The sequence below is a fragment of the Myodes glareolus genome, chromosome 5 (genome assembly GCF_982192425.1).
Source record: "Myodes glareolus chromosome 5, mMyoGla1.1, whole genome shotgun sequence".
Classification (NCBI taxonomy): Eukaryota; Metazoa; Chordata; class Mammalia; order Rodentia; family Cricetidae; genus Myodes; species Myodes glareolus.
The window spans coordinates 93,227,721-93,299,024 of record NC_142030.1 but is presented as its reverse complement, the minus strand read 5'-3'; the positions used below and the strand labels follow the sequence as shown (position 1 = coordinate 93,299,024).

Sequence of the window (71,304 nt, the reverse complement as noted above, 5' to 3'; positions counted from 1 at the left end):
ACATGATACCATTGGAAAACTCCTTGGGAGCCTCTCACAGGCTCCCAAGCCAAAAGTGGTCCAGTCATTCCCAGTCACTGTGAAAGACAGGTCTCAACAGGAAAATTAAAAAATCTAGAGCCTTCTGAAAAAAAAACCATACTATTCTAGATGATATAATAAACAAGGAGAATAAATCAAAATTCCAATAGGTAATAGGAAATGTATATTCTAGCAGACTTCTATAAATGATCAAAGACCAAAACTAAGAGTGTGTAAAAATGACATTGTAATTGTGGGCTTGATTGACATGGGTGCAGACATGAGTGTCATTACTCCAGAATCTTAGCATTGAAATTGTCCTCTTCAAAAGGCAGATGTTTAATTGCTAGAAATTGAAACCCTATCTCAAGTGAAACAAATCATGAGATGGGTTGACTGTATAGGGCCAGAAGGACAGGGAGGAAAGCTGAGGCCATATGTGGCTAATATTGCAATGAATTTATGGGGTTATGACCTGCTGCAGCAATGGAATACCCAAATTAATATTCCTGCAGTCCTAGAAACTCATGTTTCTTGGAAGGATATTATAAAATATTGTTTTTAAAAAAAGGCCACTAGCCATTCAGGCTGTACGAGAACACAAAGCAACTAGCAAAACTTTACCAACACCCCTACCTTCAAAATGATTAACTGAGAAACCAATATGAGTTAAACAGTGACTGTTAACAGAAGACAAACTGCAGGTTTTAGAACAGCTAGTACAGGAGCAACCAGATGCTCACCATATTGAAGAATCAACCAGCCCTTGGAATTCTCCTGTATTTGTTGTTAAAAAGAAATCTGCTAAATGAAGAATGGTGACAGGTCTAAGAGCCATCCATAAGGTAATTTAACCAATGGGCCCTCTACAATTTGGATTTCCTCTGCCTTCTCTATTATCAAAAGAATGGCCTTTTATAGTTATTGATTTAAAAGATTGTTTCTTCACTATACCTATACAAGAAAAGGGCAGATAAAAATTTGCCTTCACAGTGCCTACTTATAATAATTCCCAACCCACTAGGAGATACCATTCTTCCACAGGGAATGCTCAATAGCCCACCTTATGGCAATATTTTGTAAGTCAGCCATTGGAAATAACATAAAAATAATTTCTAAATCTATAATTTACCATTACATGGATGACGTTTTGCTATCTGATTTGAACATAGATACTTTAGAAAGAATGTTTGAAGAAGTAAAGAAAGTTTTGCTTAAATGGGGATTACAAATTGCTCCTGAAGAAATACAGAGAGGATATTCTGACAATTACCTAAGTTATAGAATAGGTTTACAGAAAATTAGAATGAAAAAGGCATGAATTAGGAGAGACTGGATGCAGACTCTTAATGGCTTTCAAAGATTGTTAGGAGACATTTCCAGTCTACAACCAGCTGTTGGGATAACACCTGATCTAATAATTTATTTAAATAAAACCTTAGATGGTGATAAAGACTTGAATATTCCCAGAGAATTAACAGCTGAAGCAGAAAAGGAATTAACAATTGTTGAGGGGAAATTACAGGAGGCACATGTGGACAGAATGAATTCAAATCTTAATTGTATTCTAGTTATATTGCCCTCCAGCATTTCTCCTATAGGAATTTTAATGCAGAGGGACAATATTATCTTAAAATGGATCTTTCAATCACATAAACCAAGTAAAAAATTAAAAACTTATGTGGAAAAAGTCTATGAATTTATTATAAAAGGAAAATTGAGACTTTGTCAACTAGCAGGTTTAAACCCAGCAGAGATTATAGTGCCTTTTATTAAGATGAAATAAAAAAAAGTTATGGGAAGACAATGAACCATGGCAAAGAGCTTGTGCTAATTTTTTTGGGAGATAATAGTAATTATCCCAAAAGCAATAGACTTAACCTTATAGAAAGAACTTTTTGTATTCTTCCCTGAATTGTACATTATGCTTTAATATCTGGAACCTGTACATTTTTTTGTTTTTTTGTTTTTTTGTTTTTTTTTTTTGTTTTGATACGGGGTTTTTCTGTAGCTTTGGAGCCTGTCCTGGAAAGCCCATACATTTTATAATGATGCAAATAAATCAGGGAAGGTAGGTTACAAATCAGAAGATTTAAGTAAGGTGGAAAAAAGCTCTTATAATTTTGTCCAAAAGGCAGAATTATATGCTATTCTCATGGTGCTAAGGGATTTTAAAGAAACTCTTAATATAGTTACTGATTCACAATATGCAGAAAGAGTAGTTTTGCATATTGAAAACACTGAATTTATACCAGATGATACAGAATTGACCTCATTATTCATACAGGTTCAAGATATAAGCACGAATAGGATTTGTCCCATATACATATCACACATCTGATCCCATATAGGTCGGCCAGGTGCTGGAACAAATCGATCGATTACTGATTGGAAGTGTGTTGAAGTCCTCAGAATTCCATAAGAAACATCATGTAAATAGCAAAATAATAATAATCCCATCTGCACCTGTGTCTAATAATCCTTCAGTTATAATGTTATTTATTCATACTCTCAGTTTTGGTCTTTGATCATTTATAGAAGTCTGCCAAGATAAGCATTTTCTATTTTCTATTCAAATTTTTGATTCAACCTCCATGGTTATTCTACCATTCAGAGTATTACAGTTTTTTACACCAGGCACTGGATCTTCTAATCTTCCTGGGGAGGTGTGTCCTCCACAGTAACCTGGAGGCCCGTGAGAGGTCCCCCAAGGAGTTTCCCAATAACATTGGGTTACCTTGCTTGTCTCTTTTTGATCTACAGTCATTGTTCCTATGTCAGCCTTTGCCACATCTTCTGCATAATCCAAAAGTTTGGGGCCATCTATTTGGGTCATTCCCAGAAGAAGCATTATTTCTAGGAACACCCTGTCTACAATCCCTTCTCAGATGGCCTATTCTACCACAATTAAAATATTTAGTATTTTGATATCTCACCATACTTTGTAAATTACTCCTCCTACACAAGCCCCAATAATATAGTCAAAGGACTCAACATTGACTGTGCAGGATCCATTCAACCATTGGTGCTGATCTGATGCTAAAAGGCCCATGTATCTTTTTGCATTCTAAATTAGCATTTTCTAAAGTCAGAGATTCAATGAGTACTCCTCTAGCTTCTGTATCTGCTACCCCTATTTGAACAGCTTTCATTAATCTTTGCAAAAAGTCACTAAATGTTCTTCTTGGGTCTAGTATAACCTTAGTATATGAGCCAATTATATTTCCTAGTTCTTGAATCTTGTCCCAAGTGTTCAAGTCTGCTGTATGACAAAGGGACAAGGTACGTTCATTGTATATAGCTTGACTATCCATATCAGCATAATGGCCCTCACCAAGAATTTGATTTCGGGAGGCCTCAACACCTAACTCTACCTTGATGTCCAAGGGCCTTAGCTTCATCTCTTCAATAACTCCAATAACCCAGATAGATCATATACCTCTTCTAGAATTCTTTCCATGGTAGAAACAAAAAAAGTTTTTAAATTCCTGAATTGTGATATTATCTACCATTATCAGATAACTTACTTCCATTAAAATCTTGGTTCAGATGAGAATTTTAACATTTAATAGTGACGTGGACCAGCAGGTATCACAGTTATACTGCTACAGCAGTCCAGAGATGCTGGAGATATGATTTTACTTGTTCCATTGTAGATAACCTCTAATTGCCTAAGCAGAACTCAAAACAAAACTGAATAGATTTTTGTTAAAAAAAAAAAAACACCCAACAGAACAACCATGCAGTGGTTGGACATGGGCCATGAGAGGCATGGGAGCCACATGTGGGGTTGGATGCAAGCTGCAGGGACAGTGGGAGCCACATGAAGCTGCAGGGGGAGGCACGGGAAGCTGTGTGGGTGCTACATGGGGTGGCAGTAATCCACGGGTGCTTTGGGAGGCCACAGGCAAACAAGCAGGACAGGAGAGGAAGGTAAACCAGGTTGATGGGAGTTGGGAGCACTAGTTTTTCTCCCAAACCCAGGTGGCTATGTTTGGGTCCAGCTCTGACCTATTATGTCAGTGGCTAAAAAGCCTCAGACAAACAGGTTTTTTTTTTCATGAATTTACACCTCAAATCTTGGGTGCCAAATGTAGCATTACTAATAAAAATTCAAAGATAGATATTGGGGTTCAACCTGATGGTCAGAAAAGCCAACAACCAGCCACTGTCTCTTACCTCTACCTCAGTCCAAACTGGCAATCCTGCCTCCAGGAATCCTCAGAACGAGATTGTGCCTAAGAGCCGTCTCCTCTCATCTTATGTTCCTCTCTAGTGCTGGGATTAAAGGTGTGCACCACTGCTGCCTGGTTTCTATGGCAAAATAGTGTGACTACTGGGATTAAAGGTGAATGTCACCACTGCATGGTCTGTAAGGCTGACCAGGGCAACAGTTTTACTCTCTGATCTTCAGGCAAGATTTATTTATATATAAAAGTACAAAGAAATATTATTACAATTTCCTGAGTGTACTCCCAGACAGCTGGGATAGATCTTCAGATGGCTACAAACTGTGTCTGAGTGGTCATCTCTGGTGGACTCCCCATAGCAAACCAGCTAGATCAGGAGAATTCTCAGGGATCCAATGAGTCTGCCGGTCAGGAATTTTCTACCAAAGTAAAATCTAAAAAAATGTTATCGTATACCTTCTACTACAAAGAAGAAAGCAACAAGCCTGCTGCATATTGTTGGCTCAGGAAATAGCATCTTCCACACTGGAGAGTGCTATTCAGGGGTGCACACAACAAGTGACATGAAATGAGGCCCATTGAATGTGGACCAGGGCAGGAGAACTATATGGAACAGGTCCAGCCTTGCAGCTTACCAATCAAAGTATACAGGTGGTAGCCAAGAATGTTATCTGGCATGGCAAATCCAGTTGGAGACCTGTGAACTAGTCACACATTCCTCTGTAGTTCTTTTGAAAAGAAGCTCTCCTGCACTGGAGAATCTCATACATTTTGAAGTTGGATCCTATTGTGATACTGACCCTTGGTAAAGATATAATGTCTGGACACAGAACACCAGATGAATTTGAATCTGAGCAAGCCACTCATTAGTTGAGAGCTGTTACACCTGCTAAAACACAAGGTCAAGCATGTCCAGCAGCTACTCATCGTAAGTTTTAAGTGGCACATTTTGGGACTGAACATGAAAGCCTGGAAGGACAAATAATTTGAGTTGATAGCACCCCCCCCCACAAGAGATACCATAGCCATTCCTTATGCCACAAACCCATATAAACATACATTTTCTATTTTTCTATCTTTTTTCTCTGTCTTCCTTTTTTCTTTTCTTTTACATTATTTCTATTTTATTAATGTTTGATCGTTTTATAATATATAATGTATTTTGATCATTTTGTCACACACACAAAGACACACAATTGCAGGGTATTTTAGCACACTGTGAAACCCTGAGCCTGTGTTAATAAAATCAAGTTTGACTTGAGGGGAGTGAAGCCAGCAACTAGGTGATAATAATTAGCTGTAAAGATTACAAAGGACCTAGGAATACAAATAGAGAAATACACAGGAAGGAGTATGAAGGGACTTAGAATTTGTCTTTTTTGGTTTGTGTTGAGTGGATATTCTCTTTCTGGGTCTCTGACCAAAAAGGAAGGTTAGGTGGTTGCTTCTTGACTTCTTTGATCTAGCAGGCTTTCATCATAACATCTGACTCCTGAGTCTTTATAGAACAACATAGATAATAATATTTGGTGCTTCGGTGCATGACACCACCACATGGATACAGAGGTCACACCATCCAACTCCACAAATTCTGCTGATGCCACTGCTCAGCCCAGCATATTCCCATAGCTGAGGAGGGAAAACACAGTATAAGGCTCATCTCTCATGGACCTGAGTAGAGCAAAGACAGCCAACAATGCCATGTGTGTTAGGCAGAGCCACAGAAGGAACCTGTAGACACACAGAAGGACTCTACATCATTTTTGCAACATTTTTTCCAGTGTGCAGATGCCATTATTTTCCTGGTGGACTTGTATACTTACTGCATGCCACTGTCCCTTCCTGTCAGGTTGGTCTTGGCAGGTAGTTTGGGCCTTTAAGACTTGACTCATGCAGTCAGAGAACCTCACAAAACGACAGGTCCAGACCAAGAAAATCTCGGAAGAAGTACAGTATGATTCACAATGTGTTTAGGTATTGAAAAAAAATAAAATGGGTATAGAGAGTCATATTAAAAAAATAAGTAATTTTTTAAAGAAAGAGCAAAACAATATAAGAATAAGCCACATAAGGCCGGGAAATATTATAACAGCACATTTGGAACCTATAGTGCTTTATTAACTTTAAATCTTTAAATGCTAGTAAACAAAAGAAAACAGCTGTTGAGAGACATTGGATTGTGGAAAAACTGTTAAATTAAGCCATCCTATGTATTTTATGATGTTTTAACTTCAGAATGGAAGTCAGGAAATGTGTTGTGTTGGGAGAAAGGTTGTGCATTTGCTTTGACAGGAAATGAAAAGCTTTGGATTTCTTCAAAATTAATAAAGAGCAGATTTGATTAGAGGAGATCTCTTGACTACAGACATGAAAAAAGAAACCAAGAAAAACTATAAGGCACTGATTCCTCTACTATGAGAAGAGCTCTGAGACTAGATAAGACATGATAAATCTTGTTTGTTATAGAGTTCTCATGACTTACTATTACATGCTATCACTTTATATGGCATGGATGGAGATTTACATTGCGGTTTGATTATATAGTTCCAAAATACTTATAAAGTTGAAAAATGCCTTTTACCTCAAACATAGAGCAAAAAAAAATCTTTACTGGATTTTTGTGCACCATACATTCCATACTTATGTTAAGGCAGATCTATATGTTACCTTTTAAAACATTTTTTTTTCAGAAATAAAGGACAAAGCACCAATGAAGACAAGTAGCCCAGGTAACCCAGCCTCTCAGAAGGCCTCTTTTGCTGTTTTCTTAAACGTCTTCATTCATGATAACTTCAAACCTGCTAGCTGAGATGATCCAGCTTCACAGACCACTCTAGTTAAAACTTCAGTTCAGTCCCTCACTTTCCTATCACACAGAGACTGAACAATAAATGATACAGCTAGCTCTCCCAGGACTTGACCATTATGCCAATTTTCTGAGAAGCCTTTAAAGATATCATTGCCCCCAGACAACAGTAAGTAATTTAAAGAACATGATGCCCATATTCCCAAGAGATGGGGTGGGAGTATTTTTGTCATTCAGTAGATTGTGGATATTTGTCATTGTTTAGTGGTTAGTTGCAAGTTGTGATTGATCATGGTCAGGAAAAAGCTAAACAAAGAAAGTTAGATTAAGGGATTTTTCTTTTCTATGTATTCTTCTTTCTCTTCTATCTAGTATTTTAAAATGGGGCAGGATGTAAAGAAAGAAAAGGGGAGATATAGTAATGTTAGGATAAAAGGGTACATTATTGAATCTACCAAAAAGCAATTATTAGTCTCAAATGTTTTACATTTGTGTGAATTTTTGTATATTGATACAAATTTAAGGTTATTTTTGCTAAAAAAAATAGTATATATGTTTTTACTCTTATGGAGCTCATTTAAAATATAATGTAAAGCTCTAGTCTTTGAAAGCTATTATTATGAACTGTTTAAGATTATTAAGAAATGCAGGTTAGTAATCAGTCATCTATAACAAACTTGTAGTCATGTTAGGTATGTTACCATGGCTAAAAAGATATTTTAGATAGATAGGTTATCTTCAAACACTTCAGATATCTACAGAATGTGACATTTAAATGTTTTAATAACCTAAGACTTTTCATGACAGTGAGGTATGCTTACTCCTGGCAGCACCAAGAAGATGACAGGCATCAAAGAATCTCAATATGGAGTTTGCTTTCAATGTGGCAAAGTTAGCCACTGGGCAAGAAACTGCCTTTGCCTGGAATGCTGAGAGTATGCTGTACAAATTAAATGAGCAGGACACAAAGGAAGTCCATTGATGAACTTTGCCAAGACAAGGGAGAATAGTCCTTTGTGAAGGGCCGCATCCACATGCTCCATTACAAGATGGCGCTGGCATCCGGTTTCACCGCCAGGTGAACGCACATGTGCTAGGTAACTTTCCACTGCTGTCCCCGCCTACTCCCGAGGCTTCACCTGGGCTAATTGGGCAGCGGACCAATCCAAGGGTGACACGTCCGAAGCAAGGACTGCTTCCTATATAAAGGAGGGGTTCCTTGTTGGCTTGGAACATGGTTCCGGCCATGTTGGCTTATGCTCTAGCTCCCAAGGGGCATTAAAGCTTTTCTGCAGAAGAATCCTAGTGTCCGGCCTGGTTCTTGCTGGCGAGATGATAGCGTGGGACATTTGGTGCTGATACCTGGGAAATCCTGACCATCACTCACACCAACAGGGATCTCTTGAATTCACCTTGGATTCAGGAAGGATTCAGAACTGCAGGTCTGCATGTTCAGAGAGGTATGATTATTCCTGGACTCAGGATGGCATATCAGAAACTGAGCAGCAGTGGGAGGTTGTGCGCGCGCACCCAGATAAACCAAAAATGACCCTCTGGTAATTCTAAGAAGGATGGGGGAGAAAACTGACCTACAAAGTCGAAAGCTTCATGTTATGTTGTTTGTGTTGTTTTTTATGTACTGGACAGGAGAAAGATATTTGAATTTAGGAACTGCTAAAAAAGGTATTTTAAATTTAAAACATGGGCTTAAGAATATGATGTTTTGGAGGAGAGGTTCTGTTTTCGCCTCCATGGAGGATGGGAGCCTAAGTATATGCTTGAGATCCATGTGGTTTGAATCACCGAGACCTCCTGAAATGTTGTAGCATATACCTCATAAGTTCAGCAAAATGCCATGGTTGTTCAAATTAAGAATTAAATACTGAGGTTAATCTTGACAGATTGGATAAGGTTTTTTGACCTTTGCTGGTCACAGACTAGGATTTTTACTGTTTTTCATGGTCCCTGAAATACAAAATTTACTAATTGGCTGTCATTTATTCTAGTTAGCTTTCCAGGGACCTTACACCAGTGCTATTGAGACCTTACTTAAAGGGGCTCTATTCTGAGCAGAGTTTTCAAATTGTGCCAAAGCACAATTTCCTTTGGGAATGCTTGTATATGCTGGAACATGACCTTCATGATCTCATGAAGCCAAAGTCAGGACTACTCAGGTCAAGTCCTTTTGGCATTCACCTCAAAATATCTTTCAGCATAAATCTGTATGACTAGTAACCAAAGACGGGATGACGGTATATACAGATGGCTCCAAAAATGGTGTGGGAGCCTATGTTATGGGTTCTAAAATATATACAAAAAACTTTTCTGCCACCTCACCCCAGGTGATGGAATGTATGATGGTTTTAGAGGTTCTTCAAAGATTTCATTGAGGCTTCCCTGAAGGAGCAATATTTAACAGGGTTTATGCCTGCCAAATGCGGCCTAGGGGAAAAAAGCCCATAGTTTCCAACACGCCTCTGATAGACTTTTTGATACAGCTGGAGAATTGCGCCCCTGCGTTCCCAGATACAGTGACTGATTTTTACCTAAACCGTGCTCAGTAAATCAGCTAGTTAATGGGCAATTGATTCTGAGACACATAGAACCATCCACCTCTCTGTAAAATATCTATTTAAACAAAAAGGGGGAATAAGGAGTTGCCCCTGATGCCAAGAATGGCTATTGCCATAGCTCTGTTCACTATAAATTTTTTAAATCTGGATGATAATGGTCAAAATGCTGCAATACGACATTGTTCGGATCCGCAGCGGCCCAAAGATTTGGTTAAATGGAAAGATGTGCTTTCTAATGAATGGAAAGGCCCAGATCCCATTCTATTGAGATCCAGGGGAGCTATTTGTGTTTTCCCACAGGATCAAGAAAGCACATTCTGGGTGCCGGAGAGACTAACCCGAACGGTGAAGAGTGACCCACAACACACTGACTCGCCTGAGGATTTGGCTGCTGTTCCTCCTGCCACTTTGCGGATGGATGACAGTGGTTGTAATGAAGCACCGATGGGGGATACTCTCAGCCTTCCCGAAGCCGACACCAGTCAGCCATAGAGTGGCGATGTTTCCTCGGTTTTTTACAACCAATAAGACTCTGGGGCTCCCCTACCTTCCTAGACATGATTTATAAGCTTAGCCGAAGGATCCCAGTCCTGGGTTATATCCTTCATCTCCTACTTTAAGAATGGGTGGGGGTGGGAATGTTTGGAGCAGCCCTATGCTGTGGAATAGTGTTTCCCCTCTGGATGGTCTGCTGACTCAAATCCCAAAGTCGTAGGGACAAAGTGGTTATTGCACAGCACTGGCTGCCCTGGAACAGGGAGCCTCTGCTTATGTGTGGTTATCTATGTTGAAGCAGTAAGGTTTATGCCAACCAGCTCCTGCACCCCTAGGACAGTGGTCCATGGCACAGGGTGGAGTGTTTGGCTTAGCTAGCCCTGAAGGTTGTCGAGCTAAAGAGCATCGCACAGAGAATGGCCCTCTCTGAGAGATATGTCGCCCTGCATAAGGGTTTCCTGCCGCATATTCCCTTTCCCATAAAAATGGCAGAGGGCAGGCCGGATAAGTTCCAGGTGTCATGAACCTAGGGGCAGATTCCGTGTAAGCCCATTTTAATGTTTCCACTTTGGGAAGTGCGACCTCTATCTTTACCTTCTGAGGGAGTTGCCTTTCTGCAAAGAAGTAAAAAAAGAGGGAGATGTGAAGGGCCGCATCCACATGCTCCATTACAAGATGGTGCTGGCATCCGGTTTCACCGCCAGGTGAACGCACATGTGCTAGGTAACTTTCCACTGCTGTCCCCGCCTACTCCTGAGGCTTCACCTGGGCTAATTGGGCAGCGAACCAATCCAAGGGTGACACGTCCGAAGCAAGGACTGCTTCCTATATAAAGGAGGAGTTCCCTCATTTAGGGGTCCCCGGCCATGTTGGCTTATGCTCTAGCTCCCAAGGGGCATTAAAGCTTTTCTGCAGAAGAATCCTAGTGTCCGGCCTGGTTCTTGCTGGCGAGACGATAGCGTGGGACAGTCCTTCAAATTTTCTGCTTCACAAAAAAATCTGTCAGCTATTCTATGCCTATAGGCCAAATTTGTATTTCAAATTCAAGCCAGAGGGACCTTGGCTGACTGTTCAGGGAGATAGCTATCTCTGTCGTTTCTATAACTTTGGACATTGCTTGTTCTGCACTGCCTACTTACTCATGTAATATTTTTTTCTTCTTAAGTCTCTAACGGAAGACTAGATAGTTATAGTCTTACAGTTTTTCTTGTTACCAAATTAAAAGAAAAAAGGCAAAAATGAGGTATAAAGTTTATAAAGGTTGAGAGACAAAAAAGCTTAAGTTGTTTATCTAAAAAAATTTAAAGTCTAAGGATATTTTAGACTGGTAGTAAATGTTATGATAGAAAGTGTTTCAGATATAAAACTTTGGACTCACTAAGATCGAATAGATAGCAGAGTACTTTCTCCAAACTTGCCAAATACAAATGAACTGGACATTGTGAATGTAATTCTTACCTTACATAAGAATGTAGTTCTTATTTTATATAGTGTTACTGTGTTAAAGTTAAAAACTTTCCTTTTTATTTAGACAAAAAGGGGAAATATGGGATAATTTTTCTTTTTTTTAACACTGCAAAGATGTGTCTCTGCCAAGGCATCTTCTGTTTGGTTTAATAAAGAGCCAAACAGCCAATAACTAGGAAGGAGAAGACAGGCGGAACTTCCAGGCAGAGACAGGAACTCTGGGAAGAACAAAAAGTGCATAGGATTTGGCAGCAAGATGTGGTGCAAGTTAGATGAACAGTGTGAAGGAAAGACAATGAGCCATGCGGACGAACATAGATTAATATGTATGGATTAATTTAAGTTTTAAAAGCTAGTTAGAAACAAGCCTAAGCTAAGGCCATGCTTTCATGATTAATAAGAAGTCTCCATGTCCTTATTTTGGAGCTGGTGGCCCAAAGAAAGTCCAACAACACACATACACCCTTTTATCCCCTTCCCACTTCTACTGCACCCCTTTTTTCTTTCCAACAACTTTTTCTCAATACCATATCCAGAAGACAATGCTCCACAGCACTCTTCCCCATTTTGTCCTCTCTTCTCCAATGTTCCCCAAGCCTTGAGGGAGTGATACCGATGTCCTGTTTAAGGAGAACTCTCAACAGTCACTCATTCTCAGCACTTTGATCAATTACAAGTCTACATAATAACCACTGCAAAATGCAGAAAAGGTTCTCTGACTAAGGTTGAGAGTAGCACTAATCTTTAGGTATAACTGTAAATATTTAGAAAGCAGACTGGCAAAATATCCATTTAGCAAAATAACATTAGTAGTTACCTTCTCTAGGGCCTAGGATCCACCCACCCACCCCCAAAACCATGGTCTCTTGGCCAGATTTACAGTACCAGACATGAATTACTATGGAATCAGCCTCAAATTCAAGCTGAAAGTAAGTGGTAACTCCCCTAACACTTGCATCACTAATGCACCAGTAGGCACATCTTGCCTGACAGGTCAGTATTGTAGCATACAGGGCCCACTGCTAGGCATGGCCATTAATGAATTTTCTCCTCCAACAGCCTGTATAGCATCTTCTGGCATCATCAAAGCTAGCTATCAGGGAGGAAAATCCAGTTCATTTACTACTTGTTTGATTTATAAGCTATGACCAAAGCATGTAGTGTGTTCCGCAACAGTCATGTCATCTATTTCTGTTACACAACCAAGAGCAATGGCAAATAACATGAATGGGGGTGGGGGTGAAGAGACTACCCTGGAGTATCCCTGACCAAAAGTGCACAGGGAAATATCTCACCTGGCACTGATATTTTCATATATATAGCCTGATATATTATCTTCATATCATAATAACCTGTGACTTCTTGGAGTCACATTGTTCACCTACTCAGAGTACCTCCATTCAAACTCCTCCTTATCATCATGTAGTTTAATTATCTTACAGACAAGTAGATGTCCATATGACTCTTTCATCCATCCCTAGTCTTGACTAATCATCTCCACTCCTCTACATCCTTTTCTTCTCCATCTTCTGTAGATAGATTTTTCCTTGGGCTACCAGCTCACAAAATATGACATGGGAACTTATTATTAATTATGAAAGCTTAACATTATCTTAGGCTTGTCCTATTTGCTTTTATAACCTAAATTAACCTATATCTTTTAATTTGTGCTCTTTAAAATGACTTGGTTACCTTTTCTCTGTATCACCCATTCAGCTTCCTCCACATCTGGCTAGCAACTCTTCCTTTCTTCTTCCCAGAGCTCTCTCTGTCTCCAGAAGTACCACCTAACATCTTCCTGCCTAGCTAGTGACCATTCAGCTCTTTATTTAACCAATCACAGTAACACATCTTCATACTGTGTAAAGGAATATTCCACAACAATCTTCCATCTGTCATTCCCCACTTCAACTTTTCCACCCTCAGTGTTCCTCCTCTCTATTTCTCTAACACATCTGAAGCACACATTTTTAACAAAGATGATAGAAGAGACAGAGGTCCTAAACTTGGTGCAGAGATGAGCTAGTGTGTTATCTAGGGTGAAGTTGAAAAGGAACAGTAGACATATACAAGTAGGCTTTGAGAATAATGGCAGAGAAAGTCCTTCCAATGGATCAAGCTCTAGATAGAGTGGTCAGTTATCCATTTATCATGAAACAAAAGATAGCCTGCTAAGAGCTAGAGAGATGGCTCTGCAGTTAAGAATACTCAACTGATTTGAAGAGGACTGGGTTAAGTTCTAGACTATTCCACCAGGTGGCTCACAACTGACGGTAACTCCCATTCCGGAGGATCCGGTGTCCTTCTCTGACCACTGCTTCATATTAAGAAATGTACGGGAGCCTATATGCATAGAGTGGGAAACGAGGCAGAGGCATGCAGGTGTATAGGGAGTAGGCTAAATGTGTGCAGGCCAGTGCCAACAGCATAGAACCCATAGAGAAAGACGCAATGAGTCCCCCAAGGGACTTGGCTATATGACATCAGCCATCTTAAGATACTAACAACTTGGCGTTGGCACGGAGGATAGCGCCCTCTGTTGGTGTCTGTGTATGGTCCTAGCAAACGGCTCAGCTAAGGTAAACTGAGTGAGTTACTGTTTTGTTGCTGTTTGTCCGTCAGTTTGTGAGTACTGAGAATGGAACAGGGCCTTGTGCGTGTTAGGCGATTGCTTGAACACCTATTGACAGTCCAGTCCTATAGTGCTTACTTTGCTATCAAATGTCTGCCCTCAACAGCACTGAACATCGAGTCGACAATACTGCTCCGTTCCTCCATGAAGCCATCAGCTTCTTCAATAGCAGATCAACGACTTAGAGCCCCTTCCATCTTGCCAGGACGATGGTTCATTACCACAGGGCAAAATCGGCACTCTTTACCAAATTCTCCCAACCAATATGCACATCGCTCTCACTTCCCAGATTCAAGTCCCTCTTGAAAGAGGGCAGTAGGCGCTGAGGACTGTTTCTCACAGGAATCCACACCTAAAAATTCTGGTGTGAACCACAGAGGAAGGTCTCAAGCAACTTGCTTCCACTCCTGAATGGCCCTCCTAGGATCCTTTGCTCCACCTCTGTCTCCTAACTGCCTTTAGGCGTGTGCATTTCAGGGTTGGACACTGCTGGATCACAGGCTCTACTATCAGCCTGTGATAAATGATGGTTGTGGTTGTAAAAATCTGCCAAATGCCATTATAAAATGATTACTTGCATTATCCAAACAGCTTTCTTCGTTGTTATTTGGAGCAGTGACAAGTCTCATAGTTCAACCTCTCTTACGAATTTGAGTGAGTGATCAGGGCATGTAGTGATGGGGTTGGTTTTTTCCAGTCATTGATACGCTGGCAAGAAGGGAAAGGGTATCTTTCCAGCAGATAACAAGGGAGGGGAAAGCACTTCAAAGAACCAAGTATCAGAGGTAGAAAAACTGCAGTGGCGTAGCAGGAATAGAAGTCTTGACTGGTAAGGAAAAGTGCTGCCCAAAGCGCCTCCACTCATTGCTCTCCACTATGGGTTTCAGAGTTGAGGTCACTGTTTGCTGTTTTTAGTTTTGTGGACGTGTTCAGCAAACACAACCATTTACCGAACCTAGGACTGGGAGCTTTCGGGGATGCAGGCGCAGGTAGAAAGAGGCCACAAGATTATCTAGCCTTATTCTGAACTCAGGGGACCATAGTATATGACATGGCTAAAGCCAATGTGAAAGAGCCAGCCCAGACTTTGTTCTGGGCAAGGAAATCCAGTTACACCCTCATTCAGGTAGGAGCCAGTACAGTAGGAGCCAGTACAAAGTTTTCTCTCCATAAAATGTCGGAGCCAGAACATCTTGGCTCTGGGGGTGTGCTTTGAGAAGTAGCCCAGGGTTATGCAACTATATGTGTCTGCAGAGGCCTCAAAGTCTTCAAACCGTTGCTAAGTTAATTACATTCTGAAGGCACACGTTAATATGCACTATTTATAAGGTGAAAGTGTGATGCTGACTTTAAAATGTGAATTTAAATCACTATCATCCTGAAACCGCTTTAATTTTTAGTCTTTAAAATACCAAAATGAGAGGAAGGAAGGGGAGGAAGGGAGGGGGAAGGAAGGAATCAAGGGAGAATTTCATGGATAGATGAAAACTTGCAAGGGATTTTTGCTTTAGCATTTGGTTAGTGTAAGACACCTGCTTCCTCTTGCTGTGACCCAAGGAAAGGATATCATCACTGGCTCATGTTTCCTGGGAATTTATTGCAACTTTTTTGCCTTTATTCTACATACTACCTTTCTGATTAAAGCAAGAGCTGCTGCTTCTTGATTAACATAAGAAAACTGGGTTTCCTAAACGTTAGGGAAACAAGGTTTAAAGAGAATAAATAATCTGGCCCATATTATTTTCTTAATACTTAATTCTTAAAAACTTGAAGGGATGGGAAGCCCGGCTTCAAAGCCTATGTGATTCAACACAGCATGATATTGTGTCCTAAGGAGCAGAGAGGGGAATACCAGGTCTTAACTACCTCTCTATGACCTGCATGAGAGGGATTAGTTCGGGGAATGAGCCTCCGAGGGCAGTGTCTTGTACAGTTCCTCACTACTCAAGGTACCACTTCTAAGAGAATACTTCTCACGATGCAGGTGCATTCTAAATTATCTAAGAGGCTATCGTGGGGCAGGGGGCGGTGTGTGAAGACCAGGAACTCTGGAATGGAACCAAGTGGGGGTTGTAAAGACAAGGAACTCTGGAATGGGAACCAAGTGGGAACTTATGGTGGCCAAGTACTGACGTAGCAATAGATATGATTGTCACAGTCACCAGAATACATGTACACACACTCGTGTGTGCACACACACAAGGGAGAGGGAGGAAGGGAAGGAGAGAGAGAGAAAGAGAGAGAGAATGAGAGAGTCCTAGCCATACTCCAAGAATCCCACTTCTACTTCAACATCTTCATGCCTGTGCAAGCACTGGATAATATCCACAGCTGCCCATGGTTGCTCATGTTGTGTAGCAAAGCATCAACTGAATTCATTCTAAGGAAGAAGGGCCTTTTGCTTTGACCCAAGGGTGCCATTATCTATGAGGGGTGCTGGAAATGGCCCTCATAGGCTACAGCATCCTTCCTCCTTTGGCCACCTTTGTTTTGAGTGCTTCGGTTGTATCAGTTCAAGACCAAGAGATAGAGTAGGAACGAAAAGAGCCTCTATAGACGATTTCCCAAGGGGAATTCCTGTGGTGTTTTCAAGCGCATCATCTGCTTAGGCCAGACTTGTCCATGCTCCCTTTCTCTGAAGACCATCTCACTAAGTTTATTGTCCTTTGTTCAGGACGCAAGTTGGTGAGCACCAGAGCATGAAGCAAACCCCTCAAATGCCTTCTTCACAGGAGTGCAGGTCAGCAGTGGGGCAGCAGCTGATGGCCAGTTTTCGGGAAATTCCTCTCCTAAACCCTGAAATCCCCTTCTCTCCTGCTCAGGTCATTGCATCACTGGTTCTGGAGGTTCCCAGGAAGGCTTCTGAGTTGGGCCCCCGATAAGTCTGGACCTCCAACAGGGTATAAGAGAAGAGAAGGTAGGGACCGACATACTTCCCTGAGGCTATGGTCACCAGCCCTGGAAAAGATTCCAAAGGAACAAGTGGCAGTGAAGACAAGAGGCCAGAACTGACTTTCTCTCGGGAGTAAAATCAAGAGAAGGGACTCTGATACAAACGGCATTAGGTGAGTGGCAGGGCTTCCCCCTCAGCCCCAGTCTTCCAGTTCCAGCTCCTGTTACCTTCCCTATGCCATCCTGACTGCTTGGTCTCCACATTTAGAGAAAGCAGCCGGCCAACACCGAAACACCAGCGTCTCCTTGGATAAAAGAAAAAGTCCAACTTGATTTTGCTCTGGGCCAAGATGGATCAAGATTCCCCTGCTAAGCCCAGAGAACACAAGGTAACATGACTTTTTCTTGGCCGTCTGATTCTTACCCTAAGAGCAGGAAACAGTCTGCAGCAGCCACTGTGAATTCTGCTCTCAGGTCTCGCCTCAGAGCAGACGGGCTCTCTCCAGAGGCCGGAGAAGACGCAGGAGTTCAGGCCCCAGCATTTCTCCTTTGTACCCTCTTCTTAGCCCCAGCCAAGTACTCTGCGTCTGAAACCCTGGGAAGGACAGAGCCAGCACATGTTAGATGCAGAGCACATAGCTGCCGAGGCAAGGCTCTTCCTTTGCAGTGGAGGAGAAAAGGCATCAGGGTCCACTTAGCAGCCTCCAGCAAAGCCAAGCCTGGTGACACTGTGCTCTCCCCTCTGCACATGCCCGATCATCCCACAGAATGGGGATGAAGGTAGAAGAAAAGAGGCGTTCAGAGGGGCTAAGGGAGGGCAGGGAAGTCACAAACTGGCCTGTAATGAAAATGGGGGTGGCTGTGTTTCCAGCAGGACTCAGGGGGCACAGGACTCTAAACTCTAAATGTGGTGCAGTGGGTCTCCCAGCCTCCTCCAGAAAGGATTCCTGAAGGTCATTGCCAGGGAAGGTGACTGGACACATTCCATTGAATGATACCCTTTCAGCCCCCAATCAAGACTGATAAGTAGCTAGGAACATTTTATTTTATCACGTACTGTGCTTCCTCATTGCCCCGCGGAGGTAGCTTTGCCCATGAAGCTGTCACACCACTGAGCTTCAGAAGAACTGGGCGGCGTGGTGATACCGGCCTTTATGTGAACTGTATTAGGACTTGGCACTTTGGAAACGGTAGCCTGGGGCAGTCAGAGTATCAGGCCTGGAAGGAACCTGGATGTGGTGAATATTAATCAAACTAGGAACTAGGGGCAGCCACACCCTGGGAAAACCTGGAGAGGATGGGGTAAGGCAGGGAAGGGCAGGAACTGCCCTTGAGAGTGCCCAAGGGAGGGGACTTGCTAAATGGTGGGGTGGAGAGAGCTGGAAATTCAGGACTTTTCAAACTAGCTGCTCTGGGTCCCTAGTCATTAGGGCAGTCGAAGGCTCTAGAAGACATGACTGAGTAGAGCCAAATAAGGTGACAAGTAGCTGCTAGGAGCCTAGTCTACTAGGCTTTGTCTTTTCCCTTCCTCCTCTCTCTTCCCTTCTCCATTTCTCTCCTATTCCCCCTTTACTCTCTCTTTCTCCCGTTTTCTCTTTCCACTCCCGTTCCTTTTTCTCCTCCTTTGATCCAACCCCATACAACTGGGTATAGTTGGGAGTCAAGAGGGTGCCTTGCCTGTGTGCCATACCACTGACTTAAAGTTGATGCGCTGATCATTCTTAAGAGTGGCAAAATACACGTTCACATGGAAAGAAAAAACAATGACACCTGAGGGTCCAGAGAACTGCAATCAAACACCGATGAAAATCCCCAGGGAACACAGGCGATGGGGATGAGGTACAACCTCAGTCTTTTAATCACTGAGAAGTGACCCCATTGGGGTTCCCTGATGAGTACTGGGCTCCTGCTCCCAGTAGCTGCTCATGGGGCTCACACTATGCTGTCTAGTTTTGAAGCCTAAAAGTGACACAAGGCTCTGCTCCCAGCGAGTTTCCAAAGCCAGCAAAAGGATGCAAAACCGAAGGTCAGATGGAGATAAGAGGGGTCCAAGCGAGTTTTCTAGAGACTATGAGGAGAAGCAGAATGGTACCCTAGTGCCTGCAGTGGAAGGTTTAGTTTTAACTCAACTGTACTTGTACAGGGAAGCACAAGGCTCCCCACCCCATGAAGAAATAACTCCTCTCTGCAAGAAGAAAGAATGGGAGAGAAAGAGGAGGGATGCCTGCATCCCTGGAATGCGGTACCCCATACATAGTATCCCTCCATGACTTAGAAAGGAGTCAAGTCCCTGAGAACGCCCTTTCCAACCATCACTGATTCCACCAGTGCTCCAGGGTTGAATGAGTTCTTTCCGCTCTGCACTGCTCTGCAGAGTCCCACTTCCCAGCACAGGCAGCTCTCTGACTCTGCCCTTCAGGTAGACCCACACAACTACTGGAGCAAACTGAGATTCCACAGCGAGAGTGCCCAGCCCTGGACACCCCACCACCACCACCGCCACTCACTCTAGCTTCTCATACATCTCCCTTGGGCCTCTTGTCTTGGGTTGCAGGTCTCCAGCCAAAGAACAAGGTGGAAAATACTCCTGCTCATCCTCTGCCTGCTCCATGGTGAGTCTACGAACCCAGACCAGCGTCAGGCTTCAGAGGCTGCTGGGGACCTGGTAGTGGAATTCAGCCCAGCCAGGCAGATGGGTGTCTTCTCCTCTGGGATTCAATACTGGATTGCTGTGGCTATGGGCACCAGGGAATGACGGATGTGAGAGACCACCAGAGGTTGCATATACCTGGTTCAATCAACGACATCTAAAATAGCCATGTTTAGACAACCACACCAACACACACACACACATACACACACACACACACACACACACTACCTAGCCCCCCCACCTCCGTCCCTCTACCCCCATCCACACCTGCTCTCTTCCATTTAAATGGATGACTTGAAAATTAACTGTTTGTTTACAAGGTGTGCCAAGGTCCGAAGGCATGCAAAACACAAACATTACAGCCTTCGCTTCTGTTCGTTTTACAGACACTTCCGTGCCAGACCCAGCATTAGCGATATAAAAACGGAGTGCTTATGCTACACACATAAAGAAATCAGTATGCAAAGTCATTGCATGATAAGCAGTTCAAATGCATTTAGCCACTTACTTAAGGCGTGTTTATGAAGGGCTTCGTGTGTGCCAGGAGTGGAGGACAATGAGATGAGAGGTAGAATCCAGTCCTAACAGTGTTGGCAGCCTGCTGTGCCGAGGCAGGCCAGGAATAGACCAGGCAAAGGGGTGAATGAGCTTTTCTTTCCCCATGCTGTGGTGTGTAAATTTTATTATGATGGTAATGGTGAGAGTCACTGAAGCATGTAGAGTGTGTGTGTGTGTGTGTGTGTGTGTGTGTGTGTGTATTACTTAGACTCTAGTCCAGGGAAGTGTTTTACAAATCATTTCTGAATTCATTAATGAGTGAAAACATTACCATAACACTAAAAATGGTTTAACCATGAGTGGCTAATCAACAGATCAGAGTGAACTAACAGTCAGTGCTGTCCAGTGTGTGATGTAAAACTCTTAATCTCTCACTGTCCCTCAGGAAGGCATGGGACCTCTCTGTTCACATAGAGGTAACAGTCCTATTTATGTCTCGTGTACTCTAAACTCAATTCTTCGAAGTATTCCGTTAACTATTTGGGTCAGTACTTTAAAAATCACCCAGGGACATGTCCCTGCATCCCCATAGGGAATGTGTAGTCTCTGGTTGCCCCCACTTTGGCACTTAACATCCAGCAGCATGAGAGCCAGCAGGGGCAGTGTGATGCTCTTAGTCCATGGGATGCGGGGCAGGAATTAGAGCAGACTCCACATTTATTTCCTGAGAAATAGGCATTTGGTGGCCTCTGATGGCTTGGCTTCTCCCTTTGCCCAGGTTCATCCATGACCCCTCCACACAGACGACCCCATTCTGGAGAGCTACGGGCTGGCTCTCCCCCTTCCAGGACTCCTCTCTGCACTATGGAAGCACACAGGGCTTCAACACCCTCTTGCTGCTGGAAAAACTCCCTTACAGGTACAGACCCTCCTCTCCCTCAGGCTGGCCAAAGATCGCCTTTGTCAAGCCAAGTCCTGGTTCTGTGTAAGTTCTGTCTCCACTGCAAGCGTCATCCCCACCCCTACCCCCACGGGAAGTCATAGCAACACTCTATTGTTCCATAATGATAGAGATGAGTGAGACCCCGGGTCCCCCACATCCACCAGAAAGCAGAGAGTTAGCAACAGGGTCTCCAGGTACCTCGATCCCAAATGTCAGCCCATTCTTTAATTCTCACAATTGACTAGTACGGAATTCAAATCCTTTAATTGTTATGGAGGCCAAGAACTCCTGGTTAGTCACTCACCACTTGAGTACGTGAGGTATTGGTTCTTAATTCCGGTAATAATGAAAAGTTATGTGTACAAGAGTCAATCAAAGATTCTCAATCAGCAGAGCTAGACTGCCTCACCCCCCAACTAATGGTACAGTGCTCCTTTTAAATGTGCCAACTCTAGAACACAAGAGCCCCTAGAATCTAGGGTGTGAACATTGCAATAATAATAATTTTAGTAATTTTAATGCTGAATAATATTCTTGCTTTTTAAGTATAAAATGTAATATCAGTAACCTTGATCGTGAGTGGTGTGGTTTGGAGCATGTTGTTAAGTTAAGCCTTCAGTGGTATTGCTACAACCAAAGCAGTCAAGATTGCTACTCTCCTGTAATTAGACCTTAGGTCACACATAAGAGACAAGCCACTTACAAATCCATCTGTACTCAGAAGGTGGCTGACTTTATGCTCTGCTATTGCTATCGTAAAATCTTTTGTTGCTATTGCTGGTTTGTCTTTGTCTTCTTAGTCTATTTTTTGTTTTATTTGTATCAGTATATATTAATTATATATAACAATGCAATTCATTATGTTTCATATACGTCTATGTCTTTTGATCATCTCCACCCTACCACCCTCTCTGGCCCCTCTTCCATTTTAGCAGATTCCCTTCCTCTTCCTAACTAGTCACCTTTAACTTTCATGTCGTGTGTGTGTGTGTGTGTGTGTGTGCGTGTGTGTGTGTCCATCCCAATTACTTTAATTAGGGTGGTTTGCAGGAACATGAAGGCTTGTTTACAGGAATACAGTCAGTTTACTGCTGTTTACACTACCAACCATTAACTACCAATAGATCCTCAGAGAAGGGTACCTCATTAGGCCCTCCCCTAGCAGGCATTAACTACCTATAAGTCCTCACTGAGAAGTGGGGCCTCCTGAGCCCCTCTCATCTCTGTATTAGAATATTGGCAGACCGAATCTGGTGCCAGTCTTGTAATCACAGTGACTAGGAGGAATTCATGTGTCTGTGTTCATCAGGAAGACTGGCTTAGGGTTTTCCTTTTTGTTGGGTCTCCCGCTGGTTTTGATATCTGACAACACTGGTTTAGCAGAGAGTTTAGTGGTGCTCCTTGTTTTCCTATATCACACAATGGTTTGGGAAGCATGGGTGTTACTTCACTGAAGGTCTGGGAGAATCCGCCTGTGAATCTACTGGGGCCAGGAAATTGTTTCTTCCTCCTTCAATGTCACTGCCTTTTTCAGACACATTAGATTGTTTATCTTTTTTGGTTTAATTTAATACACAACTGGATATATTTATTTCTTTTGGATTCCAGTTTAGTGGGACATATTTTTAAGCTGTGTACTAATACATCTCATTAGTGTTTTTTGTTAACACATTCCTTTCATCTTTAACTTCACTAATTTGGTCTCCTCTTGTTTTTCATTAATTTGACTAGGAGTTAGTCAATCTTATTTATCTTATCAAAAACGAACTCTCTGTTTATGACATTCTTATTACTATAGCAAAAATTTATTATAATGAAAATTTTTCTTTATTTCTATTGTACTAATTTATGCCATAATTTTAATTATTTCTTCCCATCTACTGATTTGAGGTTTAGCTTGGTTTTTTTTTCCCCAAAAACCTAAGGCATATCTTCAAGACATTTGAAATACCCACATATAGAAATTTTCCTCTTGGGACTGTTTTCGTTGTATCCCATAGGTTTTGCTATGTTGTGTCTTCGTTTGAATTCTGAGATTTTTTGTTTTTCAAGACAAAATTTCTCTGTGTATCTCTGGCTGTTCTGGAACTCACTCTGTAGACCAGGCTGGCCTCAAACTCACTGAGATCCGCCTGCCTCTGCCTCTCTGAATTGTTGGGATTAAGGGCGTGCGTCACCACCGCCTGGAGTGTTCTGCAGTTTCTTTAGTTATTATTGAATATTAATTTTATTTTTTTGTATTCATTTAGAATACAATGTATTTTTTTCAATTTTCCTACATTTATTAAGATTTGCTTTGTGTCCTAACATATGACCCATTGGGCTGCTGAAAAGAATGTGTTTTATGCCAGATTTGGTCAGAATGTTCTGTAGCTCTCTGCCGAATCCGCTGGTCCATTTGATCAATGATGTCATCTTTCTCAGATGTTTCTCTGTTTGTTTGTGTTAACATGACTGTCTATCGAGTGGGATGGTGATGTCACCCAGTCTTACTGTGTTAGGGTTAATCTATGTCATTATACTTAGCGTATTTGGATGTCCTCGTGTTCTGTCTGTGTTTGGAATTGAAATACCCTCTTGAGAACTGCTCCCTCAATCATCAGGAAATGTGTCTATTTGGATGGTATTAGAAAAATGACACTTGCTTATTTCCAAGATCAATTTGCTTAGAACACCTTTTCCCATGGTGTTGCCCCAAAGTAGTATTAATCATCTTTTATGAGAAATTGAAACGTGTGCTCTAACTCCTGTCGAATTTTGTTCTGTTTGGGGTTTTCTTATTCCTGCCTTGCTTAGCTATTAATATTTAAGACTGATTTATCCGTTACTGTGACCCCATGGGTGCATTTGGCTTTCTCCTCATTCTGAAGGATTTCTTGGAGTAGCTTCCATTAAGCTGAGCTGGTAGTTATAAATTCCTTTAGCACATTTTAATTGTGGAAATTTTTTCTTCCTCCTTCAATGGCAGATGACTTTGATGGGGATCACAGCCTGTGCTTAGCGACTGTTACCTTTCAAGGCTTAAACTAGATTATTACGAGCTCTCCTGGCTTTCTGAGTTCCTATGGAGAAATCTTCTGTTACTCTGATGGGCCTGAATTTATATGGGCCTGGATGTTATTGGGTGTTTTCTATGTGTGTCCCTTGTTCTCTATATTTAGCAGTTTAATTATACTCTGATAAGAGGCGTTCTCTTCTGGTCATCTGTTTGGTGTTCTAAGGATCTCCTGTATCTGAATTGGCATCCCTTTCAAAATTTCTTGAAAATGTAAAGGTTCCCAGGGACCTTAGCCAACTTCTTTTGCCCAGTTACACAGCCAGTTCTTATTCACTCAGCTGTTGCTAGCCAGGGGGATGTGAGGAAATCACATCTCTGGTGATTTCCACGGCCTCTGCCCAGGTAGCTCGGTTCATCGAGGGGCTGATTTCCAGATGTGTCTGTTGGCATCCTCACGAGCTGGGTAGTGTTGTTTTTGAGGCAGGCCTCCCTCTGTAGCTTAGGCTGGCACTAAATTCAAAGCTTTGCCTGTCCCTGTTTCTTGATGAGATTGCAGCATGTGCTGTCATACGCAACCTCATCTTGAACCGCAATAATTCGGACAAGGAGTCTCGCATTTTTCCCTTGTAGCAGGATCCACGAATTCATTAACTGTTCCCAGTAGGGGAATACTGATCAGAAGTTTCTTGGGGTCAGAAGCCCTAAACACATATAACAAACTACCAGGTACTCATGTCCCAAGTCGAAATGTTTGGTGGCCTTTCTGTAGTAAGAAATTATGAAGCTGATTTCAAGAATAGCCCAGCCGGCAGCCTTCCTGGCTCCTAAGGGAGGGTAAGAACCCTAGGAAGGCTGAGGAGCCCCATGTAAGAACTGCTTTGGACAGAGATGGGCCACTTCCTCTTGCTCTAATCCGAGGGAAAGAATGTCTAGAGAGAGACCAAATAAATTTGTCATGATACTTCAGGTTTTTTTCTGACAGAAGGACAAAGTGTGCTTCCTTTGACCCAGTTTAGGGTCCTCAGAAAGGAGAACCAGTCACAGGGGTTTGTGACCACAAAAGAGGCACAAATAGCCAGAAGCCACAGGGCTATTATTGGCATCCATAGAAGGCCAGCAAAATGAGAAGCCATTCTTGCAAGGAGAAAACAAAAGGCAGGAGCCACTAAAGAGATACCTGGGCAGCAAATGAAACAGAGACTACTTTGGACACCAGCCAGGTACAGAAATGCTGTCTTATGCAACACGACTCCCTTCTCTCTGCTCGTCCTGGAAGGTCCCCAGGTCTCAGCACTGAGTAGCCGAAGAAAACAAAGCAAGAGATCCAACCTATCCATGTCTTCCCTGGCAGTCCCTGAGCCTAGCGGGAACAAAGAAAAAACCTTCAGCTAGATGAGACACTTGAGTTTCTGTCTGCTTTCACATTGGTCTGGATGTAGAATTTTAGGCTAGACTAGACTCTGTGTGCCAGAAGAGGCAGCGAATCTACTGTACACAGATCATGCTGGGTATCTCATGAAGGAGCAGAGAGAGATAGTCCAGAGATGGTGGGGAAAGTCAGTGAAAGAAAAAACCTTGTTCCTGCTTACACCTTATCAAATTAAAGGCTTCCTACATGCTGGCTTATATATACCCAGCTCAGCTAATATTGCTAAAGCAGGTGTATTCATGATACTTCTTGCCTGTGCTCTTGTAGCAACTGTGTGCCATGTATGCATATGTTTGGTTCTGTAGAGAAGTGGCTCATAGGGGAAAACGCCAGCCACTGATCTGGAGGACGTACCAGCCCAGCAGAGCAGAATAGCCTTCTCTTCAGAGGAAAGCACACTGACACGTCCACACTAGTAACACTTCTCTTTAACTGGCTCTGCAAACCAGAGCCCTCTGCCTGGCCTTGCCTTCTCCTCACAAGCTTGTAGATGGAGTTTAGTGGCTGGAATGCAGGCTCCGGACAGATTTGCATGAGAACACCCACCACACATGTGCTAGCTAAACGCTGGGTAAGAGGCTTTCAGATGAAGCCTTGAGTCGGGCTCCCTTCTGTACTTTGGGCAAGGTCTGCTTCCTCAGTGGCTGAGCTCTTCCCTTGTACGCGCCACCTTCACAGCTGCTGTTTTCTGATGACCAGGGTTCACAGCAACTTCCCTTACAGTGGAAATGCTCACTATCCCTTCCTTTGGCAATTTCTCTGCCTGCAGGTGCAAATGCATTGAAAGGCCCAAGGCTGGTATCTGGGGAGCCGGGAGGAGCTGTCACCATCCATTGCCATTATGCCCCCTCCTCGGTCAACAGGCATCAAAGAAAATACTGGTGCCGCCTGGCGCCTCCATCGTGGACCTGCTATACCGTCGTGTCCACCAACCACTACACCCACCGTGACTACAGAGGGCGCGTGGCTCTCACTGACTTTCCACAGAGTGCTCTGTTCACGGTGAAGCTGTTCCGACTGTCCCGTAATGACACGGGACTTTACCGCTGTGGTATCGGGGACCGAAACGACAAGCTATTCTTCAGGATGAATCTGACTGTGTCTCCAGGTAAGAGCCGATTGACGGCTGACGGGCCAGTTTCTATAAAGCTGAAGTTGAGAAGAAATGGGCACAAGGGAAGGCTCCGAAGCCCGAGGATGTCTCAAGCCTTTCACAGTAGAAAGGGGAGTGGGAGAAAGGCTCTGAGAGGTGTGCTTTCGGCTTAGATAGCCGTCATCTTTGAGAAGGCAAATACTCGGGAAGAGTGCCCAATGGAGGGCATACAAGGTCGTCCTCCTTGTTCTTTCTATCCTGAATGCTGCAGAAGGAATGTTTGAACTAAGTTTCAAAACCACTGTGAGGTAGAAAATGGGACTTCTCTGATTCCAGAAAACTTGGTGTTCAGACGTGCAGAGAAGAGGTAGCGCTGGCGCAGCCTACACAGCAGGACAGAAGGTTTGGGGCTAGGTTTTCCTACAGGAGCGCCTTGCTGAGTCCCTCCGCAGACATCTGACAGCTCCAAGGCTCTATTCCAGAGGCTGGTTTCAGATTCAGGCATAGAGGTCTAAAGCAGGGTGTGTGTGTGTGTGTGTGTGTGTGTGTGCGTGCGCACGCACGCGTGCTTGCGTGCATGTATGTATATGTGTATGTGTGTGTCTACTTGTACACATGCACACACTCCAAAAAGATTGTTCTGCAGAACACCTAGTCAGAAGTGAGTGTATAAATTCCCTTAAACGCTGGAGTCTACCTGTATGCTGTAATTGAAGGCTTACTTACTCCCTTGTTGAATAGTAGCACAGGCTCCAAAGTATCTGGATAGGGAATATGTAGGCCTGAGGGACGAAAGTAGGAATGTAAAATGTGAATATCTGCAAAACCATAGGAGCACACTGAAATTCTCACCTTCTAATTTTATCTGACTTATTGCAGAAGATTGCATCTCTTAATGAGCTGCATCCTACTTAATAAGTATTTTGATCAAATGTCCTTTGCTGAATCTAGTATGTGGCCTAGATGACATTCCCTCATGGCCTCTCTCTGGGTGTGTCCACACAGGTCCTTTCAACACCACCTATGCAGCAGTTCCAACTTCTGGTGAGCTCATCACAGCATCTTCTGGGAAAGGATCTACAGCAGCCAACAGATGGACCTCAGGAGTCACCCAGATTCTAGAAGGCCAAGGCTCAGAATTGGACAGAACAGCCCCAACTACAGCCAACAGATGGACCCCAGGGGTCACCCGGAATCTAGAAGGCCAGAAATCAAAATGGGTCTCAACAGCCCCAACTACAGCCAACAGTAAAATCCCAGGGGTCACCCAGATTCTAGGAAGCCAGAAATCAGAATGGGTCACAACAGCCCCAACTACAGCCAACAGAAGGACCCCAGAGGTCACTCAGATTCTAGAAAGCCAAGGCTCAGAACTAGACAGAACAACCCCAACTACAGCCAACAGAAAAATCCCAGGGGTCACTCAGATTCTAGAAAGCCAAGGCTCAGAACTGGACAGAACAGCCCCAACTACAGCCAACAGATGGACCCCAGAAGTCACCCAGATTCTAGAAGGCCAAGGCTCAGAACTGGACAGAACAGCCCCAACTACAGTCAACAGACAGACCCCAGGGGTCACCCAGATTCTAGAAAGCCAAGGCTCAACATGGGACAGAATAGCTCCAACTACAAGAATAAGCAAAACTACGGTTTCAGCCCATGGAAGATCAACCCCAAGAATAGCCAGGACAACAGCGCCAGGGAGAAGCAGCAGAGAGAAAGGCTCTACCGATGCAACGATCCCCACTCCAGAGAGTCCAGCTTCAAAATCAAGGAACATGTTCAGTACAACACAGGATGCTTGGATATTGGGTGCTAGAAACTCAGTAACAACTAGCGCCAGCACCAGCGAGGGTGGGAGGACAGGTACAGTTCCAGAGACTGAAGGACCTCAGGGGGAAACAGAGGTCAGCACACCTCCAGGAGCACCCGGAAAGACGACAGGAACCACCAGGCCATCAGTCCTGATCTCAGAGTCTGTGACTTGGGAAACTCTCCAAGAAGCAACAGAGGACAATTTGTCTAAGCGACGATTGTTGTACTCTGCAGAAGAGCCATCCCCAGCTCCAAGTGCATGGACGTTGAATGCTACACACATGCAAGTGGCATCTGGAAGCGTTGGTCGGAGCCTAGAAAACGCTGGTGGAGAAAGTAGCCCCCCAACACCAAGCCAACTTTCATCCGGGGGCCTGATGTGGACCCCTGGCAAGGGGTCATCAATGAAGAGGTAAGCCTTGGGCCCCTGTCGGCCTTGCTTCCTGGCCAGCCCTTCCTCCTGTGGACCTCTTTCCCCTTGTATTTACAGATCAGTAAAGGGTGGAGCAGGGTATGTAAGCATCAGCTACCACCCTCCACACTTCAGGGCCCTTGCGGTGATAAGGCTGTCTGGATGCTTTCTGGTGGTTTGCGAGTAAAAATATCAATGATGTGATGAAATAATTTTTAGGCTGAAACCCTTGGAACTCTCTATTTAATGTGAGGACCAGAACTCCAGGAAAGGAAAACAACTTGCTGAAGACCCAAGGCAAACTTGTGACAGAGCCAAATGCCAAGGTCAATCTTGCCAAGGCTGACTCTCACTCAGCCTCTTTCTCAATACAGCACATTGTGGCCCATGCATGGCCCATGCACAGGAGGGTGGAGTGACGCAAAGGATTGGGGCTTGAGGAGCTGAACAGAGCAGCCCTACTGGGAGCCAGTTACAGGGACAAGGGTGCCCAGTTAGCCTGGAGCTCATCTTGTCCACCTGTGAAATGAGAGAGGCAGAATACTGTAGGTCTTCATAGTCCTCTCCTTCCTGCTCCGGGCTCCTCTCACCCTTACCGTGACTCCTCCCCCGTCAGTGTTTTTACAGAAGGAGAAAGCAACTCTTGGATCCTGACTCCAGTCTCCAGTGTGCTGGCCCTGGTTCTGCTTGCGACTCTGGTCCTCTTGAAAAGGAGACTCTGGAGGACCTGTGAGTTGAGCTTACGTAGCCCCCAAACTAGGGAGACGAACGGACTTTTCCACCTGGTACCCTCAGGGCTGGGTTAGGTTAGACCGAGTGTCCAGACATTTGGATGTAGACAAGGTAGATTCTACTCGGAACCATTGGATTCTGCTTGGTCGTGGCTTCATCAAATCCCTTCTCCTCCGCTTGTGCCTCAGCGTCATTCCTCGCCTTAAGGAGACATGTGGAGGATGACAAGAACTATTATTAGCTGTAGGTGTGGAGCCACGCTGGCAAACTTTCTGCACAGCCTGCGCTAATTACTCTCCTCGTACCATCCCAGAGATGCAGGCTGCTAATGCGAGTGCTCCACAGTGCACAGCTTGGTCAAAAGAGATTGAGGCTTTCTGGGGGGCAGTAAGAGAGGCGGAGGCTCCCAGGGCCAGAAATCAAATCATCTGGACCCATCATTATTGTTCTAATGGGCCCAGCTACCAGACTTCCGTCTTGGGAAATTCTCAGAACCGTGCCTCTCACTCTTAGGAAGGCAAATCTGTCTGTGTGCCCCAGGACACCCACAGCCTTCTCTTGTGTCTCTACAGCTCAGAAGACCGAAAGGTCACCAAGGATCACTCTGATTCAGATGACACATTTCCTACCAGACAAGCTCTCCAATGTGGGAAAGAGCTTGCAACAGGGTGACCATCCTCCTGCCCAAGCCAACCTGACTGCCCTAGAGAAGGACTCAGGACCCTGAGGACGGAAAGAGAAACAGCTCAGTCACCACAGAAGAAAAACCAAAACCAGCTATCTCCACAGCTTCTTCACTCCTTTCTCACCATCAGCCACACAAACACTAGCTAACTAAGCTCAGCCTCCACCGAGGATGCCAGCTCGGGCCTCAGAGGGTCAGGCACTCTCGGCAGCCAAAGGTGACAGACAGTGCATTGACTCAAAGAAGGCTTCAAGAAAGGGCTTTGTGGTCTGGCTGGTTTTCAACAGCCCATTTTCTTTTTCGAGAGAGGGAGGGAGGCAGGGGTGGAGGGATGCATGTATACAGAATCTCTTCATTCCCGGCAGTGTGGAAAAGGAGATTCTCCATTCTGTTGCTGCCGCCCCTCTGGGTGCCCTTCTTTCCCTATGCCTGTTAGCACGAAGCCTGCTGTCCACACTTAGCAGTATTCTCATATGCCAGGCTTCCCTGAGCAAGCATAGCCGTAGCTCCTTAAGGACAGTAATTTTGTCTTATCCATTTCAGTACATCTCCAGAGAGCTTGCAACTCGGTGGGACAGCCAGTTAAAGGCCCATGCCTGTTTGGCCGGGGATGCCATGGGTTTGGTGGGCCCTGGGGATCTACTTGGGTAAGAGGTATGAATCCCCCAACAGCCTCAATCACTTTTGGTTGGGAGTGATTTGGATGACCACGTCAGTGGGTGGTTTCTACGTGAGACGGGAGGAAAGGACACCCGTCTGTCTCACCGTATCTCCCCGTTTTGACACTGTCCGTGTCACACTGTCGATCTTTGGTCAGGTCAAGATTTTCCGGGATTTTCCTAAACAATGGGAGAAGAGGGTACTTTTCATTAGGTTTTCACCTTCATTCTCAATCCCCTCTTGTTGCACTGTTTATGAATCTTTGCTATCAAAGGCTATGGGCAAAGCTGGAAATGATTTGGGAAAGAAGACAGAGGGACAGAGGAGAGGAATTTTATGTGGATTCTGCCTTCTAACCTTATCTGTCGGGGGAACTTTCGGCCCACTGTTGACCCCACCTTCTTTTCAGGAATCATATCTGCTCTCTTTCTTTGCTGGGCGTGTTAGCAGGGGTCTGTATTTGAGCAGTACAGGTATTGAGCAACAGAAGCTTTGGGGAAAGAAAGTGCCAACGCCAATTTAAAAGCTGTGACGTTGACATTTCCAGAAGTTTCGACCTTGCTTTCTAAGCTGTCAGTGACATCAAAGTCGTCCAGAAATACCTCTTCATGTCTGGTCATGACCCCAGATACTGAACCAAGGAAGTCCAAAGAGATATCCTCAGGGCTTCTGAGAGGCTTGTCTTAGGTAAGGGGGCAGGTTGAATGCAGCTAGCCAATCAGAAACCCAGAACTTCAGAGTTACAGAGACATAATCTAGAACAGCAGTTCTCAACCTGTGAGTCATGACCCTTTCATAGGAGAATACTGTTGATATATACCCTGCAGATATTAGATATCTCCTTTATGATTCATAACAGTAGCAAAATCATGGTTATGAAGCAGCAGCGACAATAACTTTATAGTTGGGGTCACCACAACATGATTAGCTGTATTCCAGGATCACAGACATCAGGAAGGTTGAGAACCACTCACTGATCTAGAGGGAATCTGAGGCCCAGTGAAAGAAGTCCCTTGTTCGAAGTCACCAAGTCACCAGATAAATAAGATAGTAAAATCAGAACAAAGATTAGAGACTGCGTGGCCCTGGCCTGGCGTCTTTGCCTTTCATTCACCTCTTTCGTGTTAACTAAGAACTTGTCAAAAACCAATGCAACCATCGCTCCAGACTATTTTCTGCCTGCTGTCCCACAGCCTGTCTGAGAAACCAGTAGGAGAGGCAGAAAAGTCACCACTGTCCCACCCCAAATGAGCAAGCAGTTCTTCACAGGTACACAGCTGAGTCAAGAACACTTAGTTTATTGATGGCTGAGATGCATCAAAAACGCAGGCTGTCTGGTCTGTCTAACCTGTCAGTCTTTGCCAGGAACATCCATAGGCCATCCGCTTCTTGGGATGTTAAGAGGCAGTCAGAGGAAATTAAGTCGTAGCTCAAAGAAGTTTGGGAAATACTAAGCTAATCAACAAATTCTTATATGCAGAATTTCTCAGAGCCTTAACTATCCAACAGAACATGGTGAATTACTGAGAGTGGGTATGCCACGTGCCTGGACTATTGCGTTTGGCCAAGCAATCTCACTGAACTGGGTCTCCTTAGATCATTCATTATGGAAGCCAATACGTTAGACCAAGACATGGCCAACTTCTCCTCTAAAGGCCTCATAGCAAACACCTTAGATTTGGCAATGAGGCACCCACTCAGCTCCACCTCTGCAGCCACAAAGGGTACACAGACCACTGGCTAGCCTTTGTTCCAGCAAAACTCTCACAGAAACGGGAAGCTGCATTTGGCTTTTAACCATGTCAAATAATTCTCAGTACCTGCTTTAAGTTGTCGACTACACAAGACTGTTAGATACATACGTATCTGACCTGATCAGATCTGTCTCCTCAGGAGTTTCCTGCCACCCCTTGCTAGGCCTTCTCCTTTCTCTGAACTGCTCTGATACTCTTTGTCCTGAACCAGGTAGCTATGGTATCCTAAACATCTTAGTAGAAGACAGAGAATGAGGGTCAAGGAGTCCCCCTCCCCCCCCCCCCCGCAGTCAAGTGCTGGGGCCAGGGAAGCTTCCAGGAGTACTGGTGTTCTAGAGGAACCTGATATCCACCAGGAGGAGTTGCCAAGAGTCAGACTGGGCCCTAGTGTTTGGAGAGAGTAGGGAGAAGATCTGGGCAGATGCCTCAGAGAAGGAAGTGGGAGAGCCCAGGGTTTATAGCTCTCCTTTATGGCCCAACGGATTCCACAAATGGGGCAGGCTGTGCTTAAAGGGCCAGAGACAAAACAGAGCGCCCACTAGCGCCATGCCAGCCCCACCAGCGCCATGCCAGCTCCACTAGCACCATGCTCCTGCCGCTGAAGGGAGGGTCGGGGAGCACGTCCTTACTGTGCTAGAATCAGAGGCACCTCCACTCCAGGGTTCAGGGTTCCCGCTGGTTTTTACAAAGCAAAACAGCAGGGCACAGTCCTCAAATGCTCTTTCTCTTTCTACTTATTAATTAATGTAGTTAACTTCTCATTCACATGTTACCACACAGCTCATTCTGTGTGCACTAGATGCAATATTTCTGAAAGCTAATTATGGCCGTTCTCGTTTTATGGATGAGGAAAACTGACATTCAGGGGAAACATCTCATACTTCCAAGGGAAAAGTAAGCTGGGACATGTGTCCTACCAGCAGTCTCTGTCCTTGATCACTACTACTTTGTCCCCCATCTTGATTATATTTATTAATAGCTGTAAATAGAAGACGGTAAAGAAACCACTGAAATGACTGCTTCACGGTTAGGGACAAGGTTTTTATTGTGATGAGAGAGAGAGAACATTCTGAGGCACCTGGAAGACTCCAGAGGCGAGAGAAAGAAGCAGACAGTACATGAGCAGGGCTAGGGAAGCAGGACCAGCAGAGAAGAGAGAGAAAGAATAGTGACTATAGCACACTTCGGGGCAGGGAGGGGAAACCCTTGCCCTTATATACAGGACAAACCGGTATGGGGAGGAGGGAAGTTTGTGAACACACAGCCTTGGGCTAGCATAGTGGAGGAGGAGTGGGGGAAGTGAGAAAGGACAGGAGGCTAGCACAGACTTTGAAATGTACAACATTTTCATGAAGAGACTAAAGCCCAAGTCAGCATGGGCTTTCGGATACACCATAGGCATGTGTCAGTAGGAAGCCAGATGCCTCAGCTACCAGTGGGAAGGGAGTAGGGATGTATCTCTTTCTGGTTGACAGAAACCCTCTCAGGGGTTCCTGAGGAATGCTGGCAGTATCCTTCAGCTGCGCCAAGATCGTCATTTCTGGACACCTTCACTGCCTTTTGGGGTTTGGGGAATTGGGGTTTCCTTTACCTGCAATAACCTTGTCTTCTGGCCAGGCCTTTCCCTACTTAGAGTTTCGGGGGGTGCTTGTTTCTCTCCTTGAGACTCTTGTGTGGCAAGTTACATGATCACTTCCAGTCACTGGTTCTCTTTAATCACTAACTGGTTTATTTTTGTCTAAACTTAGTGGGATGTGGGGTGGGGGAGTTCACCAAGCCAGACTGAGAGCTGAAACTTCAGCCCTGGGGTACGTGCTGGCATCTAGACAAATGGAGCTCAGATGTCAAAGTGTAAGCGCGCAAGGTGTAAGTGTGTAAGAGTGTCCATGTATCCCAGGTCACCAGGTTTAAACGCTTCTCACTGCACTCTACTGAGAGACTAGGAGTAAAACAGACTCTCTGACAAGCAGGCAGAAAGAGAGAGAGGCCATGACTGGGTAATAAAGGTGGCAGATCTCCAAGCTTCGTCCTCACACTCCTGACTTGAGACTAAAGCCCGGTGACTTCAAACAAAGGCTTTGTGAGCTTTTGTCTCCCACCAGCAGACCACTTGCTGGCAGTCTGGCCTACTCGGGATGTGTCACAATAGTTCTGGGCCAATCAACAGTCCTTGCTTTTGTCAAACCAACCAACCCTAAATTAAGGGAGGAAAAATCTTGACAGGGTTTTAAACCCCAGTCCCTCAGAAGAGATTGGAGCTGTCAGCTTTCCCAGATCCCCTTTGGCTTCGCTGAGGGTCCTTTTCTGGGTGTCTGCTGCACGCGTGTGTTTCCTCACCTCCAATAAATGCCTTTTGTCAACTGTCAGTTTTTGTCTATGGTGCTCAAGGTTTCTCTGCGGCTGCCTGTTTGCGTTCCAGGTTTTTCCTGCTTTTTAGTTCCTTGACTGACAGAGAAAACCAACCTGATCAGGACCCTTAGATGGTATGATTGCAAGACTCCTAGACTGGACCACTGCTCAATGGCAGAGTTTGTTTCTTTGCCTCAGATAGGAGGTTCTGAGAAATACTGAATCCATTTAGTGGCTGCTGGCAGCTTGACAGACATGCTTTGGACACTCGGCACTGGCAGTGGACTCTGTAATGCCTGTGTGTGGCACCCAGGATCACCATTCTCTCCACTCTTCGTAAGTGCCACCGCTTGACTTCGGGCACTGGCCTCCTGCTCCCCTCACTGTCAACAGGAAAGTAAGCCCAGCTCAACTGCCCACTTGGAGGGGAGCCTTCTGCTGAAACCTAGCAGAGAGGTGGAAGCCACAAGAGGACCCCCACACACACCCCAGAGGAGCTTGAGAATTGTAATTCTGAAGCCAACACATACTTGTCAGTTAGGGTCACTTCTTTCTCTGAGCTGCAAGTTCCTGCCACCCAACTCAGAGTATTTTAGATAGGAAGGGAGAGTCAGGAGACTAGGCCCTGAGGTATTGAACACTGGCCCAGACACTCTGGGGAAGATGTGGCAATTCACTTTGGTAAGAGTTCGGACAAAGGTGGATGGACATAATCCCAGGATATGGGGAGGCAAATGCTGGAGAGATGGAGCAAGTTCAAAGTCAGTTTGTGTCATAGAGAAAACTCTGGGCTACACAGTAACACCCTGCCTCAAAAGACATAAAAACAACAAAACAAAACAGCAGACAAAGGATGGAAAATTTGCTTTTTTAGAGGGTGGCACAAGAAAGGTAGATTAGTTAGAACTTGCAACCAGCTCCCAAGTCTACCACGACAGAGTAGCGTAGACAACTGAAAATACTCAACACCAGAAAACTCTCCTTTTCTAGCTGGGAGCCCTGCAACTATGATGGACACAGGCTGTAGGGTATTACAGAGGCTGCAGGGTATTACAGAGACTGCAGGGTATTACAGAGGCTGCAGGGTATTACAGAGGCTGCAGGGTATTACAGAGGCTGCAGGGTATTACAGAGGCTGCAGGGTATTACAGAGACTGCAGGATATCACCCAGGCTGCAGGGTACTACAGAGACTGCAGACTATTACAGAGGCTAATTTTCCAGCCTCTGCCTACCTGGCACACCTTGGGCTACAGGTACGTCCCAGACCAGGAACAAGGAAACAGCGAATCTTCAGGGGGACCCCAGTTGCTTATGAGAGGGGCTGGGCCCTGTCACCTGGCACTCAGCTGTTGACTTTGGATGTCTACTCAAAACTTCTTCCTCCTTCTCCCTAGCCAAGTGTAGAGGTGAGGGGGAAGGAGAGTGGTTTTGTAACCTCAGAAAAGACTTGTTCGTCTCTCCCTGACAACTGAAATAATAGATTCAAAACCTCTTAGAGGCTGGGAGATCCCTAAAGAGGAACTGAGATATTGAGATCTTGCTGGGTCACAGCCAACTTTCCTTTTTTTTTCTTTCTTTTTTCTTTTTCTTTCATTTTTTTTTATTTTTTTTATTTGAGACAAGGTTTCTCTGTGTAGCTCTGGCTGTCCTGGAACTCACCCCATAGACAAGGCTGGCCTTGAACTCACAGAGATTCACCTGCCTCTGACTCCGGAGTGCTGGGGTTAAAGGTGGGTGCCAGCTCTGCCCAGCTCTTGCATTCAACTTTGCTTTAGTCTGTCTTCCCCTCAACAGCCTGCCCCAGGGGCTCTGCCATAGTCTCTTCATTTATTACTCCCTCAGTCAAGCCGATAAAGGGTTCCACAATGCTGCCATCCTAGGGGCCCCAGAAGTTATGTTCGCTCTCTGATTGGCTGTCAGAAGTCAACAACGCTGGGTAAACAGTGAAGGACCGTATGTCAGGTAACGAACAACACAGCAGGCAGGTGGTCATGGAAGAGGTAACTCCAGGTGTTCATCTGGGCAGAAGGGGAATGCTGAGGCTGGAATGTAGCTTTGGCCCATAAGTGACTCTTCCAAGAGCCACAAATCTGCCAGCATCGCTCTTCCTTCCTCAACTCTCCTACCCTTGCTTCTTCACTTGCCAGCCTCATTTTCCTCCTTGGCGTGATGCTGCCAGAAGGCAGACTGCAAGCCTTGAGACCTTCAGGCACGTCCTCACAGAGCCGCTAAAGAGTTACCTGTCGGGTCTAGACGAAACTGGGGACAGATGGTTAACTGTGGTACCTATTAGGATATCAACGCACCTGCTGGCCTTCGGACTCTCTCAGCACTGAAAATATCTGTTACAGGATCCAGGCTCTCATCCCGGCTCCTCTCAGCCCTTCTCAGCCTGACCCTTACCCTATACCTCTCCAGCTCATGGGCTTCCCTCCTCCAACTTCTCATTCCTATAAAACCCTGCCATTTTGTCCATGTGCTCTCTTGGCTCTCAGTCTTCTCTCTCTTGGCCCTCTTTGTGGTCTCTCTCTCTCTCCTCTTCTAGCCTCTCTTATTTGTCTCCCCCTCATGGCTCCAGTTCAGTCTACTGGGCCTGTTCAGTCCAGTATTTCTCTCTGCTCTGGATTCCTCCAGATGCCTCTGACTGTGCTCTCCCTCATATCTAAAATAAATAATATTAATAATAAATACTTTCTCCTCAACCAAACCTGGAGCGCTCATGTCCTCAGTTCATATATCACCCAATATTCAGGAAAATAGGGGATGCTTATAATCAATCTTGCTTCTCTTTGCTTGCCCTTTAAAGGGAAGCTTTGCCTGTGGAGAGAAAAAAAAAATAGGCCTCAATCTAGGCTCAACAAGTTTCAGCAAACTTGCCCAGTACTAGCCAAGTGGACTTTTTCACTTCCAACTCCCTTTGTGTGATTCAAAACAAGGAGCACACTTAGTTTATTGCTAGCTAGCAGCTCTCTGGGTGCCAGTTGGGCAAACAGAGGCAACTGTCCCATTCCCGCTCTTTCCCACCAGCCCCAGGCAGAACTGGAACAAGGAGCACTGTGTTCCCACTGAATCAAGCAGCTGAGGTCAGAAAGCTGTATCGCTACCTGCTGACGGGCTGCTGCGGAGGGGATACTTCTAAACAGCTGATGCCCCTTTCAAATGTGAAGAGGATGCAAGTTAGCCTTGCAGAGTCACTGCCTCAATGCTCTGGTTCGGTGATTAATGGTAAACTGACTATACTCTCGACTTGATAGGGAATGCTGGATTATACAACTGGCCGTCCTGGGATTAAACATTGACTCCAGGACAAGGGTTAAACATTGACTTAGCTGAAGACCTACGGTTGGGGGCAGAGCTGGTGGTAAACAGCAGTTCATCTGTTCAGTCTTCTGCCATTCACCTTGCAAAGCAACAATCACAGGCGCCATCCCCTGCCAGATGTGAAGGACTGGAAGGTAAACAGATCCCTCAGAGGCAGACAGAAAGAAAGAAGGACCGTAGATAACAAAGACGGCAAACGTCTAGCTTCTCCCTCACACTTCTGTCCTAGAGGGCCTAGTGGGCTTTTTCTACCATCAGCAGGGCCATCTGCCTTTGCATGGCCCCAACAAGTTCAAGGCTAGATTAGGACATCTTTACCCCCAAAGCTGTGGGCCTAGCAGTCTACCTGTCTTTGTTCAAACTGATCAACCCTAAATTAGGGGAGGAAGACCCTAAAACCCCAGAGTTCTCAAACAGGAACTGCCTAGTCCCCTCCCCATTCTGCAGCGTGTCTTTCTCTCTAGGTGTCTCCTCGCCCCTAATGAAAACCTGTCTTCACTAGCTGACTCTGTCTGCTGCATCTGAGACTTTCCCCTGCCTTTTAATTCTTTAACTGGCAGAGAAAAGGGAACCTGAACAAAACTCCAGGCCAGGAACAGATGGGCAGAGTAAAGTGAGGACGGGATGTATACGGTTTGAGGAAATCCTTCTCCAGCACATCCACAATTTTAGAGCATCAAGCTAAGACAAGCCAAGGTTGGATCTGTGAGGGCTTGACCATCTATGATCCGCTGGGTCAACCAAGGGGGCAAGTGGAAAACCCTGCTATCCATGGAAATGTAACACAAAGTGGTCATCCTCGCTGAGAGGAAGATCTTGGTTCTAGGGCCTGTCTCGGCCACCTCCTTTCCCAATACACTTGGGCATCATTTCACATCTGTGCCCACGGATCTTCAGTGTTCAGTGCAGAATTACTTAGTTCTGAGTTCCTATTCTGTCCCATGTTTAATCAAACATGAATGACAAGTATCTGCTACGTTCCAGCTATCACACATGGTAACTTTGTAACACCTTTGCCAATTTAGGACAAGCAGGTCCGAAGACATTACGGTTCTTGCCCAAGCCTTCCTGGTCAGCAGATGGAAAGGCCTGGGTATGAATCCAGGACAGTCTGGGTACAGAGCCTGTCCCTTCTCACAGGCTGCACTGTCTCAGCACGCTTGCTTCCTCCCAGCCTGGGCAGGACACTGTAGTGCGTGAGTGATGGTTATACACCCCGAGGAAACAACGGCACACACGTCTGCAGTTCCCAGTTTCCCTGGATCTCTAGCTGATCGCAGTCAGCGTAGATGCTTGAGGTGGACACAGTCTCCAGGCTATATCTACGTCCTAACCCCAGAAGCCTGTAAACATGGCCTTAGTTAGGAAATGGGTCTTTGTAGGCAGATAGGATTAAACTCAGGACGATCAGATGAAGAAATCATGACAGATTGTGGGACTGGCCCTTAAATGCTACCACAAGGGTCCTCATAAGAGCACAGGCACTGGAAGTGTCCACTCAACACATAGTGACCACACAGGCAGAGAGCCTGGGAGGTTCCGCTGCACATCAAAGAATGTCAAGGAATGGCAGCAGAAGCTAGAAATTGAAAGAGGCAAAAATTGAATCCTCCTCTAGAGACTCCATAAGGAGGGTGGCCCTGCTGCCACTTTGGTCCCGGATTTCTGTTCTTCGGACCCGAAGAGGAGCGTATTTCTGTTGCTTAATGGTGCTAAGATTGTGGTCAGCTGTCACAGTCGCCCCAACAAACTCGCACAGCGCTCAACCGACATGCGCAGGCCCCAAACCAGAAGGCCTTGCAAACCTGTTGGGCCTGCTCTTTCATTTCATAGATGAAAAGTCCACAGACCTAAAGAGGAAGTGATTTGGCAAAGGCAGAGGCAGAGCCAAAGCTAGCATACAGGTGTGTCGACTCAGGCCAAGTGGTTCTGATCCTCCCCACACTGGAAGAAATCTAGGTCATATTTTCTTAATATTAGGAGACGGCTGGCTTGAGCACGAGAAGGTTGTTTTAGAGGGCATCGTCACCGTCGTTACTAAGTTGAACACTAGACACATTCTTCAGCCGTGAGCCAGTCCCTCCTCCCTCAGTGCTGGACACCGGGGTCACTCACTGGGTTCTAGAAAGGGAAACGGCAGTGGGGTGGGGGCTAACCACTGTACTCATCCACCGGCGTGTGGCTGAACTCAAAACTGGCCACAAGAATTTAACTTCCTGATTAATCATTGGGTTCTACTTTTACATTTCCTCTTTCCCAAAGCCGGATCCCGAAGCGGGAGAGGTGGGCTTTGGGTCTGTGGGGAATGTATCTAACACGTTTCTCTGTGGATACATGCATTTAATATGGTCTGCTAAAACACTTCCGGGTACCACTGGGAGTGTGTGCTACCAGTACATGATCTAGAGAGCCACCCACCATCTTGGCGTTACTGGAAAAGGCAAAGAGAACAGTCCCCACCTCCAGGCAGCAAACAAAGCAATGGTTTAGTTGATATACTTCCTTCCTGCCTCTCAAATCTCCCTTCATCAAGTGTCTGTGCTAGTATTCAGGGGCCTCTCTCGGCACCTCCTGCATCTCAGACAAGTTATTCCTTGCTTTGAGGGAAGCAAACACATCCTACAAGTATCTTGACTATAGCGTTTAAACAGACAAAGGCAGAGAACAGAAAGCTGTCCAAGGCGCTCTCAGATGGCAGAAACAGGCTTGTGTCACCTCTGTCCCCGTGCATCTCCCTCTCCCAGCACCTCTCCCATTAACCATCCACCCTGGAATGGGGAGGAGGAAATTGCTAACGAGGAAGAAAAAGAAGTTGGTCACTAGTGTGTCTCTGTGACCTCCCGCTGCCACCGTGGCTCCGAGCCTGAGCTCCGGTAGAAGAGAGAAGGCTAACAATGATATCTAGAGAGTTCGGAAATTGCAGAGTTAAGAGACTGCAACACTGCCTGTCCTCTCTAAACTGACAGTGGTCCACAATCTCACCATCACCCCCTGCCCCTCCAAGTACATGAGTTGAAAGGATACATAGGCATTATGGGAACACAGAGACCCCAGGAAGCTACAGCTCAGTCAATCCACTCTGCAGGCACAAGAAGGACAAAGGAAAGCTGAACAGCCTTGCAGTCCCGCCGAAGGAACTGAGAGGTAGCGACAAGAGAGGACAGAATGAACTCCAGAGCCCTTGGAATGAGCAAGGATAAAAAGTCCCACCGACCACGTGGGTCGAGTTCCATCTTGGTTCACAGAATCACTTTTTCGTTTGGAGGAACAAGACCGACATGACCCAGCAGCACACCAGGCCAACCATAAAATCACAGGTGTCCCCTCGCTACCCCAGGAGTTATGCTGCCATTCAGAGGAGGAAAAGGGACACCAAAAGGAAAGAAACCCGATCCGAAACACCACTGAATTGGACCGAGCCTCCCTGGAAGTGCCTAGGATTTTGTTTTTTCTTTCATCGATCAGATTGTGGATTTACCGTCTCCAGTTGAGTTTCATAATAATAATAATAAATAAAAAACACAGTTTCTTTTCTTGTCATCAAAATCTGCGATTGTGTTGTGGGTTAGCCCACACAAGTGAGCCCACATGCACAGATGGCCCTCCTGTTTCTGTAGCCCTTGTTTCCCCTTCCCCTTCTGGCGTTTGCGTTAGGACTCTTGAGGAAGAGCCAGTAAGCCGGCGAGCCCTGCACAGGTACAGTGCGTAGCCCTTCAAGGGGAGGGGGAGCTGGGGAGAGTATGGGGTGCATCAAACAATGGGTTTCTTTGTGTGGCCCGGGAAGTCTATGGTATCTGGAGGAAATCTAGGAGACCCAAACAGGTCATGACCTGGGAAGGTTCCGTGGACTGACTAACTGTGGTGAGGAAGGAGGTTGCTGTCTCAACTCAGCTGGTGGGAGTCCTTGTGTAGCCCTAACACAGCTTCGGTCCAGCCCAGCATCAGGGAGCGCAGGCAGAGTTAGGGTGGAAAAGATCCCGAAGGCTCTGGGCTGAGAAGGATCACTCTGCAGATGGTGCTTAAAAGGTGGCATTTCAGGCTCCATGCGCTGGGGTCACGGCAACAGGGCAATCCACAGGGACTGGGGATGTGAGGCCAAACACTAAGGGACATTCTGTCCCATATCTTGAAGCTGCAACAATGGAGGATCTAGAAGTGACACAGTCTCCCCAAGTACAGGGGAGGACAAATGGAGCCAACCAGGGAAGCTCGAATCTGTGGGAGTCACGTGCTCTAACTGGCTACTTTGCCTAATGGGACAGCAGGCCCTTTAAGAGCCAGGTGCGGGTCAAGCACAGAGCACAGTTTCGGTTTTGGCAGCAGTAACCAGTGCCTGACTGGAAGCTTCTAGAAAAGCAGGGGTACACACTGGCTGGCAGGCTGTGCCCCGAAACTGGAGCAGCTGGAGAAGGAAGTGGCTAAAAGTAAGTGTGCTGCCTGGGATCCTTGGCTAGGATGCTCCTTGGGATCATGGTTCAGATGATCCCCCGACTCTCAACTACCAGCCTCACAGAGAGGGTGAGGTGGACAGGGCAGCCTGTGTGCCTGCATGTCACAAGGGATGGCAGGGGCATATTCCAGTGGTGTGAAGAAAGGCAGACATGCGTATGGGCATGCCCTTTCTGCAAAATAGCGTGGGTGAGAAGGAAGCAACGTCTGTTGCCAGCTCACCCATTACCCTTAGTTTCCAAATTCCCTTATCCTCCTACTGCTACTAACTCCCTACCGTTACACAGGACCTAGTCTTTCTGAACCTCAGTCTCACTCTGTAGGATGGGGATTTAAAACTAACAGCTATCGCTGCTGGCCCAAGGGGGATCAAATGAGAAAGTAAGTGCAAAGTGTAGCAATATAACAATGGCTCGGTGCATCTCAATTTAGTTCAATTACTCAAGAACGAATTGAGTGGCAGGCAGGTCTGCAATCAGATTATGCAGTAAAGCATCTCAGCTACCGTTCGAAGCGGGCCGCCCTCAGCTGCTCTTTCTGGGCTTCTGCAAGGTTCTGAAATCATTTCGAATCGCAGTCCAGACTTGCCTCCACATATTTGTGTCACTAGAAACAAGTATGCATTATGGTGTCACTCTGCGTTGCTCTAAATGGGGAGAATGATGTTTTGCGGGGTGATAAGCTGGGGGGGGGGCAGAGCCACCTTCTAGGTACAGGCATCAGCCCTGTGCCCCGATGCACCCCCTAACACACACCCAGCCACAATCAGACAGCCTCCTCGGTCTGGTCTATCCTGACGCTGTTCCTTAGCCAGCACAGAAGACAGTGACGGAAGGACAGCGACAGCTCAGCTTCATCTTCTGCCAGCTACACCTGTGCAACTGCCTGTAGACTTGGAGCCACCCAGGACAGGACACACACATTGTGTATGACAGCTTCGGCTAACACTTTCCCCTGCTGCTAAGGGACTTAGAGATTTCTTACTATATAAATAGGGGTGTGCCAGTTTGGGGGGTTTGGGTAGAAGGCATCTATTCAGTGGCTGAAAGTAGAGATCCAGAACTTTCCAGTCGTGCTTCTGCCTAAATAGGGAGAATGGACGCCGTGTTATAGCCAATGAGCTGGAGTCAGGAGAACACCCAGCTCTATGACCATAACCCACTTCTTAGCATACTTCTGCCTCTGTGAGGTTCATTCACAAAAAGCCCCATCACTTCAGCTTCCGTTTAGTAAGTCCACCTGCCCTGGGACTTCATAACTTCACCTCATCCCCACCCCCAAACGCCAGGGAGCTGGGAAGGGTGGACAACCCCTTCCATCTTCCAGTTGAGACAGCTAAGACTTCACGAATTAACGCGAATGATGTCAAGTTCCCAGGCACATCTGAACGATCCGTGAGTGCATCCTTTCTGATATGATTTTATCACCTATCAGAACAAACCACTTAACTTAAAAAAAAATGTGTGCAACTAGAACGCACCCGTAATTCTAGCACTTGTGGGGCTAAGGTGGGAAAATGGACTGATTGTGAGTTAGAGATCAGCTACCTAGAGAGATGCTGCCTCAAAAAATAAACAAACAGATAACTAAATGAAATTACGGGCTGAGTATTCCTGAATCTGTTATTTTAAAATCTGAAATGCTTTGATCCTAGATATTTTAAGAGCCTACACAACACAAGCAGAAGTTCCACGCCAGACCTCGGGTAGCAGGCATCCATCGAAAGCAGAGACACAGTAAAAATAAAGCAAGTTGCTTTCAGGATAAGCTTAGACTTGGGTCCTTCCCAAGACCTCTTACCACAAATCTGAAAATATCTCAAAAATTAAAATGGAGGCCACTTCTGATCCTAAGCATTTTGGATAAGGGACACTCGACTTATAAAATCGGGGCATTGGAACATGATCCATGTTCTCCTCTTCCCTCTGACTCTGGGTACAAGGAAGTTTGGGCTCCAGGGTCTCTGGCATAGACACAGCATGGCAGGGGTAACAGAGCTTTGGCATGGGTGCACCCAGATTCAGGAAACAAAGGCAACACTCCCCATCCATGCCTGATGCTAAATAAATAGCAGCTAGTGTTTGCAGGAAGAACTCTTGGCACCACCTCTTGGTCCAAGTGACTCTTTGTGAGAATTGCCTTTCCTATGAAAGTGGGGGAGGAGAGAATCATTTTACTCCCTCTCTGAAGTTGGCCTTCCCACTCCTTCCTCTTTCTGCTGATTCCTCTAACAGCAAGACCCAGCAAAGAAGGGTGACTAAGCTCGTATGCTCTTTTGTAAAAATTATTTTTACTATTTTAGTATGTGTGCGGTGTTTGTGTGTGTGTGTGGTATATATATGTGAGTGGTATATACGCAACACATGTGTGTGTACAAGTGCACAGCCTGTGCCTGTGCATACGGAGGCCAGAGAGTCTATGCTGGTTGTGGCCCTCTATCCATCTCACTTGGGCAACTTTCTTACCTGTTTGTGCTTTATGCCCTGCTTCCTGGGGTAGCTGTGCAAATTAAAATGTTGACATCAGTAAAGGTCTTGGGAAGAATTCTGTATGTGTTCTTCTAACCCAGGCCACAGTGCTTGCTTCTGGAGTCACGGGGCTCAACCTACAGCTCTCTCTGAGTCTTGATAGGATGCTCAGCCGACAGCCTTCTAGTTTTGTTTTGTTTTGTTTTGTTTTTCACTCTTTGACCAAAAGAAAGAGAAGACTGCACTGACTTCAGAGAGGAGATGTGGGCGAATGAACACATCCAATCCCATCGCTCTGCTAAGGACTTTGTCATTTGGTCTGTATAACAATTTCCTACAATGCAGAGTCATCTCCAGTTTACAGATGGGGACCTATGGGCTCAGCTTAAAAACCCACACAGCCCCTAGATGAGAGTGGAAAGTCAAGTGGAAGAGTCAGTGGTTTTACCACGCAGCCCAGTGCATAGTTCCCGTGAAGATCAGACACTACCCAACCCTGCTGCCCTTTAGAGCAATTGTAGCTGCTTTCCGTTGAGGAGCATTTAAAATCATTAAAAATGTGTCCATATATGTTATGTTTCCATCTTTCCCCACGTTCTCCCATCCCAAGGCATTCCCCTTCCAAGTTAGAAGAGTCAGGAACTCTTACACTCATTTTATTAATGAAAGTACTAGCTCAGTATACTCCATTCAAGAGATAGGATGCTCCTTATCCCCCACGATAGTATGGGATGCAGACCCCTACACTCTCTTCCATCCTCGACATTCTCCTTCACATGACAGTTTCCAGGCTCTTGCTACCCTGTGCTCAATGCTTGGACTGGGAGAGACAAATGTGATAGTCCCAAATGGACTCAGGCAGTGCCTCTCTTGGAATAGAAGGTGTTGTTCCTCAGGCTAAGGAAGAAATGGGAAGGAAGCCTTTGTAGTCAAGTCTCCCTCTTCCTATCCTCAACTCCAGAGCATCTTACTCCTTCAAATTCGTACTCCTGGGTTGTCAGAAACTGTCACTCGGCTTCTGGTCTTCTTAATTCACATTCTCTGTCCCCTCTGAAGGCCCTGGAGCTTTGAGAACCCCACCTTACCTTCTTCTGGGAGGTGAAAGCTTTAGGTTGCTTCTGGGATGTAAGAATAGATAGCTTACTAGCCAAGCTAAGCTCCGGGCCCAGCTGTCTCTCCCTCAGAAAAGGAACATCCGAGGTTAGATGAAGACAGGTTTGTCCTAAAAACTGAAAAGCTGTCACTTTAATCAAAGGGGAACTATCTAAATTAGGTTTATAAGGAGACAAACTCAGTTCTCCCATGTGGCCCATAGTTCTGCCCCAATCTATGAGCTTGGGGGTCTTAGGTTATAAATACACTGGGAAGCCAACAGTAAACCTCAAAGGATGTGGGACATCTCGGCCTCATCAGTGGAAAACAGCTCAACCCTAGCTAAAGTGCAAGTGTACTAGTGAATAACCCAGGCAAGAGGATGTGGATCCCCACGCTTTCGCTTTGTTAAGCCAATTAAGAGCATAGTGAGTCCTCCAGTGTACTGAGCAAGAGTAGACCCTGGCCAGGGGAAAAACATTTGGTACCCAAAGGAGGGTAGGGGTTTTTTCTTCCTTTCTTCCTTCCCTTCTTGATTTTTTTCCAAGAAAGGGTTTCTCTGTAGCTTTGGAGCCTGTCCTGGAACTCTCTCTGTAGACCAAACTGGACTCGAACTCACAGAGATCCGCCTGCCTCTGCCTCTCGAGTGCTGGGCTTAAAGGCGTGTGTCATCACCACCCGGCTGAGGGTAAGGTTTTTAAAGTCAAAAGGCTGTAATCACATCATACCTGGTGTAGGCTATGGGTCTATACAATGTCACATTTGATCTTGTAAACCATCACACAAGGCATCCATCTAGAGCAGCAGTTCTCTACCTGGGGGCGCTTTAGAAAAAGTCTGACCGAGATGAAGATGTCTTAAATATAGGGTCCTTTTAGCGGCAACCAGAGAAACAGCTCCAAATTTTAGCTCTAGACAAAGAAGAGTTCCTGTTTTTGAAAATGTCTCCTGCCCACCATCTTCCCTAGGAGTAGACTCATGACTTCCTTGCCAAGGTGACCCTCTCGCAGGTTGCCAAGGTGACCATCTCCCAGGTTTTTCCTTCCAGGTATGTGTGTCTGATGCTCTCACATTGACTCTGAGCTATACACAAAGTTGAAGGCATACACACATCTCTCCCCGCTTCCAAGTTGACTGAGCTGGTCATCTAAAATGCATCACAAAATGATTGGCAGCCTGGGTTAGAAGTCAGGTCCCCCACCATGGAAAGCCTGGCACCTGGTTCTCCGTAACAAAAGGAGTGTCACTTTGCCCATCCAGAGGAGCCTATCAGAAGAAGACCAGGTCCTGCTTCATGAGTATTAGAAGCTTACTCTTCTAGAGTCAAGGACAAGATTGAGAATTAAAGACAGTCACCGCTAGTTTGGGCTCTTAAACTAAGACCTTAAAATGAAAATATTTGGCCTTCCCACCTGTGACTGCACCCAGGACTGGCACAAGGGGCAGATGTTAGGTCCCTTGGGACTTGGCGCCACCCATCCCAACTGTTACAGAAAAACTAGGCCTCACAGCTGCTCTTGCTTAGGAGCTTCTTGCCTCTCAGATGACCCCTGGGCACCTGATCACACCCAAATTAAGCTGAGTTTGGCTAAGACTCCACTCCAGGAGTTTATCATTGACTTGGTAAGAAAGCGCAGGCCATTAACCCCAGCAAAAAAACCTTTAGTTGCCATCTGACACCCTTCTCTGTCCCCACCCCCTGTCCTCCCTCTTCCAAAGAACCAGAGAAACAGAATACCTTTATCTCCACAAGGAAATAAAAGGGTTTCTTACTGGGAAATTCCCCTACGGAAAAGAAATAACCAAGATAAACAAGTCTATTGCCTTTGGCTCAGCTAGTGAAGGAAGTCTCTGAGAAGCAGAGTTAGGGACAAACAGGGAGAAGAGATATTGCCCAGACTGCCTCCTGCTTACAGCTCTCTTATCTTTATGGGCACTCATTATTGCATAGGGCCTATTATCATTGTTTTTCTCCTTTTAAAGCTCCTTCAAATCCATTCCAAAGTTTATAGTCAAACAAAGTCCTCAAATTCTGTTGGAAAGTGGGGACTCCCCTCTCCTTCCTCTTGGCCCTAGAGTCTTAGGGTATCATTTGGGTCCTTGAAATAGTTCAGCCTAGCATGGCCCAAGCCTCAGTCCTCTGTAGGTCTGGACCATGTAGAAGTCCTCATGGTGGCTCGCATCCTCGCTCTTTCTCTGCCGGAATTCAGCAGGTAGGAAACACGATATCGTCTACATTTTTGTCTCCGACCCCAGGGTGGAGCCATAGCAAACCTTGGGCACAGCTCATCATCTCCGGCTCGTTCTTTGCTGCCGCTGCTGTGTCTGCCTTTCTCTCTTATTTCAAGGCTACTTGTACAACTCCAATGAATAATGCCAGGTCCAAAGGAAACTCCAGTTCCCCAAACTGCAAAAAAGCAGTCCAAATGTCTAGGAATGAACTCAAACTGGACTATAGAAGGATTTCTGGTGGCTGAATAAAAGCCAGCGTTCCTTAGGAGTTTGTAAAGGCTGGTTCCCCTCTACCTCTCTGGCAGAAGGGATATATGGTTACCTGGGGTGCCTATTAGCATGTCATAGCATAGGCTGGCCTCCAGGCTCCCTCAGGATCACAAGTACCTGTTACACATTTCAAAGCCCATGCTAGCTAGCCCTAGCCCTTCTCACCTCCTCCCCTACCCTAAACTCCCTCCAGCTCACAGGCGTCCTTCCCTCAGCTACTCTTTCTCCTTATAACCCTGCTATTCTTACTATGTTTTTAATTTTCTACCTTTCTGCAGCTCTCTGCTCCTGCTTCTCTCCTCAGGATTTTTTGTTCCCTCTCCCCTGCTATCCCCCCTCTCTCATAGATAGGCCTGACCATGTCCAGACCGCTGGCCGTGTCCAGTCTATTCTTCTCTCTCTCTGATCTAGACTTTTCCAGATCGCCACACACACTTCATGGAAGAAGAAGATCGCTTCATATCTACAATAAAAAAAAATCATCTTCTTAGCCAGGCAATGGTTGTGCATGCCTTTAATCCCAGCACTTGGGAGGCTGAAGCTGACAGATCTCTGTGAGTTTGAGGCCATCCTGGTCTACAGAGTGAGTTCCAGGATAGCCAGGGTTACACAGAGAAACCCTGTCTCAAACCAACAAACAACAAAACAAAAATCAAACAGGCAAATAAAAACACCTTCTTCTTAACCATACCACAGAGTGGTCATGTTGTCAGTTTATACAAATGATAGCAAAGACAGTCTTTGACAAACAATAGGCATCCTAGCATCCAGTGTAAGCATGCTATCATTGGGGAGGGTGAGAGCATAGACAAGTCAGGGTTCAGATTTCCCCAGCTCACTCTGTCCATCCCACAGTTAACCCTTGCGGGGCATGCAAGAGCCTTTGTCTGCCTTAACAAACACCAGAATCGCTAGTCTGCCTCTTTCTGTTAGTTTACTGATCACCCACCCAAAACATGTCAGCCTTCTCCACTCACAGGGATATAGGGAAGGTAACTGACATGGAGAGAAAGGGCCATGTTATGGTGTGCCCAATACTGTGTCCTGGATGATGACAAAGAAATGTCATCAATATCAGAAAGACAGGGCCATGTTGTTCGCCCAATACTGTGTCCTAGATGATGACTAAGAAATGTCATCAATATCGCTATCCCAAAGAAACACGAAGTTTAGGTAGGAAGACAAAGGTACTTATAACTGTTGAAGAGCGATTAAGAGCCTATTGTTTGCCCAAGACAGTCTTTTGATTTTTTTTTTTTTGTAGAAACTGACAATGTGGCTGCTCCATGGATTGTTTAAGAGAAAGGTTTTTATTGTAGATGAGAGAGAGAGAGAGAGAGAGAGAAAGAGAGAGAGAGAGAGAGAAGGTGCACAGACGGGGGACGGGAGACCGGGCGTTCTTAGCAATGAGGAAGCACCATTCATGTGTTCATTCATTAATTCAACAGAATTTGCAATGGTTTCTGCAGATGGGAAGTGACTAGGTGTTACAGAAGAACTTCATCTCACTTGGTTGTTCTCTTTCAGCATCTCATAGAAGAAGTCAACCTGAATGGCACAGCCCCCCTGGAAGCCACCAGCAATGAGGCTCTTCGTGTTCGCCATCCTGCTGGCTGTCCTCCCAGGTGAGTCTGTTGTCCCAACTCCCCAGATCACACTCTTTGCCCCTAGACTCCTTGTTCCTAGGATCCAGCTCCATGGAGACACTGACATCAGAATCACCGCCAGCAATGTCCCTCATAAGGTGTGTGTCCCTCTGAGACACAGTCACACAGGGCAATGCGGAAAAGACATGTCTAAAAATGGGTTTTGAAAGCCTGGAAATCAAAGACAGGGATGAAAATTCCTGATTTTAAGACAAGGAATCTGATCGAGAGTCCTCTCTGGAGACTAAAAAATAAAAATAAGGAAGACTTAGAACTCCAAACCAAACATCTTTTCTGAATTGTATGATTTGGGGAAAATCAACTAAATTAACTAATTTTCCTGACCCTTAATGTTTTTAGTATAAAAAAAAGAAGGAAATAATCTACCAAGGGAAGTTATATAGTAAATGCAAAAACATAATATCCTGAAAAGTAGTGTAAGACGCCATTAGTTTATCATTCACCGTCCTTAAAAAAAAGATTTTTGTTAATGAGTTACTGTTGTGGAATTCAAGACCACCAGGAAAGACTAAAGACTCAATTCAGACTATAATTAGCCAAATTTATTGTTTCTGTTGGCAGGGCAGCTATCTCTAAGCAAATCAGAAATGGGCTGCACCTGAGCAGATGGGAGAACAAGTTTTAAAGGCCAGGCCACAATTACCCCATTTCTGCAGAATTTACAGTTGCATAAAGATTGCCCCTCCCCCTCACCCCCCCAACATGAGGAACTCTTGCCCTCCCCTCCCCCACAGCTACATGAGTAACTGCCATTCCCCTGCCCACATTGATAAGTGTGTTTACAGAAGCCAGAACAAGCTGTTAATCATTGCACAACAGTTACACAGTTTAGGGGAGGGGACAAGGGGTCAGAGCTTTTAGGAATTTAAGTCAGAGGCCAATAGCTACAAAAGTGGGTTCCTAGTACAAAATGAAATTTTCTTAGCCACCATTTTCCCCGCTGGCTTTAGATCATAAAATCAAACCATTGACTCTTGCTGAATCATTTTTTTTTAAGAGTTGGTTCTTTATTCAATGTATGGTAGCAACTGATTTAAAATTCAAAGGCTGATCATAACTCTAAGGAGCGGTAAAAGGTTCAGCTAAGGCGGTCAAGGGTGGTAAGCCACGGGAAGGGAAAACGGATGGATATCAATTAGAGGCCTCATCATGTTCTGCTCTTGCATCTAAGTTTTTCTGGATCACGTTTAATGTTTCTGAGATAGCTCCCTAGTTGTTGGCATCAAATCAGCGCTTTTCACGTCCGACGGCACGAATCTCATCCCCGACAGTTTTATAAAAACCATTTCTGCTAGGGAATCTACTTGTTTTTCAAGTTGTCCTGCAGAATCATCGAGGTGTTGTGTGCCCTGGTCTACTCTATTATTTAGAGCTTTGAAAGTCTGATCTTGAGGAATTAAAGCTGATATTTCCCAAGGCAGCCATGTATGTGATCCCTTCTGTCACTAGGAGGGGTATAACTATAGCCGAGTTACTATTCTTTTTTAATTTTAATTTTTTTATTCTTTTTCTTCTAACTAGACCCTGGCCCTCATGGCGGGAGTGTCCTTCATCCACAAGCAGTTGTTTTCTACTCTCCTCTCTAGTCAATACACCTTCTTGGGGAAAGACAGAGATTAGAATACAGAGATTCCCTTCCTATGTCCCGAATTCTGGATGCTCCGCTGTTACACATCTAGCGAGGCCAAATGTGCAGGCCCATGATGTCCCAAAAGGAGCCAGAAAGTACATTCTAATACATTCAGACTTAATTGTTGTACATGTGAGAACTACAGGATTGGCCATAAAAGGGGAGCTGAGTCGTTATAAATTGAGGAGATTAAACAATTTGGAGGTTCCTTGGAGGTCTCCTAGGGTGTGCTTACTTCCTCTGGGTTGCAATTTGAACTCTCAGATTGGGTAGTAGTCGAGACAATAGAGAGATTGACCCCTGTCCCCACATAAAAAGGAGGCCTAGAGTCAAGGCAAAGCCAATATTCATTTTCCAGGTTTGAGAGGGTTTGGTTTAATCAAGCTGTGTGGTAACCTTACGGTCTCAAGCTCAGGGTTACCTTTGGGAGATGAAGTTGTTTTGTGTATTTTTGTATCCGGGCTTAGGTTGAATCTATTACCATATACCCCTCCCGGTTGAGACGGAAGGCTGGTTTATTTCCACAGGTGGAGTGGTTCAAGGGGAGAGGACCACGGGAAGAGGACATACCCTAGTCTTTGGTTAAGGCATCTATCTTTTACCTGGGCATATAGGGCTAACTTGGAGGGGTGTTAACCCTAACCCTTTCCCATAGAGAGAACTCCACAGCCCACTGAAAACTGAAACTCCTGATGTCAAGCTGGAAACCACGGGATGGACTCTTAAGCCAGGGCTGTGTGCTCAGTTATTTCAAGGTCATGGCTCTTCCCAGCAGAAGAGCTTTATTTCCTGTGGTTGAACCCTCGGGGAGGGATTTCTCACTCAAAGAGGATTACGGGTCTAGGTGTCTAGACCTAGGTGTCTAGACCTGTAATCCCCTTTCTCGGGCAAACTCAGCCTCCCTCACAGTTTGGATCAGTACAATGATAATCTCCTTTTTGCTGATGGCAGTGTGTTGGCCCATCTGCTGGACATTCATGGAAAAGGGTTTCATATATTCTATTTTTATCACATCCTAGAATGACCATGATGTTGCCTTCAATATATGGCATCTTAGAAGTGAGCAGTCCCAATACTTTTTATCAGATTGGATAGATAGTCCGCAAAGAGGCCACATAAATCAAATCTAAACACAGGCTGGGAGGCAGCATTTTGTAGAACATATATTATTTTTCTTCAGTTTGACCATGGGTTTAATTTGCATGGTTCTCATGACAACTCCCAGACCCAAACCTTAATATTTTCAGTAGATCAAGCACAAAAGATACTTGTCACGATTCCCGACATGAGTGTCAGTCTGATTCCAAAATGTCGATGGACCGCACCTTAAGGGAGACCTAGTGATCTCCCCTTAACTCTCCATTTGTCACCTTCGTTTGGCTAGTCATGTTCACCTTAAAATAGGAGTGATGGCTCCAAACCTCAGTCCCTGCTACCTTGATAACCATGGGTGTTGTCAAGATCACTGGGTACAGCCCTTTCCAGGAAAGTTCCAGGATTCTGCTGGGCAAGCGGTGAATCCACACCAAGTGCCCAGGTTGGAACCTGTGCTTCTGTTCAGTCAAAAGCAGCATCAGCGGTGACGACTCTGGGTTCTCAGGTGCTTTGCAGCAATGCCTGTCAGGACTTGAGAAAGGAATCTTTAGATATTTCAGTGGTTTGTAACTTTCCCTTTGCAGGAATAAGCTGAGGCTGTCGTCAAACATTATTTCAAATGGTGTAGCTTGTCCCGGTAGGGGGCGCACCTGATCCTTAAGAGAATGGCTGGAGGCAGCTCTAGTCACCAGCTTCTTGCCAGTTTTCTGCCCAGAACTTAATTACTATTTCTGTAATAGTCCCATTAGCTCTTTCCCCCTGTCCTGAGCTCTGGGACCTGTAGTGGCAACATAAACTCCAATGCATTCCTAGGGTTTTAACTGCTAACTGAAAGGCTGGCTGTGAAGGCAGACCTCAAAGAGGAAAGGAGGTTTTGTGAGAGAAGGGATGAACCCCAAAGCTTCTGGCAGGATGGGACATCTGTCTGGAAGCATCCACCAGGCCTCTGTCTCAGTTGGCCCCTACTGTCTGGCCCAGTTTTCTTCCTCAAAGGTGTATTTATGGGGGGGGGGGGGGTGGCAAATGGCTGCAGTGGCCCCGCTGACTTTGTGGCTCCTGTCCTTGCTGTGGCATTAGCAAATCTGTTGCCTCAGGTGTCTACCAAATCCCTTTTGGTGTTCCAGGCAATAGATAACAGCAGGCTTCTCTGACAGCCAAAAAGCTGCTAGGAGAGCAGAGATCTGCCCCTGGCTTTTGATCTTCTTCTCTGCAGAGGTCAGCAGGCCGTGTTCCTGGACAAGGCACCGCGGACGTGTGCAGTGGCGAAGGCATGTCAGCTTTCGGCACTGATGTCGACAGCTCAGCTATTTCCCCATCTTAGTGCCTGAGTCAAGGCTATCCGTTCTGCCTTTTGGGCTGATGACCTCTGGGGCAGAGATTGTGCCCAGATAGTGACACTTCTGGGAGTGTCACTAAAGCCCCTCCTGCACACCTGAACCTATCTTGTACATAACTGCCCCCATTGCTGAATAAGGTCACATCTACCTTCCCAAGGGGCTGGTCTCGGGGGGGGGGGGGGGTCCAGTTGTCCACACTGCAGGTGGTCAGTGACCTGGGCACAGGCAAGGACCGGCTATTCTTCAGGGTCCAGCAGGAGGGATTCTGGGTTTAGCACAGCAGACGTGAGAATTTGAGCCTGGGGGCATTTTAGGAGTGCCAGATAAGGGGTGAGGTGTATGTTTGACATCCTGTGTCAGAGGCTCCTAGAAGGAGCATCTCGATGGAGTGGGGACAACCAACCCCTTCCCGTCCCATGGTTAGTTCATCAATTTCCTTTAACAATAGCACTGGGGCAGCAGTGGCCCAGATACAAGCTGGCTATCCCGCGGCCACAGGGTCTCGGCATTCAGACCAACAGGCCGTCTCTAAGGCCCCAAGGATTGAGTCAGTACTCCTTTTGTCACCCCATGTCACCCACCCACAAGTGGAAGGGGTTGTCAGTGTCAGGCAGCCCAAGTGTAGGGGCAGACACCAGTCTTCCTTGAGTGGAATTTCTCCTTCGCTTTGCCCTACCAGCTCACAGGGCTGCTTCCTCCTAGGCTCTGACACAACCACTGTGCTATTTCTGCAAAGTTGGGGGTCCCCAGTCTGCAGTATCCAGCTGTATCCAGGAATTCTCTCACCTGCATCTTGTTCTGTGGCTCTGAGATATTCAGGATAGCTTGGATCCTGGTGGATGACAGGGTTCTCCTGTTGCCGCCCCCAAAGCAATAAGCTACCCAGATAAGTTACCTTATGGGAGCACAACCAGGCAGTAGCCCAGCAGTGAAGTGTTTGGAGACGTCCCTCTGCGGCTTATTGGTACTCCCCCAGGGTATGTGCATCACTGACCTCATCTGCATACTGCAAGAGGCTAGGACATTCAGGTGTCCTTGCAGGTGCCCAGGCAAGTCCACGCTAAGAGTTTCATCAAAGAGTAGGGGAGTTCTTAAACCCCTGTGGATAGTCTAGTCCAGGGCAACTGGCTGCTGAACCCTGACTCAGGGTCTCTCCATTCAAACGCAAATGTAGGTGGCTCACAGAGCATTGGTCAATCCCATTATGAGTAGGTCACCTGTTCCCAGATCCTTATTACTCTTTTCTGTCATTTTATATTCTTCTGATAATGAGCAAGTCACCAGGATTACTGGGTATGGACTCCTGAGGTCCAAAGTGGCTTTATTCTCATTGACCATGATGGTACCAATTTTGCTCGGCAAGTCTCTACCAATCAGGAGATGCAGAAAATCTGGTTTACCAAGGAGAGAATAAGTCACAGTACCTTGCCCAGTGTCCACTTCTCAGGTGGTGGTTCAAATGTAGGTTCTAGTCCCGTAGTCCCTTGGATGGTGATTCTTTCTTAGTGGGGAGCTAGGGGTTGGTTTAGCACTGAATGGGCTACATCCATTTCCACTAGGAACCAGAGAGCTTGCCCCATGCTTTTCCTGTGATCATGGGTTCCTGGGGGCTCAATGGTATAGAGTCCTAACCCCTTCAATCTCATCCTGTTATATTGAGGATTTGCCCCCTCGTCTCTGTCTGCAATGAGGGCATTCATCTTTTCCCAATGTCTCTTTTCTCTACAATTAAACATTGATCCTTCTCTAACATGGATCGAAGCTGATTTGGCCACCTGGGGTGCTTTTGGTTTTTATCAGTCTCTTCTCTACCATGGCCATTTTATTATCTGGCCAGTCTTCTGTTTTTCTTCTCATCTGGATCTCTATTGTTAAGTTTTCTGAGCTATTCCTAACCACTGTGACCTATTCATTTCTTCAAACCCTTCTAATTTCTGTAACTTCCTAAGAATATTAGGGAATGGTTGGTGGCAAAGGCAATATTACTAACCTGCTGGTTTTCTAGGGCATTTGGATCTATGGAGGTAAATTCCCAGTAAGCCTCTCAGAGGCGCTCCAGGAACCTAGCAGGAGATTCATAATTTCCCCCAATTACCCCAAATACCTTTGAGAGATAAGTTGAGGCTCCTACTCTCGTTACATTCACTAAGACCTGGCAATAGGTGTCTAGTGCTGCCTTGACATTGGTCAATGTTGGGATCCCAGTTTGGCAAAGTTGAGGGCAATATTCACTCAACCCTTTCTTCGGCATTTGCCGTGGTTACTATGGACCAATCACAGCCTTCCTAGCAACAGTCATGATTACATCCCTTTCCTTAATAGTAAAAAGGATACCTTGAAGCTGCCTGCAATCATCCCAGATGGGCTGGTGGGTAAAGAAAAGAGTTTCCAACAGGCCAATGAGGGGCTGAGGCATCTCAGAGAAAGGAGGGTTCTAAGTCCTCCTGTTAGACAGGTGGCTGGTCAAGAGAGGAACAAAAATTAGGGAAGGAGGTCTGGGTCTCTCCTCCCGCAAAATTCTTTGTGCCAGTGGGAGCTGGAACCCACTACTGGGTGCCTCCCTAAGAGAGAACACAGCTGGGGTCTTGTTTAGCTGAGGTAGAGAATAATCCAGCCCACCCCAAGTGTGTGTGAAGGGAATGGTAGTTTCAGATAGATCACTGAGACAGTTTGTGCCTGGCCCCCTCGGATACAGTTGGATCCTGAACTGGCTGAATGCATGCAAAGATTTTCCTCCTTCACACGGGCCAGTCCTGAGAGTCTGGGCATTTTACTTAGGTTTCTACACAGCCTTTGATTTATTGACTTGGTAACTAAAATAGAAGAACTTTGTTTAAGGGCACAATGTTCCAGTCATAGAAGGGGTTTGAGAAGGAGGAAGAAGAACCAGCAATCAATATAAGAAAACTGGTCTGGGTGGCTAGGGTTCCTATAGCCCTTTGACAGACTCTCTAGGGAATTAGGGGGTTGAGGGGCCCTGCCTTTGCCACTCCATGTGCAAAGATGGGCATTCAAGTTCACACAGAATGCAGAGCTCTCGAAATGACATCTTAACTCCATATCTGCCTCATGGACCTCCTAGAAGTACTGCAGCGTGCAACTGAGGGGAGACTTGGCTGTGCGCTCTCCACTTCTCCTTTATGGAACAAAACTCATAAGCACACCAGAAAACACAAATTCACCAAATGCAAACAATGTAAGAAGACAAAACATCCACATAGTCAGAGGAGTCAGACACAGACATACGCTGGTCACCTTCACTCATACGCCAAAGCCCCAAGGGTACAGGAGGACTTCTCCTCTGTTCCTGGAGACTGAGTCTGCAATCACATTAAATCTCCTTCTCTATGTCTCCCAAGATGTCAGGACTTCCTAGAACAGTTCACTAACCAATATTGTCTTGAGCACACACTACCCAGTAACCCTTACTTTTGTTTCAATTTGCAAATTTGCAGTGATCACAGTCTGGGACACCCCTGGACCTCCGAGTCCACAGAAGTACTTGCTCCATCTAAGGCTGTGTGTTGCTGGGCCTCCCAGTTGTAGTACTTGCCCCCAACTAGGGCCTGACTCTGACTAATGACTATTTAATTTGTGGCAACCATGGTCTCTTGATGTGCCTGAGTCTCCAAGTCTACCTCAGACTTGCCCCCACTTGGAGCCTATCCTGGATCCCTGGCCCTGAGTCTGGAGTATTTCAGGATCTCACTGGGGCCTCCAAGAAGGTCACGGAGTTTGAGGCCCCTAGGAAATACCATAGACTCAATTGCAGAAATAATTAGCCAAAATTATTATTTCTGCTAGCAGGGCAGGTATCTCTAAGCCAAATCAGAAGTGTGCCATACATGAACAGATGGGGGAAGGATTTTAAAGGTGAATACCACAATTAACTCCACTTCTGCAGAATTTATAGCTCTGCCATTCCCCATCCCACAGCAATAGGCATGTTTACAGAAGCCAGAGCAAACTGTTAATCATTTCATAACAGTTACACAATTTAAGGGAGGAGACAAGGGGTCAGAGCTTTTAGGAATTTAGGTCAGAGGCCAACAGCCCTAAAGTGGATGACTGGGACAAAATGAAATTTACTTTCCTATCACATCACAATTAAAATGGAGCCAAATTGGGATTAAGCAACCATTTTATTTCATACAATGTTGTGTGTCTGTAGTATCATGTAAATAACCAGGGAGTACACATTAATTAGAGAATCGCATTCCTCCAGATGAGCTATGTGAACCGTTTCAGCCCACTTGACCTCTCTCCATTCTCAAAACTCTTGTCTTCTGTTCCCACAGCGGTCATCACAAAAAGCCCCGTATTTGGTCCCCAGGATGTGAGTAGTGTGGTAGGGAACTCGGTGTCCATCACGTGCTACTACCCAGACGCCTCTGTCAACCGACACACCCGCAAGTACTGGTGCCGGAAAGGAGCCAGCGGCCTCTGCACAACCCTCATCTCTTCGAACGGCTTCATCTCCACGGAGTATGCAGGCAGAGCCCAGCTCATCAATTTTCCAGAGAACAATACATTTGTGATTAACATTGCTCAGCTCACCCAGGATGACACTGGGAGCTACAAATGTGGTCTGGGCACCAGTAACCAACCCCTGTTCTTCGATGTCAGCCTGGAGGTCAGCCAAGGTAAGAATCCCAGGCTCCCTGGGAGGAAAATAGTTTAAATCAATTCAGGTACAATGACAGAGTTTACCCAAGGAAGATACCTCCTCCAGAAGGGTATCCTGACACGAAGTCAAAAAAGTCTCCTCCCTCCTGAGGAAAAGGCCTTTTTTCATAGTAGAACATCACGACATGTAGGGCATATCTGGGGAAACGGGTGAAACTTTCTTCTGGATCTCTAACAAACAACTTAGAGTTAAATGGGTGCCAGGAGAACAGCTTTTGTTGTATTTGATAGAGTTGAGACATGATGCCAGGTTCAAAGGAAACTCCTTCTCCCCAAATTCTGGAGGACAGACAAAAGCCCTCATTCCTCAGGAATTTGTGAAGCCAATTCCCTTCTGCTAAAGGAGCTATTTCCCTTACAGCTGACAGAAGGGACAACTGAGGTGCCTATTAGTATACTAAAACCCATGCTGGCCTTCAGGCTCCCTCAGCATCACAGAGTACCCGCTATTCATTTATTCTTCCTGATGTTCCCCTACCCCAAACTTCTAAAGCTCATGGGCCTCCCTACCACAGCTACCCATTTCTCCTTATACCCTGCTATCTGGACTATGCTCCTACCTTTGGCCCATACTTTATTTGCTCCCACCCCCGCCCCTTACCATTCCCCCCTTCTCTCCTAGTCTGATGGCCATGTTTAGTCTACTCTTTCTCTCCATCCTCTGGACTCTCTCTGATGCCTCTGCCTGTACTCTCCCTCCTATTCACAATGAAAACCTTCTACTTAACTGTAGATGGTTCCATTGGAATTATCATGATGAATTAGATTATTTTTATAACTGAAGTCTAGGCCCCTGAAGAGACTTGGCCACTAAACAAACTCACTGTAACTGAAAGAAGAGAGGAAGAAAAAAGGTTTTCTGACAAGAGTTGGTCCATCCGTGAGGGCACCTCTGATTGTTCAAGGAGAGTTAAAAGAGAAAATTCAAGGGAGGAAATTCACAGGGGCTCACAGGGGCTCTGAGGGTATGCCTTGCTCTTTGGGATGTGTATGCCATTATCCTGAAGAAGGTTGTTCCTGGAGAGTCATAGCACCACAGATCCCTAAGAGGTGAGGAGTATCCACAGAAGACCCCATCTAGATACCCAGAAGACTACCACAGTACTGGGAACACAGCCTCCCATAAATACGACCAATAGCAGACACTGCTCCTTAAGGCAACTCAGAATATTTGAACTATTATTCTTAGACAGTTCGTGTTCAATTCTGTTTGTTTCTACACATGTTAATTTAGCACCTACCAAGAACAGATGTTGTGTCAATCACAGCTAAGAGGGAAAATGTAAAGAAAATGTCTCCACCCTGTTGGAGAAGGCCACTTGTTGGTTCCCAGCTGCCCAGCTATCTTACACCAGAAATAATCACACAGAAACTGTATTCATTAAATCACTGCTTGGCCCATTAGCTCTAGCTTCTTACTGGATAACTCTTATTTTAATTTAACCCATTTCTATTAATCTGTATATCACCACATGGCTGTGGCTTACCGGGTAAAGTTCCCATCATCTATCTCCAGAGGCTCCATGGCTTCTCTCTAACTCCGCCTTCCTCCTCCCATGCTATAGGCCAAGCCAGTTTTTTTTATTCATTAACCAATAAAAGCAACACATAGACAGAATGACCTCCTACACCACCACCCTCCAATTTATAGAGGCAGGGCCTAGACTGGATATGATGACTGATAAAGATGCCCAGGAGGACACAGAGAAAGGAGAAATTAGTGCAAGCTGAGAGAAACCCTCCTCGAGGAGATGGAAGTCAGGCAGTGCCCTGGAAGAGGAAGGTGATGGATGGGTGATTGCTGACTTCACTTATGAGTCATAGCCAACACCGCCACTACAAAAGATAGGGTAACAAGAGAACACATAGTTTCATTTAACCAAATTGGTTTTTAAGTTTTATTTATTTATTTTATGTGTGTGAGTGTTTTGTCTGTATACATTTCTGTGCACCACATGTGTTCCTGGTGCCTCAGAGGCCAGAAGAGGGGTCCGATCCTGTGGGATTAGAGTTGCAGATGGTTGTGAGCCACTAGGGATGTGGGTGCTAGGAATTGAACTCTGATCCTCTGGAAGAGCAGTCAGTGTTCTTAATTGCTGATCCATCTCTTCAATCCCCATTTATTGAAGTTTTACAGTCATAGGAACCTTCACAATGACCATGCAAAGATCTGGTTCCCATGCAACCTTTATATTGAGTTCCATGAAGCAGGGGTGACCATACAGAGAGAAGACATAACAAGACAGGTGTGAACTGCTGGTAGTAGACAGAGTGAAAACCCCAGCAAAGCTCATCTGTTAAAACTCTCCTTGGCCCCTCAACTGTGGTGCTTCCTTGGGGGTGTGAGGCAGACTGGGCAGTGAAGACCTTGATATATAGAATGTTAGGTCAGGAGGTTCTTTCTGCTCAGTTGTTACAAAGAAAAATGGGAGGTTAAAGTAATATGTTTGGGTTTGTGGGTGGCTAGGATAAAGGGATTATGGTTTCTATGGTCTGCCCTGGAAAAGAGGTTCTGGTTTCTATGGTTTACTTTTGGGAATCATGGCATGAAAAACAAATGGGCAGGAGAAAATCAAAGTAAAACCTTAGCTTCAGAGGCCTTTGTTTTGGCATCATTGTAGAAACTCCAACAGAAAAGTTCTGACAGTGTTCCTTTAGGGAGGAGGCCATTCTAGGTCATTGGCCCACCCAGAACCCTCGCTAGCAATAGAAAATGGCCCTATGTTACAAAGCAAAGGTTATAATTTACCCCTATCTTTCATTCCTCAGTTCCTGAGTTCCCAGAGGGCACTCATGTCTACACAGAGGACCTGGGCAGAAATGTGACGATCGAGTGTCCTTTCAGTAAAACAAACGCTGCTAAGAAGAAATTTTTGTGTAAGAAGATAGGTCAGGCCTGTGAACTTGTCATTGACTCTAGTAATAATGTGAACCCCAACTATGTGGGCAGAGTAAAACTTGCTATGGCCGGCGGGACCACCGTGTCAAAATTCACTGTCACCATTACTAACCTAAGACCCAGTGATGCTGGGCTCTATGTCTGCCAGGCTGGGGAAGATTCTAATGCTGATCTAAAGAACGCTGACCTCCAGGTGCTAGAGCCTGAGCCAGAGCTGGTTTATAGCGATCTGAGATCCTCGGTGACTCTTGACTGTGCGTTGGGTCGTGAGGTGGCACATTTGCCCAAATACCTATGCCGGAAGAACAAGGAAACCTGTGATGTGGTCATCAACACCAAGGGGCAGAGGGATTCAGCCTTTGAGGGCAGGATCCTGCTAACCCCCAAGAACGACAATGGCCATTTCAGTGTGTTGATCACAGGCCTGAGGAAGGAAGATGAAGGCCACTACCTGTGTGGAGCCAGTGACTCTGGCCTGCCTCAAGAAGGCTGGCCCATCCAGGCCTGGCAAGTCTTTGTCAATAAAGGTGAGAGCCTCCAAAAGGCAAGCAAGATGGGGTGGTATGGGATGGTAGATTAGAGAGTAGCTTAGTTCTCTGATATACTCACCGATATTCATATCAGTCATGTTATCTCCTTGCTGGAAAGTCTTGAACTAAGTGGGAGGCAGTTCAGGAGAGTTAGAATATGCAACCTCTGCCTTACACAAGTTCCCAAATTCTTCTGCATTCAAGGGCCTGTTGATGTTTATCCCTGGGTAACAAGAATAAGGAAAGTAGAGGCCCTGCTGGAGATATGATTGGTAGATGGGATTCAGTACCATGGTAGACCCATGTCCCCTTCACAGCCCACCCAGCCCCAGAGCAAGTTGGGCACCAAAACCCTCATACTCAGATAGGAGAACATTGGTATACCATGATCTTAATGCTTTGAGGAAAGGCAATACCTCAGCATCTAAACATTCTACTCCCACAGCTCAAGGGGATGTTTGTCATTTGGCACAATCTGCCTCAGCAACTATACCTCTGTGAGCTGTCAACAAGACAGAATGATTCAACCCATGCTTCCTCTCACCCTGGAGCACAGTGTACAGACTGGCCTTCATGACAAACAACAAGCCAGTACTTGGCATTCAAATTACCTGTCCTTATGGCCTTTCTTTAAGGGGACTATGTACCATTTTCCTGTTCCCGACTCTGGGTCTTCATCAACATCCCTGACATATTCAGTCACCAAGGGTTCCCCTGGACCCCTGCATTAGCTTCTGTATTCTTGAAGAGGACTCTTGGGGTCTTTACTAAAATCATACCATATTGTTTTAGTTTCTACTTTAAAGTATACCTATTCCAAATGAATTTTCTTAATTTAGGTACAATATATCTAGCTCTTTTTTTTTTTTTTAGAATATGCTAAGAAACAAATTAAAAGATTATCTAGAGGGAGATTTTAGAAGAAGCCAAAGGAAAGGAGCCAATATTCTCTCTTAAATGTCATTCATTCCCTCCTGAGAATGAGGTGGAAAGAGAGGGATGAGCTACCCACACTTAAGTCATTGGAGTCTGGCCCCCAGACTCTGGCTACAGACCCAGGCATAAACACAATGTTTTTCATTCTCTGAGGAAAAGGAAGTGATTTATCTAAACTTTCCTCTCTCCATGGTGGAGGTCACGGGAAGAAAAGTTGCCTGGGGCATTCAGGGTCATTTGGGTGCTTCTGTCCATTCACACCGTCCCCATCTGTCCTTCCAGAGTCTACAATGCCCACTACTCGCACTGTGGTGAAGGGTGTCGCAGGAGGCTCTGTGGCCATTGCCTGTCCCTACAACCCCAAGGACAGCGGCAGCCTCAAAGTCTGGTGTCGCTGGGAAGCAGATGGAAACGGGCATTGCCCGGTGCTTGTAGAGAGCCAGGGGAAGGTGAATGAACAGTACGAGGGCCGACTGGCGCTGTTTGATCAGCCAGACGATGGCACCTACACTGTCATCCTCAACCAGCTCACCACCCAGGATGCCGGCTTCTACTGGTGTCTCACTGATGGCGACTCTCGTTGGAGAACCACGGTAGAACTCCAGGTTGCTGAAGGTGAGAGATGAGGTGGAGGCGGGTGGCCCAAGACCATTCCAGCAGCAGCATCTCCTAGACATCTTTCCCGCTATGCCACCTCCTTCCATGCTGGTGTAGGAAGGACCTACTTGTCCAGAGGTCCCATTTCTATACCCACGACCAGCAACCCATATTCTTTCAATCAGCACTTGCAACACTTCCTGATATCAAACTTTGGTCTCCTTTGCTGGAGGTAGATGACCCCTGAAGTGAGATATTGCACATGCTCTTGGTGCTAAGCCTAGAAAAAATAAGGAAAGTAAGGGAAGCCAAGAGAACTGAGCGAGCAAAGCTCGCTATATCAAACTCTGGGCTGATACAGTGGCATCAACAGTCACTCCATTAGCATTTCATCTGCTTCCTATGTATTCAGAATAGTGTGTCACAGTGCTGTCTTCAGGGGCAATGCACACGACACACCGAAACTGCCACTTTCACTCCCCTGTAGCATCTCCAAGTCTCAATGTCCGTGTCTGTTTGCCAGCTACAGGGAAGCCAAACCTCGAGGTGACGCCACAGAACGTGGAAGCCGTGCTAGGAGAGACCCTCACGCTCGACTGCCACTATCCCTGCAAACTCTACTCCCACGAGAAATACTGGTGCAAGTGGAGCAACGGGGGCTGCCACACCCTGTCTAGCAAAGTCCGCCAGCCCTCTGTGAGCTGTGACCAGGACAACCAGCTCGTCACCCTAACCCTGAATCCAGTTGAGAAGGAGGATGAAGGCTGGTACTGGTGTGGGGTGAAGCAAGGCCAGACCTATGGAGAGACTACAGCCATCTACGTAGCAGTTGAAGGGAAGACAGGGGGTGAGTCTCCAAGGGCAGCCAGTGTCTGCACCCACAGCCCCCCATGCCAGGACTTACCAAACGTCCCTGACTAGAAGCTTCTCCATCAGAAATAACCCCCGGGTTTTGCTGTAAGAGGGAAGGATTAGGGAAGCAGACAGCAAGAGCTTTTCTGTTTAATTTCAGTAGTGAGACAATCCTTACAGGTGCCTCTCACAGCAGAGGGAAGCCCCCTCCTTATCCAGAATCCTACACGGCAATTGCAGAGTCACATCTGTGTAAGTCTGTTCTCCAAAGATGGTCAGGTACCTACATCTTGATCGAGAACACTAAGGCACAGCACTGAGAGCTTAGCTTGGGTTAGGGCGTGTGACATCAAAAGAACAAAGGGGGGGGGGACAATTATTGCAAGCTCACCTAGTAAGTTCGTATTCCCAGCCTCTGTTTAAAAGGTCATAAAGCCAGGTGGTAGTGGTGTATGCCTTTAATCCCAGCACTCGGGAGGCAAAGGCAGGTGGATCTCGGTCAGTTTGAGGCCAGCCTGGTCTACAGAATTCCAGGATAGTCAGAGCTGTTACACAGAGAAATCCTGTCATGGGCCCCCAAAGAAAAAAGGAAGGAAGGAAGGAAGGAAGGAAGGAAGGAAGGAAGGAAGGAAGGAAGGAAGGAAGGAAGCAAAGAAAGAAGGAAGGAAAGAAGAAGTCATATAAAATGTCTTGTATGATGACGGCCTTTCAGTTCCTGGCTATCTCAGGAAGGTTGAATTCAGCAAGAGTGACTCACTGGATTCCAGCAAAACTGGCTCACTGGAAGCCATTGCTGTGCTACTGCCTGGAGGCAGCCCTAGGACAGGCTTTGATGCTATGAGAATCCCCCTGTCAGCCTGCTGTCACAGGTAGATCTGTTACATAGATCCTTGATGATGGAATAGACTTGGTAAGAACGAGGTATAGAATTGGACAGAGGTAATCGTGATGTGGGGGCAGCAAGAGCAGAAATAGTGTCTGCGATCTAGAACAGGTCTTCACTGCCAAGTCTGGTGCCAGTCCAGAGCCCACCCCAGCAGCTTTGAGGTCTCGCGCCAAGATTTCTCCCTAACCCACAGGCCTAAGAACACAGAGGAAAAGCCATAATCAGCTTTGTTTTGCTCTGCTTCAGGGTCACGCCAAGTCAACGCGCCAGACGCCAACGCACAGGCAAACGCTGCTCCAAAAGAAGAGGTAGCTGAATTCAGTGCCAGCGAGAAGGAGAACAAAGCCGTTCTGAACCCCAGTCTTCTGGCAGAGGAGACAGGGATAGAGAGTGTGGGAGACCAAGCTCAGGACAGTAGAGCATCGGTGGATGCTGGCAGGTGAGTAGATTCCCCACTCGGAGAACAACGCAGAGGCCAAACCCCAAGTCGGAGTCACTAGAACCAAGCAGCAGAGTGTGAACGAGACTAGTAGACAGTCAGTTCTCACAGCCCTGCCTTATGCTTGTTAGGGGAGGGGAGGCTGCAGATCCCTTCCCCACAGCCAGAGCAGGCCACTTCAATATCTCAAGCCTGGAATATAGAGAAGGGCAGGTCCTTGTATTGCGGATTCGAGGCTAGGGGTGGTCGCGCAGGTTTCAACAACAAAAAGACAGAACAGATAGACTGGGGGTGGGGGAACCTCTAGCTGGGACAGCCTTCCAACACATTCTGAGGACCTCCCTCTTGGTGGTGGACTGACTTAATCCCTCTTGCAGTACTGACGGACAAAGCGGAAGTTCCAAAGTGCTGTTTTCCACCCTGGTGCCTCTGGGTCTGGTGCTGGCAGTGGGTGCTGCGGCTGTGTGGGTGGCAAGAGTCCGACACCGGAAGAATGTAGGTGAGTACCCAGGACGCTCCCCACCCCACCTCCAGTTCAGTGAATCAGTCAATGTGACTCTAGTATAGCCCATTCTATCCCTCCATTTTCTCACGCCTCAAGACAGGGCAACCACCTTTCACAGGGCTGGTTTAACCTAGAATGGAGAGCTGTGAACTGAGCCACAGGTGGGCAAGGGTCCTAGAGTCTTGACTACCCAAGAAAGGGAGTCAGACTATTTTCATTTTGATTTGGAGGTAAGCATCAAAAAGTACCACTCCTTGGTGTCTCTCCTTGGTATCACTCCTTGGCTGTGGCATGTGGCAGGTCTCAGGAAAAGCAGCACACCCTGCTCTCCTTACCCACGGCCCAGCCCCCTCACCGACTCCTCTACCCAACAGACCGGATGTCACTCAACAGCTACAGGACAGACATTAGCATGGCAGACTTCAAGAACTCCAGGGATTTGGGAGGCAATGACAACATGGGGATCTCTCCAGACGCTCACGAGACAGTCCTCGAAGGAAAAGATGGTATGTGCTTTGAGAATGCTCAGCCCTTGGGAAAGCAGAACTGGACCTGTCCCCATCTGGGAAGGAAAGGTGATGGCTAGGGCTAAGGACATTCTCTCTCCATGCAGAAGTCGTGACTACCACTGAGATTGCCACAGAGTCAGAAGAATCCAAGAAGGCAAAACGGGTAAGGGAGAAGGATATCTCTCTGCATGGCAGGGAATTTAGACTGCAGTTGGACATCAGGACAAAATCACCCCCATCCGGAGACTAACCCCCAAACAGGGAAGACCATATAAATACCGTATTTGAGAGGACTTTCTGAGAAGGGGAAATATCTTTGGGTGTGACACTTCAGAAGGACGGGAACGCAGTTGCAGGCTGTAAACCTGCAGAAAATGTGGTCACAGGAGGAGAGTCACGAGTTAACAGTAACAATTGAGTAGGTGGTCTTCCTGAGTTATGGAGGCCTTAGTGCCTTTCCACGGGCCACACAGCCTCCTTTGAAAGCTTCCTCAGGACTATCCTTTGGCCTGAGAGTGGGAGACATTTATTCATGGCGGGCACCTTGATCATCATTAGAAGCATTTGTCCACCTCAACCAGTATGAAGAAACCCCAGAAGAAGCAACTCCTGCCATTGGGTTGCAAATTATCCTCCTTTCTTTCTTCCTAAGGTTCCTTATGATGCCCTTTGCTTTTCTAATCATGGGGTACTGACACTTTTTACTGTATCTGCTCCCCCTCATACCATCAGAGACCCTGCATTTAGCATGGTCAGGGTGTGCAGTTAATCCTAGAGATGAGTCCCTGCCATGCTCTGAACAGTGTAAAAAAAAAAAACCTACCTCTCTAGGATGGTAGGGAGAAAACACAGGACACCTTTACTGACAACAACCTAGGCCACATCACCTGTGGACTACAAGGCATAGCTTTTGGGGACAGTCCCCACCAAGAGAGGGTGTTCCACTCCACTTTGCATAAGGGGGTAGTGAGACAGTGGGAGATATTTTTAGAGGCTGCAACTTTCCATTTCTCAAAATGTCACTCTTCCTGCTGAGCATGGGGGCTGGACTGAAAGCAGGGTCTCAGAAGTGGGTATTGCTCCAGCAGAGAGGGCAAACTTCACAAGAACATTCCTTTTCATGCCATCTGCTAACGCCTCTCTTATTGCTCCCCAGTCATCCAAGGAGGAAGCTGACCTGGCCTACTCAGCCTTCCTGCTCCAGTCCAGCAACATAGCTGCACAGGTCCACAATGGTCCCAGGGACGTCTAGGCAGTGCTGACCGCCTACCCCTGCCTGTGACAATCAACCCGAGAATCACCCTAATCCACTCACAGCCTGAACTCACTCGTCTCCTGACTTTTCCCTCCTGTCCTCAGAGGTGTGGTGGTCCCTTCCTCGGTTATCAAAGCCCGGCCTCGCTGCGCCTGTCTGGGAGGTGTGAGGAGTTCCGACCGGCAGCTTTTCTCTGCTAAAGGAGTAATTAAGGTGGAAATAAGAAGGCGTCAAACCTGAGAGACATTTCTGAGAGAAGAGGGTTCAGAGTTAGGTAGGGCGCACCTCAGGTGGGAGAGCCATTTGAAGTTTCTCACACCATATGAGGGGAGGTCAGTGTAACTCTTCTCTCTCCATCCCTCCCTTCATCTCTTCTCCATTCAATAAGACACATCTGAGAACTTATTAGAACTCAGGCACCTACTAAACGCTGAGCTCCAGACCGCAGCCTTTCTACACACATCACTGGAAGAGGCCTCATCTCCTCCCAGAGTCTGTCCTTTCACTAAGACATGGCATCAGTACCAGGCATACCTCCTGCCTCGGCACCTGTCGGGGCAACATAAGAAATTCCTGTAGTCTGAGGCGTACGTAAGTCATAAGGGCACCACGGTTTTCAGATGGAAGAGACTTGCTCTATGGCATCCGTGAGATAAGCTAGGGTCAAACCAGATTTGGCAACCCCTGGCTGTTGACCTGGGATCTGCCTTAAAGACCTCTTCCCTTATTAGAGGGTGAACTTTGGCATGAGGAAGTAAGACGAAACGAGTAAAATGGGCATGGCGGTGTAGACATGCAACCCCAGCACTCAAAAGGTAGAAACAGGATCAGAAGTTCAAGGTCATCCTTGGCTACGTAGGGAGTTTGAGGCCAGCCTGGGATACATGAAGACCTTGTTTCAAAGCAGAAGAAGGAGTCAGAGAAGGAGAAGAAATGCAAATGGATCTTTCCCTGGTGTCACCTTTCCCCTTCCTGTCACTCACGTGGACCTCAGATAAAGGAACAAATGCTCTCACCGTCTTGTGTTTGGAGAGTTTTGAGCAGACAGGAAGAAGATTGAGCCTGGGAGCAGCTGTTCTTCTAAGAGTCAAATTAAAAGACTGTTTTTCTCTGCACTTCAACCAGCACCTACAGGCTGATACCAACAAATCAGAAATGTCAATTAATAATTAAAGTCTATGATTGCTACCAAGGAGGCTCAGACTGTGTTTGTCCCCCACACCTCAGCTCCTACTTCAGGTGCCCCAGAATATGTGTCCCTGCAAACTAAGTCCCTACGGAGGCTGAGCTGAAGAGGTCTTGAGCATAACACCTTGGGGACAAGAACATATATTAAGCAACCTGCTCTTCCTTGAGCGCAATCCTCCTCTGCTCCCCTCTTGGGCTATACCAACTACAGGACTTTGTCTTAATTCCATGGTCCTGGCTTAGATCAGAGTCTTTGACTCCTTCCCAGGCAAAAAGAGGCAGAGGAAAAGACAAGGAACGGTAGGTCCTTTTCTTTGTAATGTGGGTGCAGACCTACTTCTCTGGTAATGGTAGAAAGTCATCCCGGCAGAGGTATAACTCCCTGTATGCTGTGCCCCTTGTTAGTAGACATTATGTATCTTCATCTCATATACTTCCCCACTCTGCTTGCGGTATCACTGAAGGGCTCCGCCTGCACCAGGAGATTGAGATTCACTGTCTGCATTAATGTCAATAACCAAAAGTTCAAGGCTGGGCTTATTACGTGGCCTACCCCAACCCCTGCTCTCAAAGGCAAAGAGAAGTCACTAAGACCACAGCAGTTAGCTGTGTTATCACTGGGTGACAGCAAATGCACCATACACTCTGTCCCGAGGAAGATTCCTGCAGGAAGGAAGCTGGGTCACAGGGGGACCTGAACTTTGTTGGGAGGACATTCAACCCGTACGAAAGAATAAAATCAATTGTGAGCTCGATGATAATAAACAGATCGGCGATGACCATCAACCATTAAGGAGTGACTTAAATACCTAATGACAAGGAAACCTTCCCTGTGTGGTAAAATTATCTTTTGAAAAGCTGTTACATAAAAGTATGGCTATGCATTAATAAGGCCTACCGAGCAGATCCAAGACACTTGATATAACAGTGGAGCTTACCTTGTAAAATGAAATAATCTCTACCCATTTAAGATGTTTCTAGATTCAAGACTGGACAACTCTTCTAAGAACACTAGACATTGATTAATTAGCATGAGGTTAGAGACAAACCATTTATTTTGATGACAATGACGCTGGACCCCAAGACAAAGAAATATGTAGTGTACCCCACCTAAGCTTCCCTGAAATACTTAACTGTGCTGAGGAGCCTGTACCATAAAAGATAATAATGAAAGGTTATTTCAGAAATAATAGTTTCTATGTAGAGAAAGGGCACACCAGATAAAGGACTGAGGTCAATGGTGCAAAATTGGCCATGGAACTAAAGCACAAATGAGAAAAAGATCACCCAGCCATATGAACCAAGGAGCTCAAGGATGTCTCTTCCAGGGTACTTAGATTTAATGACACATACCTATAACCA

General features: G+C 45.9%; 2 protein-coding genes across 3 annotated transcripts; both read left to right on the top strand.

Moving 5' to 3' along the window:
* Positions 1-17,018: 17,018 nt before the first annotated feature.
* On the top strand, positions 17,019-33,026 carry Fcamr (Fc alpha and mu receptor). Its single transcript, XM_048430657.3, has 8 exons — positions 17,019-17,249; positions 17,345-17,465; positions 19,631-19,688; positions 21,006-21,146; positions 26,367-26,705; positions 27,696-28,917; positions 29,534-29,646; positions 30,222-33,026. Exons 2-8 carry the CDS (start codon positions 17,427-17,429, stop codon positions 30,374-30,376), a joined length of 2,067 nt encoding a protein of 688 aa, XP_048286614.3. The 5' UTR covers positions 17,019-17,249; positions 17,345-17,426; the 3' UTR covers positions 30,377-33,026.
* Positions 33,027-42,682: 9,656 nt separating this feature from the next.
* Pigr (polymeric immunoglobulin receptor) lies at positions 42,683-69,946 on the top strand. Of its 2 annotated transcripts, none has more exons than XM_048430658.3 (11): positions 42,683-42,844; positions 50,459-50,556; positions 58,959-59,303; positions 62,116-62,772; positions 63,994-64,326; positions 64,832-65,155; positions 66,293-66,485; positions 66,863-66,984; positions 67,365-67,496; positions 67,604-67,662; positions 68,656-69,946. In XM_048430658.3, exons 2-11 carry the CDS (start codon positions 50,484-50,486, stop codon positions 68,749-68,751), a joined length of 2,334 nt encoding a protein of 777 aa, XP_048286615.3. In that variant the 5' UTR covers positions 42,683-42,844; positions 50,459-50,483; the 3' UTR covers positions 68,752-69,946. The 2 variants fall into 2 exon arrangements, with proteins under 2 accessions (XP_048286615.3, XP_085544427.2); XM_085688301.2 differs by lacking the exon at positions 42,683-42,844 and adding an exon at positions 48,522-48,642.
* Positions 69,947-71,304: the final 1,358 nt, after the last annotated feature.

Coding starts and splice junctions, on each gene's coding strand:
- Fcamr (XM_048430657.3), top strand. CDS start 17,427: ATGGATCAAGATTCCCCTGCTAAGCCCAGAGAACACAAG. Junction 19,689..21,005: donor CATCCTCTGCCTGCTCCATG/GTGAGTCTACGA, acceptor CCCTTTGCCCAG/GTTCATCCATGACCCCTCCA. Junction 29,647..30,221: donor AAGGAGACTCTGGAGGACCT/GTGAGTTGAGCT, acceptor GTGTCTCTACAG/CTCAGAAGACCGAAAGGTCA.
- Pigr (XM_048430658.3), top strand. CDS start 50,484: ATGGCACAGCCCCCCTGGAAGCCACCAGCAATGAGGCTCTTCGTGTTC. Junction 50,557..58,958: donor CCTGCTGGCTGTCCTCCCAG/GTGAGTCTGTTG, acceptor CTGTTCCCACAG/CGGTCATCACAAAAAGCCCC. Junction 66,486..66,862: donor GCATCGGTGGATGCTGGCAG/GTGAGTAGATTC, acceptor TCCCTCTTGCAG/TACTGACGGACAAAGCGGAA.